General features: G+C 42.4%; 1 protein-coding gene and 1 pseudogene across 1 annotated transcript; both read left to right on the top strand.

Annotated features, from left to right (window-relative positions):
- The first annotated feature begins 36,024 nt into the window (after positions 1–36,024).
- Positions 36,025–40,163, top strand: LOC123446943. Its single transcript, XM_045123488.1, has 7 exons — positions 36,025–36,691; positions 37,130–37,438; positions 37,524–37,689; positions 37,815–38,043; positions 38,615–38,829; positions 38,902–39,054; positions 39,926–40,163. The coding sequence occupies exons 1-6, from the start codon at positions 36,096–36,098 to the stop codon at positions 39,040–39,042; spliced, it is 1,656 nt and encodes a 551-aa protein (XP_044979423.1). The 5' UTR covers positions 36,025–36,095; the 3' UTR covers positions 39,043–39,054; positions 39,926–40,163.
- A 3,661-nt stretch (positions 40,164–43,824) lies between these two features.
- On the top strand, positions 43,825–46,589 carry LOC123446942 (annotated as a pseudogene).
- Positions 46,590–72,089: the final 25,500 nt, after the last annotated feature.

Raw genomic sequence — 72,089 nt, 5'->3', positions numbered from 1 at the left:
GTTTTCATGCTTATCATTTTTGTGGGTTGTCCATCTTTTCATAGCTACTGTCATGCTTAGCTCTTAGTTTTCATGCTTATCTTTTCAAGATCTTTTATTTAGGTTGCTTTTGGAACTATCTTGAGTTATCATGCTTATCTTGTTTAGAGAGTTGGCTCATTGCACTGAGTTGTGTGTCTTGCATGAGTAGGTAACTGAGGTTGCTATTTAAGTATAGTAGTAACTTGCAATAGTTTTGAGGTATTGATTTGAGTAATGTTTGGAATATTGGTGCCAAGAGCTTGAGCCTATTAGTGATAGGTGTCGTATTTTGGGAAATCCGTGTGTTTTTCAAAAACTAAAAATTAGTTGAGAACTCTAGCTACTAAATTGATCGCTTACCTCTAGAGGGGTTGGAATATGTATAGTACCCTCACGTTACCATGAGTTGAGGATGGGCAAGGATAACCAAACCCCCAGACACTCCTCTTCGGGGTACTTGTCTCTTTGTTAATTTCCTAACTAGATAGAGAGTTACCAATAATAAGTGTATGAGTTCTTCGGACTAATGTGAGTATTCGATTGTTGGCACTTTCACCATACATATTTTGCTAGCTTCTTCGGTACCGTGCATTGCCCTTTCTCACATTGAGAGTTGGTGCAAACTCCTGTGGTGCATCCAAACCCATGACATGATACGCTATGTCATACATAAGCCTCATTATATCTTTCCTCAAAACAACCACCATACCTACCTATCAAGGCATTTCCATAGCCTTTCCGAGATACATTGCCATGCAACATCCATCATCTCATTACTTGATCTTCATTTCATACATGATTTTGCTTGATCGTAGAGCCGCATAATAGTTCGGCCTTACCCCAAATGTTGCTACATGAAGCGCTAGTATCATTGCATATCCTGCTACACTGGCAGAGGCATACACTTGCATACATCATGATAGTTTTCACTTGTCTTTATGTTGAGTACTTCTTATAAAGTGTGATGATCTTCTCTTTATTCATGTAAAACATAGAGTGTTGCCCTTAAGTGAGGAAAAGATCCCAAAGAGGACAAACAAAAGATCCCAAAGAGGACAAATGAGAGATAAAAAGAAAGAGCCAAAGAGGCCACACAAAAAAGGAGAAACAAAAAAAGAAATAAATAAATAAAAAGAGAGAAAGGGGCAACACTACTATTCCTTTTGAAGATCCACACTCGTACTCCATTGCTATATTGGTACTACATAGAGATTATCATCCATGCATAACTATGTGGGGACCCTTACACTATACAACTTGGTTTGCATATTCCAATGACGAGCCTCCTCAAATGAGCTCTAGGTCTTTATGAGCAAACAATTTGGATGCACCCCCACTAGTTCCATTAGAGAGCTTACCTTAGCTCACATGTGCATCTGTTACATGGAAATCCCTACTCCTCACATCATATCTATCATTTGTCTTTCTCTCGCCTATTGGTGTCCTCATTGATGTGAGCCTTTCACACATTTTTGTCTTCCTTCCCCATCATTATTCTATTTTCCATCCTAAATGCTAACATATCTTGCTTACGCTCATCCATTGCATGAGTGCTCAAAATCGAAAGGGAGAGGATCATTTTGACTTGTGCCTGACTAGTGGTCTCGGGATGAGTCAAAATAAGATTCCGAAGGAGACTAAGTGTGAAGTTCGGTAGATTGAGTTCTCAATTTTATATATATATATATATATATATTATGATATCAACCCATCTCCCACTTCTTGCACGCAAACACCATTTGAAGACATTCGAGTCACGGACAACGAGATCTCTTGTACCTTTATGTTCTTACTTTGCTAAATTCAATACTAGATATAGACTCTTGCTTGTTATTGTCTTGACTTGAATTGCATATCTCACTTGCTTTACTTTGATGTTCTTATATGTGTGTTAGCATGTCACCATAGAAATTATTGTGTTATCATTTATCTACTCGAGGACGAGCATAAATTAAGCTTGCGGATGTTGATACGACCCAAATGTATCTATAATTTCTGCTTGTTCCATGAGTTTTTGGGTGACATTGTTATATGTTTTGCTACACTTTGATATCATTTTACACATATTTGGACTAACCTACTAACTCAGTGCACCAAGTGCTAGTTTATGTCTGCTGATGTCTATTTTGCACGGCATTTTACCCAATTTTCCGAAGCCCGAAAAATTCCAGGAAAAATATATAAAAAATCAGCGAAACAAAAACTTCTGGATCACCGAAGATGGGCCAGAGGGGGGCCAGGGGCTGCCCAAGCGACCTGTTGGCATGGCCAGGCCCTAGGCCGCGCCAAGAGGCCGCATGGCTGGGCCCCACCTCCTTCGGTGCCCTCCTTTGGCCTATATTTAGAGTCCCAAGAGGAAACCCTTACACGACTTCAAGAATCGCGAATTTCTCCATCATTCCGCCGCTGCAGCGCTTCCGAGATCGGGAGCGTCAAGAGACCTCTTCCCGGCACCCTGCCGGAGGGAGGATTGACCTCCGGGAGCTCTCCACTGCCATGGACGCTTCCCGGACGTGTCGTGTGTCGTCCTCCTTGGACCATGAGTCTATAACCAGTAGCTAAGTGATGTCTTCTCTCCAATCTTGTGCTTCAATGGTTAGTCCTTCTGAGCTGCCCTACATGATCAAGGCATCTATGTAATTCTCTTGCTATTGCTATGCTTTGTTTGTCGGGATCCGATGGATTATGAGATTATGTTCAGATTGTTATGAGTTATATATTTGATTATCCTTTTATATTATGTTCCTTAGTAATTCATGAATGTTCTCCGTTGCTATTTATTGCTTCAGTCGAGTGGTAGATTGTAACTCCAAGAGGGAGCGTTATGCGTGATTGTGGGTTCATGCCCCTTGATATCTAGCTTGAGTGATAGAAACATGAGACTAGGGGATGTGTTGTTGCCACCAGGGAGAAAACAACGGTGCTTGTGACCGTGGTTGCAAGGATTGTTTACCTTACGCATAGTTCATTATTGTAGTTGTCCGTTGCTTTGAGTTTACACTTTGGGTGGGGCTCGCAACTTAATACTGGAGAGATGTTCTGGATAGATATCTCAAGGTGGATGATTAGTAAGTAGATGCTGATGAATAAACGGTTTACTTGTCTTGGCGTACTGCCCATTACTATTGAACCTCTAACTATCAAGTAGTATAATTAGCATTGCGGTACGTTCATAATTCTGTCCATTTCCCAACTGTGATTTGTTTACCCAATCATAGTTATTTATCATCTTTTGGGAGCGAGACATCACTAGTGAACATCATACGACTCCGGTCCATATCACCATCATTCTTTACACCTCCATCATTTACCGCTTTCATTTACTTTCCCGTTGCAATCACTATTACATTCCCGCTTGTGTTTTGATCCTTTGCAAACTACAAGGACGGAGAAATTGACAACATATCTGTACTCGTTGGGAGCAAAGTTATTTGTGTGTGTGCAGGTCCACATCTTCTGCTAGCACTAGGGTGGAAGACACCTACTTGTTGATCCTAGGAGTCCTCCTGGTTCGATAAACCTTATTGTTCCCGTGTGAGGGAAAACTTGTTGCTGACTACATCTCAACCTTCCACTTGGGGTAACCAACGGGGTGCAAGAAGTATATACATCATCTCATCATCACCTATGCAGCCGAAATAGTGAAGAAGGGGGGAGTTTGGCTAGGAGGAGAAGTCCTCCTAGCGCCTCCACCAAACCCACTTGGAGGAGGACTCCTCCTCCTCTTGGGGGCGACCAACCAACCCTTGGGGAAACCCTAGGGCGCCACTCTTCCCCCTCCCTCATATATATAGTGGAGGAGAGAGAGGGCAGCCACACCTCAATCTAAGGCGACACAACATCATATTTTCCTCCAATTCAACTTGGTCTATTGCATCCATCTTATTTGTACTGGTGTTGGATGTTTTTATTCCATAATTTGTACTTATGTCCTATATTAATATGTGTAACCGAGTTAAAATACAATATAAATATAAGATAAAATGAAAACGAAAAATGAAACACGGCCTTTTAGTCCCGTTTGGTGTTACCAACCGGGACTAAAGGTCCTCATGCGTGTGGGTGCCCGACAGCGGCCACGTGGAGCTCCTTTACTCCTGGTTCGTGTTCAACCGGGACTAAAGGGGGGGCATTAGCCTCTAATTATTAGTCCCGGTTGGCAAACCGGGACTAAAGGCCCTTCCCAACTTGGAGTATAGCCCTGTTTTCTACTAGTGAGGGATTGCAGAGGTGCCATAGCTTAAGGTTTAAAATAGAGATGAATGTATATTTTGGGTGGTGTGCTTTTCCTATCAATGTCACGACAAAGCATTTCAGTGTCTTCCATTCTAAACACATTAATAGTGGTTCCAAAATAGAATGAAATTTCGACTCCCCCTTTCGATCATACAAACACATTCCATGGCTAGCTGAATCCTCTGGTGCACTCCAAACAATCAACTTTCTAGGGGGTGTTGTTGTTAACTTTCTTATATTATGCAGGACTAGGCTTCCTTTTTACCAGCCTCTCTCGTGGAGGACGAGTGAAGTAACTCCCGTCATGAAAGTAATGCTTTTAGCATGGAAGATAGACCGCCCCGTCACTCCATGAGCAGTACGAGCACACAAAACCTATGTGCATTTGAAGGTTTAAAGATGGTACATGTAAATTTACGTAGAACGGGAGGGAAACACCATATATAGGTAGATATGGTGGACTCTTTGAAACAAATTTGGGGTTTCCTAGATTTGAGCAGTACACACGGTAATTCTGCTTACTACAGGTGAAGGATAGCAAATAGATTGAGAAGCGACCAACTAGACAGCGACAATTGTCATAACCATGCATTGCGAATATTTAACTTTGACCATGAGCAACTGTAGGATATAAGCACTCTTTACATAAACATCATGATAAGGCTGCATTAATTTTGAATCAACTACATGTGCGAACATGTGCCAAGTCAAGCCACTTGAATTCTTCATAAGAGGATACCATCCTATCATACTATATCATAAAATTTTAATGCATGTTGACATTCAAGATAAATCATTATACACTCCTAGATACTTAAGCATGTTTTAATGCATGTTGGCATGAGAACTATAATCTCTATTTTCCATCACAAATATGTTTACTCATGATACTGAATCAAGGTGACTGGGTTAAACACATTTACAAAAAGAAAAGCAAGAAGAGTTCATACCGACTTTTCCTTGCCACAATCACTGAAACAAATTATCATCATTATTTCCTTTCACTTCCATAGTCGAATTATGTGGAAATAATAATAATGCAAGTGTGTCGTGGACTAAGCTGAAATCCGCAAACAATATATGAGAGACACTTTGTTAGATTAATCAACAAGGTATATGAGAGACACTTTAACAATTCAAGTATAGTCTTCTTCATAGTATGACTCAAAGAAAAGAAAGAAAATCCAGAGAAACACACTGAAATATTTTTGGAGTCTTTAGTTTTTTTTAGGAAAGCAAACTAAATAAGAAAAACAAAATTGAGAAAAACTATTTAGTTATTTACACACGAGAACTCCCAACAATAGAAATAAGAAGAACGAGAATTTTTTTGGGTTTTACTTTTAATACTACTAAATAAGTAAACAAGAAAAGAAAAACCAAAAATATGCGAGAAATATGTTTGGATTTTTTAAGTTTTTCAAACACACAAAAGGAAAGCAAAATAAAGCGAAACATGTATATACAACGAGAACGGTGAACACCGACAATTGCAATGAATGTTTGAAAGTGAATGTGATATCAGTGAGAATACGTACTCCCCAAAGCTTAAGCTTTTGACCTAACTTGGTGATCACCATCCAAAGAATCCATCAGGTCCAGGAGAGAATTGGTTGGGTTGTGGAACTCCGACGTCCCAAGGTTGGACCTTGTTCTCCACCGCAGCCATCTCGTTATTATAAGAAATGATATCAGTGAACATGATGATATATCCATTCCTGGCATGAGAGTCAAAAAAACAAGGTGCAGGCAACGAGATAATCTCATGAGTATCCTCATTAAATACCAAGTTATAATGAATATGATGAGGAGGTCCAGGGTCATCAATAAAATGGTGACCTATCATGGATTGGTGTTCTAAATAAATCTTAGGTAGCAAGCTATCATGAGGATGAATTTTTAATATTAAAGCATGCAGCAAGGTGAGTAGCATAAATACCACCATGAATACTACATATAGTTCTATTAGTATGAAGTCAGCACGTAATAATGTCTCCTAGGCTATAAATTCAATCATCATAAAGTGCACTATGTAAAATGGCCTGGTCAGGATCACTGAGCATGCCACCCTCCTGCCTAGTAGCCAAACATATTTTTATAAATAAGCCAATGTAGTGCACAACAGGAAAACGTAAACTAGTGACCTTGCTTTGGACACCCTCCTATATTATCCCGTAGATAAAGTAAGGAGGAAATCCTTGAACTCCTCAGGTCGGGGTTCCTTCATTTCCCACTCATAAGGGATCATGCATATCTCACAAAATTCAGCAAGTGGTATTTTGAAATCTTCATCATATGAATCAAAGCCTATTGTGGGCATATCCTGTCTATGCATGAAATAGAAGTTTTGCATAAAAGAATCTGTGAGAAAGTGGTACTGATCACACTCATCCATGAGGAAGTTTGTCAGATCAATATTGGATAGAAATTGTGCAAACTCTTGTTAGAAACCGGCTTCGCTCATGAAGGGGCTATGTGGCCACTTGCATCACTACTAGTGAAAACCTTATACACAGAAAAATAGCAGTAGCGCTGGATAAAAAGCCGGCGCTGCTGCTACATATTAGTAGCGCGCTTCCAGTACAGGCGCTACTGCTAACTACTTATCAGTAGCGTGGCTTTAGGAAACACGCTACTACTATTGCCCCATTGTTGCTGACGGGGCTAGATTTAGTAGTAGCGTGCCCCGAATACCGACGCTACTACTAAAAGAATAGTAGCAGCGCGTTTTTACAACCGCGCTACTACTAAGTGGGGCACTTATCATTTCGTCGCCAATGCAGGCCCCTCTCTCTCACTCTCTCCCTCTCTCCCTCTCCACACTCCGCCGCCGCTACCGCCCCGCACTCCCTCCCTCCCCACTCTGCGCCGCCGCCGCTGCCCCGCACTCCCTCTCTCCCCACTCTGCGCTGCCGCCCCGCCCCTGCCTCACCGACGCCCCTGCCTCGCCGTCGCCCCTGCCTCGCCAACGCGGACGCCCTGCCTCGCCGACACCCTTCCTCCTACACCCTCGATGCCACCTCCTCCACCCGCCGCCATCGAGCTCACCGCCGTAAGTCCCTCTCCCCTCCCCTCTTTTCTATAGATAGGTTAGTACAATTAACAAATTAGCAAATGTTAGGTAGTTTATGTTCTAGGGTTCTAGGTTAAATAGGTTAGTACAATTAACAAATTAGCAAATGTTAGTTAGGTTATGTTCTAGGGTTCTAGGGTTCTAGGTTAATTAGGTTATGTTGTTAGTTAGGCCATAAGGTCGTGTTGTTAGTTAGGGCATAATGTCATGTTGTTAGTTAGGGCATAAGGTCATGTTGTTAGTTAGGGCAGTAGGTTAACATATAATTTACTTAGGTGTATACTTAGTGAGAGAGGGAGCCTTTTGTTGTTTACAGGGAATGAAGCCGAGTGGCCTATGTTTTGCCGGAAATGTTGATTCATTTATGTTCCAGCAAATTTCAGGTGCTCGATTTTTCCACTTTTAACAAAGGTCATGCCGATTTGTTTCGTCAATTTTGACATGACTTGTGCTACAAACTAGGACATATCGAGTGCCCGGGATTTGCCGCACCAGGAATGAATCAACGTTCCTACAAAACATAGGCCTTTTTATGTCATTATTCATTTTATTTGCTCAAGCCCCGAATTTTGTTGCAGAAATATTTGCAATATATATGTATATATATTGTGTTTTATTACTGTATATTTGGTGTCATACTTGAATGTTGATAAAAATAGGTAGTGGGCGCTAGCTAAATTCAAATGAGATGATTATTGTATAAATGATAATTAGAAAGTAAAACATTAAACAATAAGAAAATATTCTCAGAGGAATTTGTCTCGACGTCAATGATGCCCATCCCGCATCCTCGTCGTCGACTCGGTGGCGACCACCTGCTTGATAGGCGCTAGCATGTGCGGGACTGGGCTCCGCCGGGCTGGCACTGGGAGGTGCTACCTTCCGGGGGGCGCACCTTGGTGAGGAATCCGGGTCTCATCGTTGACCCAGAGCTTCTTTGATGGCGGTTGCGTGGGCCATTATCGGTACCGAGGAAGCCGGCCACCACAAAGGTGGTACGTCGCCGTGTCAGGGAGGAGGACGAGCACGTTTGTCGCTACATGGCTGTGTTGGATGCCAGGTTCTCCAATACCTGGCAAGTTCTCCAGGGACATCACCCAAGTTATGATCCGGTGATGGTTCCTTATCTTTGGGTTTCCACCGCCTGCACCGTGAGACGTCAACTGGATTTTTATTAGTGATATTGTATGATAATATTCAAGATGTATTAGTGTTAATATCGGCTATCTTTTGGTTTGTCGTTGCTCCTTGTATGACTTTCATGAGTTGTTAAATGAGTAAGATGATGATGAGTTATATGTCATTTATTTCATGTGTGTATGTTATTGCACGAAACACCTCCTAGTGCGTATGTTTTGCCGGTAATCCCCATGTTGTTGATATAGATGATAATGTGTTGTAAATGTCGATGATGAAAATGCAAGTGCTAGTTGCCATGTCATTGATGTCGATGATGATGCATTCTAAATATAGAGGATGTCTTGGTGTAATAGTGATCTGTTTTAGAATTAATAGTGATCTGTCATATAATTTTCCTGTTAGTTGCCTTCGATCGATTTTTAATGTTTCAACTATGAACATAGGAAATGTCTGACGACGAAAGGAAATTCGTTATGTGCGAATACTGCCAAGACGAGCGCGGCCTGTGCGACACGCCTCACCTAGTTGATGATAGGCACTTCAGCATCATACTGGATGAGGACTTCGAAGTGGAAACAGTAAGTTACAACGACAAGTCTTTTTTCGTAATTAAGCATGACTTCTTTTGCTTCAACTTATAATTTTTATTTTTTACTATTCTACTAGCGTATTCCCTGTCATGCAAGAACTTATGTCTTGGATAAGATTGGTTTCAGTACTGAAAAAACTATGGAGGTAAAGAGAGTTCACTTGAGGACCGAGCATGGTTATACTTTTGCCATAAAGTTGTACAATGCAGACACCTACTCCTTTTTTGAATGCAAAAATTGGGTAGCACTATGCAAGGCTTATGCATTTGAGCCTAATATGCTTATCACCTTTGATATTCGTCCGGAAGATGAAATTGAAGGTAATATCGACATCTCGATCGATGTGCAGACGCCTCCAGTTCTACCATTATATGAGTTTCTCAACCATATTTATTAAGTAATTTATATTGTTTATTTAAAAATAGTTGACAACTTATTTCCATTGACATCTTATTTTCATTCTTCAAAAAATGTGCTTGAGATGGTAGACAAAACATACTACTACAATAATGAAGCAGAATTAACTTATAAGGAGAAAACTCATCTTGTCGCATTTATTAATGATCTTGAGAATTACAATAGCTATCAACAAACTCCTCCACATTATGGTCAATACGTGCCACTAGTGCACGTGGTGAACTACGGTAACATGCATGGAGATTGCATGGTAAGATTTTCTACTATTACGACATTCGTGCATCTTTTGCATAAATTGTTGTAAAACTAAACTACATTGCTAACTACAAAGTTATTACTATATTTTTCAACAGAAAATCTAGAAGGATTGTGTGCCTCATCTGATGTTTCCAAGAGGTCGCGTTGATGTTATGAGCTTACGGCCAGCACGGCCAGGTCAGCCTATGTATATGCATCCCTCTTGTCCATACCGGATATCTAAAACCGATGAAATGACAATCAAAGATTGAAAAAAATGTATAGTCAATCGTAGAGAGCTACTTGGAAGCAACATTGTGCGTAGGCCAAGAATTGGAGGCATGATGATCTCCATTCTCCATAATGGAGAGTCAGGGCCTATCTTGTTTTATGATATTCTATCTAAGAGAGGGTATAGTAGGTCCTATGAGAGAGGAGTAGGTCCTAGGTACAATGTGTTATTATGTGCTACAATGTGCTATAGTTGATGATGAGGAGGAGGAGGAGTTGTGACTATGACTAGTGACCAACTTGTTATATGATGTCTCATTGACAAAAATGATGATTAAGTAGTGTTGGTGGTAATGACTATGATGATTATTAGCTATAGTGTTGTTGGTGATGATATGATGCAAAGTTTTTATATTAATATGATGATGATGTTGATCATGATTATCATGATGGTTTGTTATTATGATCATGATTGGTTATTATATTATTGGGGGAAGGAAAGTGGATTAGATTCATGTGGATGGATGAAAAGTGATCAAAAATTGAATTAGTAGGATCGTCGTCCTAGTGATTCAACTTTTGATCACTTTTGATACATTTGGATGAATAAAATCCATGTTTCTTCGTCACAATGATATAATAATTCATCATGAACATAATGATATAACAACCTCTTAATTGGTACTGTCTCAAAAAATACACTAAAAATAAAAAATAATGAAAAATATATTACTAGTAGCGTGGGTTTGGAAGAACGCTACTAATATTTTTCTTATCAGTAGCGTTGGTACTACACATGCTACATCTATATGTCTTAGCAGTAGCGCGTCTTACACGCGCTGCTGGTAAGTAATAGCTGTAGCGCCTTACTAGTATTGCGATTACCCGCGCTACTAGTAGGCACTATACCCGCGCTACTTCTAGGCTTTTCCCTAGTAGTGATGCATGGTTGTACCTCCACCCTATGTGGAAGGTGGAGGTCACGTGCTCCACCGGAAAATCCCTTAGGGCTCTGGCTCAATGAACCTTTCCTAAACAAGTTCATCTTCCATTGATTTTTTTTGAAAATTTTGGGTCACAAAAATATATCAATAAAGTTTAACAAAATTCATAGCAACAACTCCTACATGTGTCCAGAGGCTATATCAAGCATTTTGAACTACTTAGAAACAAGTAATTTTAACATACATGCTCATTTTCAATGACGCCAACAATATAACAATAAGCAAAAAAATAATCCACTAAAACAAAAATTAATTAGATCAATGGAGAGGTCACATGCGAAGGAGCAATTGGTACATCCAAAATGTATCTATAATTTGTGATGGTTTCATGCTACTTTTATGCTTTTGATAATTGTTTTTATATTAGGTTTATGATTTATTTGGACTAACCTATTAATAATTGCAAAAGTGCACAATGTTCTTGTTTTACGCTTTTATGTGTAGGAACTATCAAAAATAGAAGAAGAAACCTTGTTGGAGTCGAATTGGGACTTCCCTGAAATCTGTCTGAAAACTCTTTTTAAAGATTGGCACGTTACGGGTCGAATACGGCCTCAAACGGAAATCTCACAGAATACAAACGTGTGGGTAATTTTATTTTGATAATTCTAGACATAAAATTCGGCCTATTTGGAGTGCGAACGCTCCACGAAAGCCCGTTTTACTGGAGGACAAATATCCGATTACAGGATTACGAGAGTCGGTGAAGTGATTGAGCCCAACTCTTACCATATTTGATGGATTCGGCCAAGCAACGACTTTGGAACCTCATTAGGGCTGAGAGGGGTCCATATGAAGGTTCTAGAGGTGCCCAAGAGCCCTTGGATCAAAGGGGCATCCATCGGAGGGCCAAGGATGATCGTCCCAGCTCATATAAGGATCAAAGGTTATAAATTATTTGCGAATGATCTATTGCATCTATGTCATGTTTGTGTAGTTCCCTTTTGTCATATGATTGATTGTTGAATCTCCATGGATGGTTTGAGCTATATATTGAATTTATTACAGTCCTATGGTGCCCATCGTATGTTTATGCGTGCATGGATCACATCATAGGGTTTGTAGTATGTGGAGAAAGCTAGAGGATGGGCTGCTTGAGTGACAGAAACATGAGCCCCAATCTAGTGATCAAAGCATATGGGATAAAGAGCACCTTTTGATCTTAATGCTATGGTTGGGTATTTTTACCTTAATGTATCTTCTAGTATTTACGGATGTTTTCTAGAGTTCCAATCATAAGTACTTGCAATCATTGGATAGTGAGAGCTTGTTAGCTTTGCCTCTCCCACATAAAAGAGCAATATCAACCTTGAATTTGACTATTTGATCATGGACAATTCCACCACAATTACCACCACTTTTCCGCACTCATGGTACTGTTAGTTTATGGTTACTCAATATATTTTATCGCTGCAACACTAACATTTACTTTCTTGTATTTATTATCTTGCAAAGCTTTCTCTCATGCTCATATTGTCACTCTAGTTTTATCTCCTAGATATTGCAAAACATTTAGTGTGCGTGGAGTTGTGTCAATGGTTGATAGAACTTGAGAAAATATTTATCCCACCTTTAGCTCCTCGTTGGGTTCGACACTCTTACTTATCGAAAAGGCTACACACGATCCCCTATACTTGTGGGATATCAACAATCCCCAAAAGAGTTTTGAAAATATCTGAGAACAAGAGGTACCATGATTTTTATGCAGGAAAAAGAAGCAATGGGCAGGTGGAATAAGTGATCAGGGTCATGTGGACTCCACAATACATCATGGTGTGCCCCGTTGTCTTCTGGATAATAGGCGCACCCCCGTGGGGTGTGTCGAGTGCCAAAAAATCTTAAATATTCAGTAAAAATCGTGTCAAAATTTTACGACATACTGAACACTTTTATTTTTTGGTATTTTTTTATTGTACAGATAATTCATAAAGCAATATAATCATGGTATTTCACCTTATTATACTTTGAATAACGGAGAAGAAACTATTGTTATAGAAGGTTGCGCTTACGGGGATTCATCGACTTCTTGTCCCTCAAAAAGAATCCATTAATAAGGTTGATGAAATATTATTAAAAATTATTGTTGAGTAACATGAAACCAAATATTTTTTGTAATACACTAAGTTACCTCAACCGGGATATGCATTCCCCCGATAATAAGAGTAAGATATTATTTTCCAGGTACCAGAAGAGGGAATTCAAAACCTCCAATAGTGGTTGATATAATGTTTTCAATAAAATTGATACTATTCACTTTGTTTTGTTTCTTCGGAAAATATATCGTATGCTCTTTAATGTTTGCATGAAAAGCAACATTGCCTTTTTTGCAATCAATAACAACACCCGTGGTATTCAAAAAGGGTCTACCAATGATAATTGACATGTTGTCATCCTCACGCATATCGAGAATAACTAGGTCCGTTAAGATGGTAACATTAGCAACAATATCCGGAACATCCTCACAAATACCAACTGGTAGAGTAGTTCATTTTGTCAGCCATTTGCAAAGAGATCTATAGGTGTCAACTTGTTCGAATCAAGTCTGCTATATAAAGATAAAGGCATAACACTAACACCAACTCCTAGATCACACAAAGTAGTTCAAACATAATTAATTTTTATAGTGCAGGGTATAGTAGGTATTCTTGGATCTCCTAACTTCTGAGGTACTTTTGCTTCAAATGGAAAGTTTGCAAGCATAGTGAAAATTTCAGCCTCCGGTATTTTCCTCCTGTTAGTGACAATATCTTTCATCTATTTAGGATACGGAGGCATTTTCATAATTACAGTCAAAGATGTTCTGAGATGCAAAGGGCTAAGCATTTCAACAAAGCGGTTAAAAGCCTCATCTCTATATTTCACAACTTTACTACGAAATGGCATGTGTTTCTGGACCCATGGCTCTCTTTATTTACCATGTTTTCTAGCAACAAAGTCTCTTTTATCATGTCTTCTATTTTTACAAGATGGTCATCAAGATCAACTTGAGGTTCTATATTTACATCACTAACAGAATGTTTACTATTGTACGGTGGAGCATGATTTTTGTTAGCATCATTTTCATTGTCACTAGGTGTATGCTCACTACCAGACTGTGTCTCAGCATGAGAAATAGAAACATCTTTAGGATTTTTAGGAGGTTTTTCTCTACAATAGTGTCGGTGCATGATACGTCTCCATCGTATCTACTTTTCCAAACTCTTTTGCCCTTGTTTTGGACTCTAATTTGCATGATTTGAATGGAACTAACCCGGACTGACGCTGTTTTCAGCAGAATTGCCATGGTGTTTGCTACTGCAACAAAAGACCTTCCAACAGCGCCAGAAATAGGCGTGTTACGGCAACAGGAATCCTTCTGGTACGGCTATGCCTTAAGGGACTTCCTAGGAAAATATGCAAAGGATTTCCCCCGTGGCCTTGGAGCCTTGCGTTGGTGTTCCCTCCAAGCGGAAAGAGTGATGTAGCGCAGCGGTGGTAAGTATTTCCCTTAGTTTGAGAACCAAGGTATCGATCCAGTGCAAGAGTATCACAAGTGCCTGCACAAACACAAAAAGCTTTCTCCCAACGCTATGAAGGGGTTGTCAATCCCTTATAGATTGTTCGCCAAGTGAGAACTGAAAGCAACAAAGTAACAAAGCAAAGTAAAAGCGAAAGTGGAAACGATAGGTGTGAGTAGACCCAGGGGCCGTAGCGTTTACTAGTGGATTCTCTCATGAAAGCAAGTAGACGGTGGGTGAACAAATTACTGTCGAGCAATTGATAGAACCGCGAAAAGTCATGACGTCATCTATGGCAATGATTATATCTATAGGCATCACGTCCAAAACAAGTAGACCGATACTTTCTGCATCTACTACTATTACTCCACACGTCGACCGCTATCCAGCATGCATCTAGTGTATTAAGTCCAAAAGAACAGAGTAACGCCTTAAACAAGATGACATAATGTATATGGACAATCTCATATCTACGACAAAGCCCACCTTGTTACCCTTGATGGCAACTACACAATGTGTGCCTTGCTGCCCCTACTGTCACTGGGAAAGGTCACCACACGGTAAGAACCCAAAACCAAGCACTTCTCCCATTGCAAGAATCATAGATCTAGTTGGCCAAACAAAACCCAAGACTCGGAGAGACTTACAAGGATATCAAATCATGCATATAAGAAACCAGCAAAGACTCAAATATATATCATAGATAATCTGATCACAAATCCACAATTCATTGGATCTCGACAAACACACCGCCAAAGAGGATTACATCAGATAGATCTCCGTGAAGATCATGGAGAACTTTGTATTGAAGATCCAAGAGAGAGAAGAAGCCATCTAGCTACTCACTACGGACCCGTAGGTCTGAAGTGAACTACTCATGAGTCATTGGAGGGGCGATGATGTTGATGTAGAAGCCCTCCAACTCCAAAGTCCCCTCCGGCAGGGCACCGGGAAGGGTCTCCAGATGAGATCTCGCGGAAACGGAAGCTTGCAGCGGCGGAAAAGTATTTTCGTGGATCCCTTAAAAAATTTCTGTATTTTAGGGAATATATAGGCGAAGGATCTAGGTCAGGGGACGGCAGGGAGGCCACAAGCCTGCCATCCGCCGCCCCTCTGGTGGCGGATGGGGGCTTGTGGGCCCCCTGTAGCCCTGCTGGCTTGGCCCTCAAGCCCCCTGATCTTCTTCTGTTCGGGAAAAATTTATTTCGGGGATTTTATTCCGTTCGGACTCTGTTCCAAAATCAGATCTCAAAAGAGCCAAAAACACAGAAAAAACAGGAACTGGCACTTGGCACTGAATTAATAATTTAGTCCCAAAAAAGATATAAAAGGTACTTAAACATCCAAAGATGACAAGATAACAGCATGAAACTATCAAAAATTATAGATACGTTTGAGACGTATCAAGCATCCCCAAGCTTAACTCATGCTCGTCCTCGAGTAGGGAAGTGATAAAGAATGAATTTTTGATGCTTTCATGCTACCTAGCATAGATGTCCTTTGTAACTCCTCTTATGTGACGTGAATGTTCATATCCATTAGATTCAAAACAATAGTTTGCTATTGACGTGGAAACAATAATAATTCAAGCAAACTAGCAAGGTAATCATGAAATTTCAAAATAACAAGGCCAAAAGAAAGTTATCCCTACAAAAGCATATAGTCTGGCTATGATCTATCATCATTGCACAACGAATTTAAATCATGCACAACCCCTGTATTGGCCAAGTAATTGTTTTGACACCTTTACTTTCTCAAACCTTTTCAACTCTCACACAATACATGAGCGTGAGCCATGGTTTTAGCACTATAAATGGTGTGGAGTGTGGTGGAGGTTGCAAGACAAAAAAGGAGAATATGGTCACATTAACTAGGCATATCAATGAGCTGTGGAGATGCTCATCAATAGATATCAATGTGAATGAGTAGGGATTGCCATACAAATGATGCACTAGAGCTAAGAGTATGTGAAAGCTCTTAAAGAAAACTAGTGGGTGTGCATCCAACTTGCTTGCTCACGAAGACCTAAGGCAATTTTGAGGAAGCCTATCATTGGAATATACAAGCCAAGTTATATACTGAAAAATTCCCACTAGCTATATGGTGGTGACAAAATGAGAGACTCTCAATCATGAAGATCATGGTGCTTAATATGCACAAGTGTGGAAAGGTGGTAGCATTGTCCCTTCTCTCTTTTTCTCTCATTTTTTTATTTTTTTGGTGGGCTCTTTGGCCTCTCTTTTTTTTGGTGGGCATCTTTGGCCTCTTTTATTTCCTCACATGGGACAATGCTCCATCAATGATGATCATCACACTTTCAACTCAAAACTTAGAGCAATGATGACTCTATATGGAATGCCTTCGGTAGTGTACTGTGACAATGATCTAGCATGGCATAGACATTAATGGAAACATCATGCTAGCTATCTTATGATCATGCAATGGCAATGTAGACGTGGTGGCACATGTCATGGTGGTAGTTGCATGGAAATATATCTCGGAATGACTTTGAAAAAGCCATAGTAGGTAGGTATGGTGGCTGTTTTGAGGGAGGCTAATGGTGGGTTTTGTGCACCGGCGAAAGTTGCACGGCACTAAGAAGATAGTGATGGTGGAAGGTGAAAGTGCATCTAAACCATGGACTCAATATTAGTCATGAAGAACTCATATACTTGTTGCAAAAGTTTTATTAGTAATTGAAACAAAGCATTTAACGCATACTCCTAGGGGAAGGGTTGGTAGGTATAAAGCATCGCGCGATCCCGACCGCCACGCAAAGGATGACAATCAAAAGACTAGTCATGCTCAGATTTCATCACATAGCGGTTCACCGTACGTGCATGCTACGGGAATCACTAACTTCAACACAAGTATTTCTAGATCCACAACACCTTACTAGCATAACTTCAATATTACCACAACCACAACTCAAAACTAATTGAGATGAATAAAACTTCTCTAACTATTCAATGCACATGAAGGTGGAAGTTTTCGTATCCCTTTGGATAACTACCCCTTTTGAGACTACTTTCAAAGCATAGATAAACTACCAAGCCACGCAGCGCTGTGATCTAAAAGATATAAGTGAAGCACATAGAGCAAAAGTATCTAGCTCAAAAAATATAAGTGAAGCACAAGTGAGCTGAATTGTCTACCAAAGGATATAAGTGAAGCTTGACAAAATCACGGTGAGTGCATGTCTCTCTATCTAGGTGTGCATCAAGGATGATTGTGACACAACAAAAATAAAAGACTCCTACGATACAAGACGCTCCAAGCAAAAACACATAACATGTGGTGAATAAAAATATAGCCCCAAGTAACGTTACCGATGGATTGAAGACAAGAGAGGGGATGCCTTCCCGGGGCATCCCCAAGCTTAGGCTTTTACGACATCCTTGAATCTCTTGGGGTGCCTTGGGAATCCCCAAGCTTGACCTCTTTCCACTCTTTATCTTTTTGTCCATAAGAACTTCACCCAAAACTTGAAAACTTCACAACACGAAACTTAAACAGAAACTCGTGATAACATTAGTATAAGAAAGCAAACCACCACTTCCCTAGGTACTGTAGCAAACTTAAATTCTACTTATGCTGATGTTGGGTTACTGTATCTTCAATCTTACATGGCTAATACCCCCCGATACTATCCATAGTTTCATCAAAATAAGCAACCAACACAACAAAAACAGAATCTGTTAACAGCAGACCAATCTGTAGCAATCTGTATATTTCGTATACTTCTGGTACTTCAAAAATTCTGAAACATTACGAAAGTCTGAAGAATTTGCTTAGCAATCATCAGCAAAAAGAATCAACTCAAAAGCTCTTACAGAAAAAAATGAAAATTCTTTTCGTGAGCAGAAAGTTTCTGTCTTTTCCAGCATGACCAAACGATCATCCCCAAGACTAATCATAACGGGTTTGCTTGGCACAAATGCAAAAAGAAACACAAAAAACACAATCATAACAGAATTATGAAAGTGTGGAAAACACAAAACATAAAGAAAAAGGATAGATTCGTTGGGTTGCCTCCCAACAAGCGCTTTTGTTTAACGCCCTTAGCTAGGCAAAAGGTGATAGAATCACGTATAGTCATCTTTGGTGCTCAAACCATAAGTAATGTGATCATTTATCATCTTAAGATCTTCATCTTTATTGGATGACTCATCACTAGCTTTAGGAACAAAAACAGACTTGACGGTCTTTTTGAGAGTGAGATTTGGAGTATTTTGCACAGCGGCAAAGCGGAATCCAAGTTGGTTATGACATCTTCTAGTTTGCCAATTCTAGAAGAATCATTAACTATAAGTTACTTCTCCCTTAAATTTTTCAAAAAAATTCCCACTTTGGATCTGTACTGAGTAATTTTATTATGGATCTTTCTATCCAAACCCTCAATAAGTTCAACTGTGGCAATTTTGCTTTCAATAGCGCCAAGCCTTTGCATCACGTGTTCCAAGGTCAAGGTAGTTCCATTAACCATGAGTGGGGGTGAGCCTACCAAATTCATGATAGCTCCATAGGAGTCAACAGTATGGCTCCCCAGAAAATTCCCGCCTACAATGGTGTCAAGGATATACCTATTCCAAGGAGAAATCCCAACATAGAAACTGCGAAGAAGGACGGTAGTGGATTGCTTATGACTAGATCTACTTTGAGCATTGCAAATCCTGTACCAAGCATCCTTTAAATTTTCTTCCTCATTTTGTCTGAAATTGAGAACTTCATTCTCAGGGGTATCGTTTGGAGTGGTGGGTCTAGCCATTGATGGACTATCTCACACACAAACAAGCAGGAAGAGTGTGAAACGGACAAAAGAAAACGGCAAAGGAGAAAGGCAAAAGGCAAAAGAAAACGGAAAAGGAGAAAGGCAAATGAAAACGGAAAATGTGAAGTGGGGGAGAGGAAAATGAGAGGCAACTAGCAAAAAGGTAAATGCAAGAGATGAGTTTGTGAGACCTACTTGGATAGATCTCTCTTTCCCCGGCAACGGCACCAGAAATACTTCTGCTACTGCAACAAAAGACCTTCTAACGGCGCCAGAAATAGGCGTGTTACGGCACCAGGAATCCTTCTGCTATGGCTACGCCTTAAGGGACGTCCTAAGCAAATATGCAAAGGATTTCCCCCGTGGCCTTGGAGCCTTGCGTTGGTGTTCCCTCGAAGCGGAAAGGGTGATGTAGCGCAGCGTTGGTAAGTATTTCCCTCAGTTTGAGAACCAAGGTATCGATACAGTGAAGGAGTATCACAAGTGCCTGCACAGACACAAAAAGCTTGCTCCCAACGCTATGAAGGGGTTGCCAATCCCTTATAGATTGTTCGCCAAGTGAGAACTGAAAGCAACAAAGTAACAAAGCAAAGTAAAAGCGAAAGTGGAAACGATAGGTGTGAATAGAACCGGGGGTCATAGCGTTTACTACTGGCTTCTCTCATGAAAGCAAGTAGACGGCGGGTGAACAAATTACTGTCGAGCAATTGATAGAACCGTGCAAAGTCGTGACGTCATCTATGGCAATGATTATATCTATAGGCATCATGTCCAAAACAAGTAGACCGATACTTTCTGCATCTACTACTATTACTCCACACGTCGACCGCTATCCAGCATGCATCTAGTGTATGAAGTCCAAAAGAATAGAGTAACGCCTTAAGCAAGATGACATGATGTAGATGGACAATCACATATCTACGACAAAGCCCACCTTGTTACCCCTGATGGCAACTACACGATGTGTGCCTTGCTGCCCCTACTATCACTGGGAAAGGTCACCACACGGTAAGAACCCAAAACCAAGCACTTCTCCCATTGCAAGAATCATAGATCTAGTTGGCCAAACAAAACCCAAGACTCGGAGAGACTTACAAGGATATCAAATTTTGCATATAAGAAATCAGCAAAGACTCAAATATATATCATAGATAATCTGATCACAAATCCACAATTCACCGGATCTCGACAAACACACCGCCAAAGAGGATTACATCGGATAGATCTCCATGAAGATCATGGAGAACTTTGTATTGAAGATCCAAGAGAGAGAAGAAACCATCTAGCTACTAACTACGGACCTGTAGGTCTGAAGTGAACTACTCACGAGTCATTGGAGGGGCGATGATGTTGATGTAGAAGCCCTCCAACTCCAAAGTCCCCTCCGGCAGGGCACCGGGAAGGGTCTCCAGATGAGATCTCGCGGAAACGGAAGCTTGCGGCGGCGGAAAAGTATTTCCGTGGATCCCTTAATTTTTTCTGTATTTTAGGGAATATATAGGGGAAGGATCTAGGCCACGGGGGCGCCAGGGAGGCCACAAGCCTGCCATCCGCCGCCCCCTAGTGGCGGATGGGGGCCTTGTGGGCCCCGTGTAGCCCTCCTAGCTCGGCCCTCAAGCCCCTTGATCTTCTTCCATTCGGGGAAAAATTATTTCGGGGATTTTATTCTGTTTGGACTCCGTTCCAAAATCAGATCTGAAAACAGCCAAAAACACAGAAAAAACAGGAACTGGCACTTGGCACTGAATTAATAAGTTAGTCCCAAAAAAGATATAAAAGGTACATAAAACATCCAAAGATGACAAGATAACAGCATGAAACCATAAAAAATTATAGATACGTTTGAGACGTATGAGTGTTGTTTTTGTGCAGAAATGAAAGTTCTCGGAACGTCCTGAAAATTTACGGAGAATATTTCTGGAAAATATGAAAAATACTTGCGCAAAGATCCACCGGAGGGGACGGGCCAGTGGGCCACAAGCCCTGTAGCCGCGGCCTCCCCCCTGGCCATGGCCACCAGGCTTGTGGGGCCCACGTGGCTCTGCCGCCCCCAATTCCAGCGCTAATTATTCCCTTTCATTCCGGAAAAAATTAGAAGAGGAGAGTTCATCGCGTTTCACGATCCAGAGGCGCAGCCACATCCCGTTCTTGCCCTCGAGGGCAGATCTGGAGTCCGTTTTGGGCTCCGGATCAAGGAGATCGTTGCCATCGTCATCATCAACCTTCTTCCCTCTCCAATTCCATGAAGCTCTTCATCGGTCGTGAGTAATCTAATCGTAGGCTCGCTGGGCGGTGATGAGTAGGATGAGATCTATCATGTAATCGAGTTAGTTTTGACGGGGATTGATCCCTAGTATATACTATGTTGTGAGATTGATGTTGCTACTACTTTGCCATGCTTAATGCTTGTCACTAGGGCCCGAGTGCCATGAATTCAGATCTGAAATTATTATGTTGTCACCAATATATGTGTGTTTTAGATCCGATCTTGCAAGTTGTAGTTACCTACTATGTGTTATGATCCGGCAACCCTGGAATGACAATAACCGGAACCACTCCCGATGATGACCATAGTTTGAGGAGTTCATGTGTTCACCAAGTGCTAATGCATTGGTCTGGTTCTTTATTAAAAGGAGAACCTTAATATCCCGTAGTATCCATTTGGACCCCGCTGCCACGGGAGGGATGGACAATAGATGTCATGCAAGTTCTTTTCCCTAAGCACGTATGACTACACACGGAATGCATGCCTACATCACATTGACGAACGGGAGCTAGTCACATATCTCTCCGTGTTATAACTGTTGCATGATGAATGTCATCCGACAAATCACCGATCCATTGCCTACGAGTTTGTCCCACTGCCACTGTTACTTGATGCTACTGTTACTTGCTTTGCTCTGCTGCTGTTACTACTGTTAATGCTACTGTTACTTGTTGTTGTTGTTACTTGCTGTTGCTGTTACTCCCTACTGCTGCTACTTGCTACTGTTGTCACTATTGATGTTCCTTGCCACTGCTGTTACTCGTTACACTGTTATTACCTGCTACAATACTTTTCTGGCGCCGTTGCCGGGGAGGCATCAAGTCAGGAATAGTTGCACGTCAACAGCTCTTTTCTGGCGCCGTTGATACTTTAGTTAGGAATAATCTGCCGTCAACAGATTCTTTCCTAGCACCGTTGCTATCATACTACCTTTGCTGCTTATATCCTGCTTGCAGATACTAATCTTTGAGGTGTGGTTGAGCCGACAACTCAACTACTAATACTGGAGAATATCCTTTCACTCCCATCGTGTCAAACCAACAAATTAGGGTTGAATACTCTACCCTCGAAAACTGCCGGGATCCCACACGCTGGTGGGCCATTGCAAGACAATTGCTAATTGTTGAGCAACTGGAAGCAGTGCACGCGGTCACCTATGGGACCTTTGGGCTCCTTTGTGGTTCGGCGGGGAGGTCGTATCGCACAAAGAGAGAGAGTACGAAACAACACGATGACGAGACTCGTTTTTTACCCAGGTTCGGGCCAGTGTGAAGCGTAAAACCCTACTCCTGCTTTCGTGGATTGATTGGGGAATACGAAGTTTGCATGGAGCTATGCCCCGATAAGGGTATCCGGGGAAGCTACAGATTCTTTCCTAGCACCGTTGCTATCATACTACCTTTGTTGCTTATATCCTGCTTGCACATACTAATCTTTCAGGTGTGGTTGAGCCAACAACTCAACTGCTAATACTGGAGAATATCCTTTCACTCCCATCGTGTCGAACCAACAAATTTGGGTTGAATACTCTACCCTCGAAAACTGCCGCGATCCCACACGCTGGTGGGTCGTTGCAAGACAATTGCTAATTGTTGAGCAACTGGAAGCAGCTCTTTTTTGGCGCCGTTGCCGGGGAAAGATAGCTATATTCTCTGAGTCACTTGGGATTTATATCTGTTGATCACTATGAAGAATCTGAAAGATCCAAGAACCAAAGTCTTGCCCTCAACTACGAGGGGAGGTAAGGAACTGCCATCTAGCTCTGCACTTGATTCACCTTCAGTTATGAGTAAGTTTGCGACACCACCTCCTGCTAGAAATTTTGATATGTCGCCTGTGCTTGATGATGTTTATGATGCTACTATGCTTGATGATACTATGCCTGATACTGCTAGAGATGCTATGCCTGATACTGCTAGAGATGCTATGCCTGATACTGCTACAGATGCTATGCCTGATACTGCTACAGATGCTATGCTTGATACTGCTTTGCCTAATGATGCTAGAGATGCTATTTTGCCTGATGATGCTATTTTGCCTGATGATGCTATGCTTGATACTGCTAGAGATGCTACTTTTCCTGAAATGCCACTAGGAGTATTCCTTGATGCTCATATTGCTAGAGTTACTGCCAATGGTCGTGATGCTTTTGAAACTGCCGAGATAGAACCTGCTTTTGCTCCTGCTAGATCTAGCTCTCCTAGATATGAATTGCTTGATATACCTAAGGGTTATATTATGGAGGGAGAGATAGCTGAGGATTTTCTTGCATGTAAGGATGCCTATGACGCTGAGAAATTACTTCTCAAGTGGAAGGAAAAATCTCTGAAAGCTAGGATGAAATACGACCCGAAGTTTGCCACTTCACCTATCTTTATCACCGATGAGGATTATGAATTCTCTGTCGACCCTGAGATAATCTCTCTAGTCGAATCTGATCCTTTCCACAGTTATGAGTCTGAGACGGTCGTAGCCCATCTTACCAAACTACACGATATAGCCACCCTTTTCAGTAGTGAGGAGAAGATCTGCTACAACTATATCCTTAAGCTGTTTCCTTTCTCTCTAAAGGATGATGCTAAAGCCTGGTTCACTTCTCTTGCTCCTGGATGTGTGAGTAGTCCCGAGGATATGGTCTGTTACTTCTGTGAGAAATATTTCCCTGTCCATAAGAAGCAAGTTGCCTTGCAGGAAATATACAACTTTGCTCAACTCAAAGAAGAGAGTCTCCCACAAGCTTGGGGGAGGCTCATCCAGCTACAAAATGCCTTGCCTGATCACCCTCTTAAGAAGAACGAGATACTTGATATATTCTATAACGGACTTACCGATGCTTCTAGAGACCACCTAGATAGTTGTGCCAGTTGTGTTTTTAAGGAACGAACTGTAGAACAAGCTGAGATCCTACTGAATAACATCTTGATCAACGATAATGCTTGGACTACTCCCGAACCACCTCCTAAGCCAACTCCTAAGAAAAGAGGTATTATATTCCTCAGTCCCAAAGATATGCAAGAAGCCAAGAATTATATGCAAGAGAAAGGCATTAGATCTGAAGAAGTCAAAAATCTACCGCCTATCGAAGAGATCCAGGGTCTCGATAACCCGATACAAGTAGTAGAGATGAATTCTCTGTGTAGATTCAATGAGAGTGATATTCCTTTTGACAAACCTGCTAGCCTATGCTTTGATGAATTTGACAACTTTGTTGCCAAACAACAGAGTTTCAATGATTATGTTAGCAGACAATTGGAACAAAGTACTCGTAGGCTTAGTCATTTAAGTGCTTGTGTAGACAGAAATGTCAATGATCTGAAGCTTCTGAGTAAACATGCCTCTATGATTACTACTCAGGTAGAACAAGTACTTAAAGCTTAGAATGACTTGCTCAATGAATTAAATGACAACTCTGTCAGAGTCATTACTAGAGGAGGTGAAATGACTCAGGAACCTTTGTATCCTAAAGGCCATCCTAAGAGAATTGATCAGGATTCTCAAGGAACTAATGCTGATACACCGAGTCATCCTAAGAATAAGAAGAAGGATGATAGAAACCTACATGTCAGTTCACCAAATACTGTCACACCTGAAGAATCAAATGATATTTCTGCGTCTGATGCAAAAACACAATCTGGTGATGAACACGAACCTGGTGACAATATGGACAGTGATGTTCATGATAATGCTCAACCTAGCAATGATAAGGATGTGGAGATTGAACCTACGGTTAATCCTGATAACCCGCAACCTAAGAGATATGATAAGAATGACTCCACTGCTAGGAAGCATGGTAAAGAAAGGGAGCCATGGGTTCAGAGACCTATGCCCTTTCCTCCTAAGCCATCCAAGAAAAAGGATGATGAGGATTTTGAGCGCTTTATTGAAATATTGAGACCCGTCTTTCTGCAGATGCGGTTAATTGATATGCTCAAAATGTCTCCATATGCCAAGTACATGAAAGATATCGTGACCAATAAACGAAAGATACCAGATCTTGAGATCTCCACCATGCTTGCAAATTACACTTTCAAAGGTGGAACTCCTAAGAAACTTGGTGATCCCGGAGTGCCCACTATGCCTTGCTCCATTAAAGGAAACTACGTAAGAACTGCCTTATGTGACCTTGGAGCCGGTGTTAGTGTTATGCCTCTCTCTTTTTGTCGTAGAATTGAACTGGATAAGTTGACACCCATTGAAATCTCTCTGCAAATGGCCGACAAATCAACTGTTTTCCCTGTCGGCATTGATGAGGATGTGCCTGTTGTGGTTGCTAACACCACTATCTTAACAGACTTTGTTATCTTGGATATTTCCGAGGACGATGCCATGGCTGTCATCCTGGGAAGACCCCTTTTAAACACTGCAGGGGTTGTTATAGATTGCAACAAAGGCAATGTCACTTTCCATGTCAACGGTAATGAGCATACAGTGCACTTTCCGAAGAAACGATATCAAGTACATTGCATCAATGCTATTGAAAATACTTCATCGATTCTTATTGGGAGCTTTGAATGCCCTATTCCTCGTGTTAAGATGAAGTATGATTTGCTTGTTGGGGAGATTCATATCCCCATTGAGGTGACTTAGTGGCTATTCGACAATTCTCCGTTTCTTTTTGTAATTTGAAAAGGTTTTGTCATGAGGATTTGATCAACCCCATTGACGGATTTCTTTTGATGACTATGAAATGGATGAATCAAAGAGTCACATACCTCTGGTTTAAGCTTTCACTTTCTGTTGCTTAGAAGAAAAATGATAGATTTAGTTTAGTTTTTCCTGTTTTCTGTTTTAGCATCCGGGAGAAAAGTACCCTAAAAATAAAAGTTCTCCAATGGTCCTGAAAATCAAATATGTTTTTTTCTGGATTTTTTGAAAAATACTGGGACTGGGAGCTGGCCTGGGGGGCACACCAGTGGGCCACAAACCCTGTAGCCGCGGCCTCTCCCCCTGGCCGCGGCTACCAATCTTGTGGGGCCCACAGGGACCCCCTCCACTCATTCCAGCTCCCATCATCTTCTTCTACCTCCAGAAAAAATCACTTCGCAGGTCAAACCCGTGTTTTTGCTCATTTGGCTGTGATTTTCGATCTCCTTGCTCAAAGCACCATTCTCTGAACCGTTTTGGGGAAATTACTCCTTGGTAAGTGACTCCTCCATTGGTCCAATTAGTTTCTACTCTAGTGCTTTATCCCTCGCGTATTCTTGCTACCTTGGTGACCCTGTTATTGACCTTGAAATGTTGATTTTAGCTTGTCCCAAGTAGTTTTAACGCGTGATACAGTCTATGGGCACTAGTAGGAGTAGTTGCTACAAGGGGTGGTTGGTCTTTATTCACTTTTCTCTTGAACTTCAAAAATTTCAGCAAACAGAAATTATGTTCAAGGGGAAGTTTCATGGTGGTTCCTCAAGTAAGAAGGGTCCCCGTCTTTCTATTCAGGAGCCCGATCCTTATCAACTAAGGGACGCACCGATACAACCATGCGAATGGCCTCCCGATGAGTTCATGATCGAAGCAGGCTTCAAGGATGAGTTTGATACACTTGTCCACAATGTTGGGTTAAAAGAATTCCTCTCAGATAAATGTGAACAGTATGCTATGCTCACTGCCTCTTTCGTGCGTAGATTTAAATTTTCAGTTGGTCGTGACTCATCCATACTGTTTGATCTGTATGATAAATCCTACACCATGGATTTGGAGGATTTCAATAGGATTTGCAAGATACCCGATGGGGGTAGTCTTAATGATCCTGCTAAGTCTTCGGTTAGAGATTTTGTCTCTAGTATAACTGTTGGAGAAACTCGAGACATCATGCAAGCTACCATAGGAAGCATTCATTTCCCTGCATTGCACTACTTTGCCCTCTTCATAGGTAGATGCATTAACGACAAGGTTGAACATTGTCACCTATGCGCATCCGACCTTAGTATCCTTAAGAGTGCAGTGACGGGTGACAAAAGCTTCAACATGGGAGCTATTATAGCAAGGAGGCTGAATAAGAATGCTATTGATGGGGATTTCTTTGGCGGGATCTATGCCACTCGCATAGCAAATTTTCTTGGAGTACCCATCCGCGCAGGAGATCCCCCGCTCCATACAGCTTTCCTTGACCGCGTCGCTGTGACACGCTACCAGTTCCTTGAGAGGGATGATGAATCCCTCCAATACCAATTGATATTTAATCGGCAGCGTGTTTTCCATATTACCCTTCCTGCTCCTGCTTTCTTTGACTTCCAGGTAAAACAGAGATATTACATAACCAGAGAAGAGGCAGAGGAGTATGAGAGGGAGGCGAAGGTTGCTCGTCTCTGTGAGGTAGCTATTCAGGCAGTGGCTGCAGCTCTCCCATATAACCCCGATTATAATTTTGGGTTTCGCCATGACCGTCCTTGGGAGTAGACCAAGTTAGGCCAAAAGCCTAAGCTTGGGGGAGTACGTGTTCTCACCGACTTTACATTCTTGCTTATGCTTTCACTTTGTTAGTCGGTGTTTACACTTTACCACTATATTTTCCATGCTAGTTTATTTTCGTTTTATTGTTTTGTGTCCTTTTGAGAAAACCCAAAAAGATTTTCCTTTCTTCTTTTGCTTGTTGGGAGCTTTCCCATGTAAATAGTTTTCTTTTTCATTGAGTCGAGGTAGAAGACCATGGTTACAATGTTTAGTGGCTCTCGCATGCATACATGTTCATTTGTTAAAGAGCCATATTACTTTGTCTTCTCCTTTGTGTTTGCCTGCAAATTCAGCTTAGTCCAATGCACAAGCACTCTTATTATTGTTCACATCGTTCAATCGTGCAAGTGAAAGGCAATAATGATGATATATGATGAAGTGACTGAGACTGGAAAAGTTGGTATGAACTCTATCTATTTTTGTTTTTGTAAATATGACTAGCTTGTCGTCCCAGATTCAGCTTTGTTGAGAGAGAACCATGTTTGCAATGACAACTTAGAGATCATAGTTTCTGATGCCATGCTTAATTAGCTAGGAGCTTATAATGGTTTTTCTTGAATGCCAACATAGATTTTGAGATGACTATGATGTAGTATGATAGGATGGTATTCTCCTTTGAATGATTCAAGTGGCTTGACTTGGCGCATGTTCATGCATGTAGTTGAAATAAAATCAACATAGCCTCTATGATGTTCGTGTTCATGGTGATTTATATCCTGCTCATGCTTGCACTCAATGTTAGTCAAACTCATTGCATCTTGATGACTGTTGTCGCTCTCTAGTTGGTCGCTTCCCAGTCTTTTGCTAGCCTTCACTTGTACTAAGCGGAATACTGCTTGTGCATTCACTTCCATAAACCCAAAAGTTTTTCCATGAGAGTCCACCATACCTACCTTTTTGCGGTATCTACCTGTCGTTCCAAGTAAATTTGCATATGCCATTCTCTAAACCTTCAAGAAATAATCTGTTTTGCTTGCCCAAACCGCTCATGTGGTAACAAGGGGCTATTGGTATCTTCCATGTTAGGCGTGTTATCCTCGACAGTGTTTATTCACTGTCATTCACGAGAAAGGGGCCGGTAATTGGAATGCCTAGTTCCACGCTTAAATCGAAAACATAACTGTAAAACAAGACTCCCCCCGGATTGATGTTAGTATGGACGGTACCCGAGGATTCAGCTAGCCGTGGAGTGTGATTGATTGGTGGTGGGGGAGTTAAAACTTTACTTTTCTGTTTGGGAACCGCCTATAGCATGAGTAGCATGGAAGATATTGAGAACTCTTGGTCATTGCGTTGACAATGAAAGCATGCCACCCAAAATTATTATCTCTGTTTTCAAATCTTGAGCTCTCGCACCTCTACAAATCAATGCTTCCCTCTGCGAAGGGCTTGTCTATTTATTTTCCTGTTGAGTCATCCTCTTCTTATATAAGAACCAATTAGAGAGCCCCTCTGTCATTTTTATGCTTTGCTTTTGATTGATATTGAGTATGACTATGACTAGATCTTCGTTGCTATGAATTACAATGTTTAGTCATCCCTTGATCTTTGAAAGTGCTGTGCATTTATGTTTTGCGGTCTCAGAAAGAGCTAGCGAGATATCACCTATTCATATTGCTTCATGCTTGTTTTGATTGAATTGTTGGTATCTGAAACTCATTATTATTTGCTCGCTAGCTGATTATGCCATTGATATTAGTTCACCGTGAGACCTATGTGTCACTTGCTTATGTGGTTAACTTGTGATCTTGACGAAATTCTAGTTATGAGTTAGACATAGTTGCAACAACAAGATCAAACAGAGTTTGTCAAAGTTTTCCTTTCTCTTTCAGTTTGTCAACTGAATTGCTTGAGGACAAGCAAGGTTTTAAGCTTGGGGGAGGTGATACGTCTCCATCGTATCTACTTTTCCAAACTCTTTTGCCCTTGTTTTGGACTCTAATTTGCATGATTTGAATGGAACTAACCCGGACTGGCGCTGTTTTCAGCAGAATTGCCATGGTGTTCTTTTTGTGCAGAAATGAAAGTTCTCGGAACATCCTGAAAATTTATGCAGAATATTTCTGGAAATTATGAAAAATACCTCCGCCAAGATCCACCGGAGGGGACGGGCCAGTGGGCCACAAGCCCTGTAGCCGCGGCCTCCCCCCTGGCCGCGGCCACCAGGCTTGTGGGGCCCACATGGCTCTGCCGCCCCCAATTCCAGTGCTATTTATTCCCTTTCGTCCCGAAAAAAAAATCAGAAGAGGAGAGTTCATCGCGTTTTACAATCTAGAGGCGCCGCCACATCCCGTTCTTTCCCTGGAGGGCAGATCTGGAGTCCGTTTTGGGCTCCGGATCAAGGAGATCGTCGCCATCGTCATCATCAACCTTCTTCCCTCTCCAATTCCATGAAGCTCTTCATCGTTCGTGAGTAATCTATTCGTAGGCTCGCTGGGCGGTGATGAGTAGGATGAGATCTATCATGTAATCGAGTTAGTTTTGACGGGGATTGATCCCTAGTATCCACTATGTTCTCAGATTGATGTTGCTACTACTTTGCCATGCTTAATGCTTGTCACTAGGGCCCGAGTGCCATGAATTCAGATCTGAAATTATTATGTTGTCACCAATATATGTGTGTTTTAGATCCGATCTTGCAAGTTGTAGTTACCTACTATGTGTTATGATCCGGCAACCCCGGAGTGACAATAACCGGAACCACTCCCAGTGATGACCATAGTTTGAGGAGTTCATGTGTTCACCAAGTGCTAATGCGTTGGTCCAGTTCTTTATTAAAAGGAGAACCTTAATATCCCGTAGTATCCATTTGGACCCCAGTGCCACGGGAGGATGGACAATAGATGTCATACAAGTTCTTTTCCCTAAACACGTATGACTACACACGGAATGCATGCCTACATCATTGACGAATGGGAGCTAGTCACATATCTCTCTGTGTTATAACTGTTGCATGATGAATGTCATCCGGCAAATCACCGATCCATTGCCTACGAGTTTGTCCCACTGCCACTGTTACTTGCTTTGCTCTGCTGCTATTACTACTGTTGCTGCTACTATTACTTGATGTTGCTCTTACTTGTTGTTGTTGTTACTCGCTACTGCTGCTACTTGCTACTGCTGTCACTATTGCCGTTCCTTGCCACTTTTGTTACTCGTTACACTGCTATTACCTGCTACAATACTTTTCTGACGCCGTTGCCGGGGAGGCATCAAGTCAGGAATAGTTGCACGTCAATAGCTCTTTTCTGGCGCCATTGATACTTCACTTAGGAATAATCTGCCGTCAACAGATTCTTTCCTAGCACCGTTGCTATCATACTACCTTTGCTGCTTATATCCTGCTTGTAGATACTAATCTTTCAGGTGTGGTTGAGCCGACAACTCAACTACTAATACTGGAGAATATCCTTTCACTCCCATCGTGTCGAACCAACAAATTTGGGTTGAATACTCTACCCTTGAAAACTGCCGCGATCCCACACGCTGGTGGGCCATTGCAAGACAATTGCTAATTGTTGAGCAACTGGAAGCAGTGCACGCGGTCACCTATGGGACCTTTGGGCTCCTTTGTGGTTCGGCGGGGAGGTCGTATCGCACAAAGAGCAGAGAGTACGGAACAACACGATGACGAGACTCGTTTTTTACCCAGGTTCGGGCCGGTGTGAAGCGTAAAACCCTACTCCTGCTTTGGTGGATTGATTGGGGAATACGAAGTTTGCATGGAGCTATGCCCCATTATGGGTTGCCGGGGGAAGCTAGCACGCGCGTACACTTACGCTTGGCTCTAACCCCTAGGAGGGCCTAACCTACTAAGTGTCAAATCTCCAAGTGCTTGAATACCCAAAGATCCGGATCCTTTCCTAGGTTGCCTCAGGCTTCCTTTTATAGCTCTGCGGCTGCGTATTCGAGCTCCTCTCTAAAGCATAATATGTTGGGCCTACCCATGTTGGGCCTACTTGCCCTGCGAGCCTCCATCCTGGCCCACGTTTGGTTGGATTTCTTGTCGTATGCACGTCGTGGTGGCCTAGTAGGTGGGGTTTTCTTTTTAATTTTTTGTATGTTATTTTTTTGTTCTTTTCTATCAAAAATACCATGGAAATTCTTTTTGCTATGAAATTTTTCTAGTTGATTATTTTTTCTATTGAATAATACTATAGTTTTCTTTTAGTTGATCATAACAAAATATTATAGTTTTTGCTACTAGAGTTTCATAAAAGCTTTTTGTTGTTTATTTTCATGAGTGTTTGAGCTAAATGACCATAAAATTGAAATTCACTACAAATGAAGAATTTTATAAAATACTTTTTGTTAATCTAATAATGTTTCATTTTCTTTTATGTTAAGTAATTAGTTTAACCTAATACTTTTTGTTAACCTGATTTTTTCATGCATTTAATCATTTTTGAGCTAAATGACCTTTAAATTGAAAAACACTACAAATGAACTGTGAAAGGTTGAATTTGGCATGGTATTATAATTTCACCCACACACCATGTGCTAAAAAATTTAGAGGATTATGGCAAATAGTGGATGCACTTCATGTACAAACTCGACAATCTCTTTCGAAGTATCATGGTTTCGGACGAAAACTCATCTATTACAAAGGGATTTCATTTTTTGAACATATTTTAACTTCACACTATTTGTGAGGTCAATATGCACCATTCAAAGCCACATCATCAATTTTCAACCCTTTTCTGACTTCATTTGCTATTTTTCATGCATTTAATCGTTTTTGAGCTAAATTACCCTAAAATTGAAAAGCACTACAAATGAACTCTAAAACGGTTGAAACTTGTCATGGTATAATAATTTTACCCGCACAACATTTGCTAAAAAGTTGAGAGGGTTATGGCAAAAATTGGATGCACTTCGTGTACAAACTGGACAATCTCTTTCAAGTATCACGGTTTTGGACGCAAACTCATCTATTACTAAGGATTTCATTTTTTTGAACATATTTTTACTCCAGAATATTTGTGATCTCAATATGCACCATTCAAAGCCACATAATCAATTTTCAACCCTTTTGTGACTTCATTTGCTGTGTTTCATGCATTTACTCATTTTTTGAGCTAAATGACCCTGAAATTGAGAAGCACTACAAATGAACTCTCAAAAGGTAGAAAGTTGGCATGGTATCATAATTTCACCCACACAACATGTGCTAAAAAGTTGAGAGAGCTATGGCAAAAACTGGATGCACGTAGTGTACAAGCTGGACAATCTCTTTCGAAGTATTAGGGTTTTGGACGAAGACTCATCTATTATAAAGGGATTTCCTTTTTTGAACATATTTTAAGTCCAGACTATTTGTGAGGTTAATATGCACCATTAAAAGCCACGTCATCAATTTTCAACCCTTTTCTGACTTCATTTGCTATTTTTCATGCATTTTATCAATTTTTGAGCTAAATGACACTCACATTGAAAAGCACTACAAATGAACTGTGAAAAGGTTGAAACTTGGCATGGTATCATAATTTCACCCACGCAACATGTGCTAAAAATTTGAGAGGGTTATGGCAAAAACTGGATGCACTTCGTGTACAAGCTGGACAATCTCTTTCAAAGTATTAGGGTTTCAGACGAAAACTCATCTATGACAAAGGGATTTCATTTTTTGAACATATTTTAACTCCCGACTATTTGTGAGGTCAATATGCACCATTCAAAGGCACATCATAAATTTTCAACCCTTTTCTGACTTCATTTGGTATTTTCATGCATTTAATCATTTTTTGAATCAAATGACCCTGAAATTGAAAAACGCTACAAATGAACTTTGAAAAGGTTAATCATTTAATCAGGGTTTAGGACAAAAACTCATTTATTTAATTAAGTATATAAAAACCATTGCGGAACATCATGAATAGAGAAAAGTGACCAAATTAATACAAGTTCATCATCAAATGTTATTACTGAAAAAAATAAATACATAAAGTCCTCATAGAACAACATACAATTCTCTAAAGCATCTAATTAAAACATACATTGAAACTAATATACAACTATGTAAAACATTTAAATGCAATAACAAATGCGACCAAAATCGCAACTAAGGTAATAATTGATCCAACAACATAATGATACCAAGCCTCATTATCAATGGCATATTTTCCAAACCTTTTAATCTTCAAGCGCATTGCATTCATCTGGATCTTACGTAGATCGATGACATCGACAACATGTAACTCCAATTTCATCTTCTCTTCTTCAATTCTTTAAGAAAAATTAGATAATTGTTTTTTTTCAACTAGATTTAACCTCTCGACAAGAGGGTCAGTTGGAATTTCCGGTTCACATACCTCCTAGATAAAGACATATATGTCAAGTTGGTCCGCATAACTGTCATAAACACTAAATGAAGCAAATAGTTATAAAAGATAATATACCATATCTGAATCATAGACCGGACGAGAGCCGACGCGGGCGGATACCAAAACCATGGCACTATGTAATAACAAACAATAATAAAAGTAAGAAAATTATACAAGTAACTATATAAATCATACAAGTCATAATTGTTTTTCTAAAAAAAGACAATTAAGAACAAGAGGCTCACTACAGTGATGCAGGCGACAAGATCGACACATGCAATGGACGGGGGAGAGGACGACGTGCACGGGGATGGGACGACGCACTACACATGTGCAAACTAAAAAATTAATTTGAGGTGGCTCGGGCATTTCATCACACTTCATGTGCATAGGAGGTGAGAACAGAGTAGCACACACCTGCACACGCTAGCCGGCCAAAAATGAGAGGAGTGAGCGGACAGGGACAAGCATATATATAGGCAATCTTTTAGTCCCGTTTGTGCCTAAAACCGGGACTGAAGACTAGCCTTTAGTCCTGGTTGCAGACACGAACCGGGACTAAAGGGGTTGCGCCAGGAGCCAGGCCCTTTAGTCCCGGTTGGTGGCTGGAACCGGGATTAAAGGTCCTAGAAGAACCGGGACTGGTGCCCGCTGAGACCCGACCATCATCCTAGCCGGTCGAAACGGGACTCATGCACGAATTAGTCCCGATTCGTAAGTCGAACGAGACTAATGCTCTTATCAGGCCAGGACTAAAGCCCTGTTTTCTACTAGTGTGATCTTAACATTTTTTAAATAAAAATTGATGAAACTTGTACATGTATTATGGACAAAATCAGTGAACTAAAATTAACGACCCTTTAACCAATTACCATTTAACCATTGGTTTATTTCTATATATTTGTTAGCCCATGATAACTCATAGAATCACAGATACTATGCTAGTAGGTATAGAATTACATGTTAATTTTTTTTAAATCTGTTATTTCTCCTAAAAAATTGTTATTTGTTTTCTAAAATAAATTGCACTAATCAAAGTGATCGGTTGATTTGGATAGATTAGAAAAGTTAGATTTGTTATTTTTTTGGTCTCAAAATCTGTTATTTGTTTTTAAAATAAATTGCATCAATGAGAGGTATCATTTGATTTGAATAAGTTAGGAAAGTTAATTTATACACTAAAAAGGTGTTAGTTTATAATAAAAAAGGAAAGAAAAATAAACGGTTTGAATAAAAAACCAACGTGGGAGGAAATAGAGAAGATGGGATGAAAAAAACAAAATAATAATAATTCGTGTACCAGGCCACCCACCCTCTTTTATTTAGGAACAGAGAAGAGATACGTGTAGAAAAACGTTTCCATATCCAAGTCCGAGTCATGGATGGACCGCTGTTATTCTGCAAGTTATATATACGGAGGTTATACCCTGGCACTGTCGCCGAGCAAACGTATCAGCCTCAGGTTAAATTTTTTTGCGTTGGTGATCGGCCGGTGAAAGCCAACATGTCGTCGCCTTCCCAGTACGTCTCTCTCCTCGAACATTGCTTCCCCTATGCCCTAGCGTAGCGTCTTATTATAAGCACGTACTGTATTTAGTTTTTCGTTTTTGATTGATGGTGAGTCTTTGATTGATGGCGCTTCCTCAAACATTATTTTTTTTTGGCTTGCGGCGTGAAAAGCGGAGGCCGCCGGAACTCTTTAAATTTTTTTCCCGAGACAAGTTTGTGAGATATTTCCCCCTCTCGAGTGCGAGTCGAGTTCGGAACAGGAAAGCTTGTTTCTTTTCCCCTCGCCCATCTCCCTTTCCCTTTGCCTCCCCAAACCCCCAGCAAACCTCCATGCCGCCTAGACGACGCCATGGGCCTTTCACGATTCTTCTTCCCGATGGTCAATACCTCGATGCCTACACTGACGACGATGGGAGACTTGTCACCGGCGGATCGGAGGGCCGGCCTGTCGGAGAAATCTTCGCCGACATCCGGCGCCGTCGGGAGGCCGCTCAGGACGCCGCCCGTCGCCGCCACCATCCGCAGCGGCGTCCACAACACCGTCCACCATCAGATGCGGCCTCCACTACCCAACCACCTCCAACCTGCAACCCCTCCCCCTCCCCTCCCCTCTACTCCACTCCACCATCAGATGCAGCCCACCCCTCTGCAACCCCTTCTCCTCCCGTCCACGGTCAGCTGCAGCCTCCACAACCCGAACCCATCCCCTACACTCCTGGCACGCCTCGTCCCACGCTCACCGACGTCGACGTGGACGCGACATGTCTACGCATAGCAGATGCATTTGAGGAATTCGCCTACTCCGACGGGGATGGACAACTCTTCACGGACGTCGATGAGATATCTCAACGCGTAGCAGATGTACGCATGGAAGTCACCTGCTCCAACATCCAGACGAGGCCCTACGATCGGCCGCAACCTCCACAGTATGCACTTTGTCGCCCTGTCCCTCTCTCGACTGTCTCTCAAGCAACATGCTGGTTGCTCCAGCCTCCCAGACGTATGCATGCTAGGAATACTGGGAGGTAACAGTAGCTGCCTTTCTTTCTTCACACATCTAATTATCAAGAAAACAAATTTTATGTCTGATGGGATGGAGGGTTCTCGTGTATACATAGATATACTGAAGAAAAAACACTAATTCTTTCTTCTTTCCCTCGGTGTTCTGTTATTGATTGATTCAACTTCATGTACGTATTATGCATCTCCAGTGATAAATCAAGTTATTCTTCAACTCATCGAGTTTATTCGACTACAGACTTGAGCATGCGGCGTTTGTAAATATGTCCATCCCTCACCCTCGTTTTGATTTCCCAAAGATTCAACCTTGCTGTCTACTAACTTTTTAACATGTTCCGCTTCAGGTGTGAGTACCCTTATTATGATGTGCCCGAGCCGTTGGAAAAACCACTGCTAGAGCCAAAGAACGCAAACGCTTCCTCTTCCTCCACGCAGCCAGTTGCGATAACTCATGACATCTCGCCAGTGTCAAGGCAACTGTCTCCGCCTATTTTCGCGCGCAATCCTTCTGGTTGGCATTTACAATTTTTCATCAGAATAGATGTTGGGGGTTATTTCCACACGTATCCTAGTCTGGGCGGGCCATTCCAGAGCTTGCAGGAAGCTGAGAATGCTATCGCTAGCCATCTTGATGAGCTGCGCTCTCCTATGATGTGAGTTTTCTCAACTTTTTCATGGATTTTCACCATAACAGAAATTACAATGTACTAACATTTAGAATACTCGGAACTGAACTAGGTGCACAGATGGGCTTTCGGATGCTGAGATTGGTATATTACACGACCTTTACTGGCCTGATGGCACAAGGCAGAAATCTTCTAAAGGCAATGCGAATCATAGGAATATCAGCTTATTGGTTCAAGCGTTACTGGACAAATACAATGAAGATCATCATCTTTTGGGGGTTTATTACTCTCTCTCCCTCTTGCCCATGCTCACTCCTGGAGTCCTGGTCCTGTTACCAGGATTGTCTTATTTGTTCTTATATTCATGTTCTAATTGCTGACACAATCCATGCCTCCTTTTCAGGATCTTGCATATGAACTTGATGATGTTCTTATCTTCAGAAAATTTTTTGAGGGAGAGAAAGTGATTATGTTCTATCATATCAATCTGGCTACAAAAACCAAAGGAGAAGATGGTTTGCACAGTGGCATCAACAATCTATTTTTTGCTGAAGTCGGACAAATTGAAGGAGAAAATAAAGAATATGTATATGTACTCAATTCTTTATGCATGGTTAAACCTACTGACAATGGTATATTTTCCACCTTGTATATTTAGTTCTGTACACATACAGTTTGGCTTCACATTTATCTGATTGACTTGTTTGCTTGCCCCTTGTTTCATGTTTACCTTCATCTCATCCACTGTTTAATGTCTAATATAGTTCATGCCAGCCATTAGTAGCAACTTTCTAGTTCCTATGGTTGATTATTAATTTGGTAAGGAAATGACTACTCGATGGTTTTTGTTCCACCTTGACCTTAGGTAACTTCTGTTCATACAGTTTGGGGTTACATTTTTTTTTTGATTGACCTGTTTGGTAGCTCCTTGTGTCATGTTCCCAAGCTTTACTTACGTTTTAATATGTAAGCTAGTTGATGGGCAACAATATGTACTGAGAGTCTAAACGTATTTTTTTGCCTACTTGGTTATTTGCTAGTTACTTTCACTTTAGATTAAGTTCTGTTATACAGTTTGGGGTCACATTTATCTAGTTGCCCTTCATCTTATTCGTTTTCTTTGAGCTTTACAGTTTTAATATCTAAGGCAGTTCATGCCCAGCCATATGTATTGACTTTTACCACACCCTTTTTTTGCCTAAGGCCAATGCTATGGTTGCTTGAGTTATGGCAATGTTGATTTGAAGCACCCTGTTGATACTGATAAATACAAAGGTGGCCACACTGCCCCGCGCTCACCATGTTGCGGTTTTGATCTACGGTGTGATGTTATTACTGGCCTAGATGTACCTGCATACATCGAGGATGAGGAGGCTAGGCTGGCAGAGGAGGAGGCTATGCTAAGATATATATACAAGGTAATCTCGTATCTTTGTGGTTGGTATCTTGTGTGGTTGGTATTTTGTGTGGTTGAAATTATTCTCCTTCAGTGCCCTGCTCCGGCAAAATCGGATAGTGCAAGAGTGCCTGCTGGTTTGGCGAAGAGAGAGGATGCTGGTTTGACCAAGGGAGAGTATGGCCAGGGAAGCACGAAATACATTGTACCTGCTAGGCGTCGTCCGCTGGTTTGAGTACCCCCTCAGGTACGCAGATAAACTTTATTTGATTTAGGTAATGCTTGATCTCTCTACTCATCAGTGTCCTCAGTGTTTCATTAGGTTCAAGCATTATAGTATTCTTACAATCTGCAGGGTTGTATGTTTTTCCATGGCAATGAATCTTTAGTTGATTAACTAGAGCCTGGACCCAAATTTACCAACTTGTCTTTTCCCATCACTTTGTGGATTTGCATTGTATTGACATATTATCAAGTATTAGGGCAATCGATTCCAAATTTTGCTAGACATTTAAGCGCTAGTGTCATTTATGATCAATCAACTACCAATGCTCTCAAACCGAATATCTCTTTTTTTTTAATTTGAAGTATAGTGAAGTAGGATGCATTGTTACAAATGAAAATGTATGCCCCTGACATGTTTTATTTTATAACTTCTGTCATCCTAGAATTGTTCCCTTCTGGGAGACGATGCTCAATTTGTTTTTATCATGTACTCCCTCCGTTCCTAAATATAAGTCTTTTTAAAAATTTCACTAGGGGACTACATACGGAGTAAAATGAGTGAATCTACACTCTTAATGTATGTCTATATACAACCGTATGTAGTCCCTAGTGAAATCTCTAAAAAAGACTTATATTTAGGAACGGAAGAAGTACATGCCAAATTGCCAAAAATGAAATTCCATTCCTGAGTTGTTTTCCTTCAGAACTCCTTGATATTCTTGCACTATTTCCAAAACTTGAACTAGCCAGCAAAGTTGATGTTGCTTGCCATAACTATCCTTTAGATTAGTTCATTCATATTCTTCGGCCATTAATCTCATTGCATGTTTTTGTTGCTTTCTCCAGCTTTTAGTCCCACATCTTATGAGAAACGCCTTTCTTTTATCTTTCAGTTTTCAGTATCTTGGAGAAGGACTAAACTTGTCGTGCACCATCATTTGGGACGTCGTTGCTGCAACGGCAGAATGTATGGATCTGCCATTTGCTTGGGACTTGGTTGTAGCTGGTCGGAAGTTTGCTGCTTTGGGACCATAATGGTGTAATGTTTCATATTTGAGTTCAATGGAAGGTCGGCAATGGAGCTGCCTTTTGTTTTTCAAATCCTGCTAGTATTTATGACTTGGTCTTTCATCGGCACGTAATTTCCAGCTGGTTAGCGCATAGGCGCCTCATCTAATTTTCATCGACATGTAATCTGCCATGATGTTAACACGGACGCGCCTCATTTGATTTTCATCGATACATAATCTGCCATGATGTAAACACACAGGCGCCTGAGTGGATTTGAAGCGAATGGCTTTGCAATTATTGTGGAAGGATGTTTCAATGGATTTGAAGCGAATTTTAGTTGTGTGGAGCAAATGTCGTCACAACCAGACTACCAAAATCTAGCCAATGTCGTCGCTTACAACTCATCTGCATGCTGGGTTTGAGCAAATGGGGGTGATCTGCGCCCGCGCCGGCACAGATTTTTGGACGGCCGCGTGCGGGCCGCAGGATCCACCAACCCCGCGTCGTCCGCACCGTTGTATCTGCATGCAACATTTTTCTTCCTATGCAGCAAAATTTTGATGTCATACAACAATTTTTTCAATGGTTGCCACAAAAAACAAAATTTATAGCAAAAAAAATATCTACGTGATCGTAGCAAAAAAACGAAGCTGATGGTACGTGGTAGCAAAAGTCAAACGCCGGTTGTAACAAAAATTTACGTGACGTGTATGCAACCTTTTAGTGAACGGTTGCAGCAAAACATGATGCCGGTTGTAGCAAAAATTAACACGGTTGTAGCAAAAAGTAAAAAACATCGATTGTAACAAAAAATCCGACGAACTAGAGTTGCAACCAAACCTATATGCAGTTTTTCTACTGAGACAAAATATAGTAAAAAAAACACTTGCAGCAAAAATGACGCAGGTTGCAACATATTTAGACGAAAAATGTTGCATCCATTGACCGAAGAAGCGCGCGGATGGGAAAAATGTTGCAAGGCCCGCGGGCGCCAGTGGGCGACCGACGCGTCTGTTCGGCCGGCGCGCGGGTGGGAAACGATTCCCTTGAGCAAATGAGTAAAGATGGATAAATCTCTATCCTACTACTTAAAAAATATGAAACGTCCCCTTTTTTGCCGCGGACCGCGTTTGGCTTCTTCCCTTCGCCAAACATCTCTGTCCATCACACTAAACTCATGCAAAAGGAAATCTATTTATCACTGCCTAGGGTTAAGCTTGTTGTCGCCTTGCCCCTATCCACCTTCTACCCAGAGCGGCTGCTAGGAGGGGTAAAATTCACTGTTATGACCTTTTTGCGAAACTTGAGCAGGATTTTTTGTAAAACTTGAGGATTACGAAACTTGAGGAGGATTGGACTCCACGTTAAGGATTTGACCCTTTTCCTACCGCTAACCTCCACAACAGGTATCCTAACACAACCTACGACCAACCTCCATGACAGGTAGCCTAATACAACCTACCGCCAAAAGGCCCGGCGGTAGGATAACGTCATAACACTGATAGTCGTCAGCATGACTGACGTAGAAAAGGGACCTACCGTCGCAGACCCACTACAAGAAATATGCTAACTTGCGACCTTCAATATTGGTCTTCGAATGGTCGTTGATTCCCATTCGCGGCCGGTTAGTCAATGACAGGTTGACCCATTGGGTAGTACTATTAAAAATCGGGCCTTATGAAGACCTCTACTCTCGAAGGAATGTTTCAGAAATTGGCGTGTACTCCAAGCTTAGAAGGACTAGGTCGGCTCATCTATCCCCGACTAATAGTTGGTAACTTGTAAACTCTAGGGTCCATGGTGCCTATATAAACCAGTGACGCCTATCTGTGACGCCTATCTGCCTATATAAGCTAGTCCTTTAGAGGCTCACTAGGGATAATGTGTTGTCTATGTATCCACATATATATTTGAGTTTCCAATCAATATAATTCTAGCATGGATAATAAACGATCATCATGAAAAGAAAACATAATAAGAACCAATTTATTATTGCCTCGCATATTTCCAACATGCAAATCCTTACTTCTCTTTGCGAAGGGTCATTCTATTTACTTTGATGTTATTTTCTTTTTATTTGAGTCATCATCATTTTAATTAAAGCACCAGTCGTGAGAGCACTATTGTCATTTTTATGCATTGGGTCTAGTTAATGTTGGATGTGAGCATGACCCGTGGAGCCGGAGCCCGTCGGTACTATGTTGGAGCTCCGTCGGGGCTGCAATGGAGCTCGACCGAAGTTGCGATGGAGCTTCGTCGGAGCCGTCGATGTTGCGTTGGAGCTCCGTCAGACCTGCAATGAAACTCGATCGGAGTTGCGATGGAGCTACGCCGGAGACGTCGGCGCCGTGTTGGAGCTCCGCGAGGGCTGCACTAAAGCTTGGCCCGAGTTGTAATGGAGCTTCGCCGAAGCGTCGGTGCTGCGTCGAAGCTCTATCAGAGATGCAATGAAGCTCGCTGGACGCCCTCGATGCTGCGTTGGAGCTTCGATGGGGCTTTAATGGCGATGTGTTAAAGCTGTCACGCTCGCTGCTTGCATGGAGCTGATGTGATCCAATGGCCATCAACACCAAATGGGCACCTGCAGCAGGGCCGGCCCAAGTATGGTTTTCTTCGCAAAAAATTAACGTGTTGCTCGCGGTTCAAACCTTGAACCTCCAATATAGAGACATGGTCACGAAACCATCCCACCACAAAGCACCTTCTAATTAGTTAAAAACTTTTTTCTGTTTTATTCTTGCATTCTCCTTTTTTGTTTTTTTTTCTTTAACCTCGCTCAACCATTTTTTCTTTTGTTTTTTTCTTTGACCTGGTTCAACGATTTGAAAAGAGTTCATCAAATTTGTTCTTTTTTAAATCATGAACTATTTTCAAATTTCTGAACTTCTTTCAAATTTGATGATATTTTTGCAAAATCAGTGAAGTTTTTTCAAATTTGATGTTTTTCTTTTCCAAAAATCGGTGAACTTTTTTCCAGAATCGATAAACATTTTCCAAAATCATAGATTTTTCCAAATTTGATGAACTTTCCTAAAATTTAAATAAACTATTTCAAAAGTCGTGAACCGTTTTGTTTTTACGATTTTTTGTGACCTTTTAAAGTTTATCTGTTTTCCTGTTTTTTTCAATTTTTTATGAACTCTCAATTTTTTAAAAGTCGTGAACCGTTCTGAACTCCCAATTTTTTATGACCTTTTTAAATTTATTTGTTTTCCTGTTTTTTCAAACTCAACAGGTTGAAACTGGTGTCGTGCGACGGAGCGACCACGCGGAAGCGCTCGGAACGGGCGAGCGTGCTGCTCGCTCGCGTAACCGGGCCGGACCAAAACTGAGCTACTCTCACCCCGTCCTCCTTTAATTTTTCTTTCTTTTTTTAATAAATAAAAAGAACTAAGGGCAAAATAGTTTCTTAGAGAGTACGAGGGCAAAACAGTTTAACAATTAACAATTGGAGATAAAACTTGGGAATACTTTGAATCGGCAGGTTATCCGGAGTCAGAGGTAGGTCTATTTGGAAAGCACGGGACTCTCTCTCTCCTTATCTCTGCGAGTCTCCGTTTCAAATACGTTTCGATCCCAGCAGGCACCGGAGAAGCAGAGACCGGCGTCTCGCCGATACCCTAGTAGTATATGACTCCAACCCGCCCGCGGCATCCTAGGGCGTCTACATAAAGCGCGCCGCCGGCCCGCGAATCACCACCCAGCACCGCCCGCCCCCCAATTCCTTCCCCGCCACGATCATCATCTCGGTTCGGAAGTACGTACGGCCGCGATCGACGCCATGGATCGGAGCGGACGCAGCGGCGCCAGCAACAACGACAACTGGTCCACCGGCCACCCCGACCTCGCCGCCGCGCTGGCCGCGATGCGCCTCGGCAACCCCTCTCCGCGGACACGGGAGCAGCAGCAGGAGCAAGCGCCGCAGCGGCAGCAGTCGGCGTGGTTGCTGCAGAGAAGGATGATGTCGATGGAGGCAGGGCTCCAGGTTGCGCGGCAGTCCTGGTTGCAGCAGTCACCGCAGCAGGCCTACCAGGGGGAAGAGATGGGCTCGTCGAGCGGCGGCGGCGGCGGTGGCTACTTCTCGCCGATCGGCGCCGCCGCAGCGGCTAGTAACCCTAGCGCATTGTACGACAACGCATTGTACGATAACGCATGGTACGGCAACTCGGCAGGCCGCACCTACTTCAGCGCGCAGGGCCAGAGCGGTAGCCAGCACCACTTCGTGGCGGCGTCCGGCCCCTCGTGGGCGCAGCAGCCGTACGTTCTGAGCGCCAGCGCCAACCAGTACCAGCCAGTCAACTCGCCGGTGGCGGCGAGCTCCTCCAACACCAGCCTGCAGCACCTGTACCAGCAGCAGTATGCCATCTCGAACCAATCCGGCGCCGACGGGTACGCCTGGGCCGTGCCCGATGATGACAGGAACCAAGTAGATCTGAGGCTGAGAGCCATCAGAGCCGCTCAGGCTCAGGCGGGTCACAGGGCGGCGCCGGCGGCCCAGCCGCGGGGTGCCCGGACGCCGGAGGAAACCCGGTCGCGGCTGCTCAGGGCCCCGATTGATCTGCACGTGGTGACGTTCCCCCAGTCCCCCAAGCACGTGGTGGAGCTGCTCCAGGAGGGCGACGACAAGATCCGGCTGAACGTGCTCGCCGGGGTGACGCGCCGCATACACGACTTCATGGGCAGCAGTGACGGGCACAAGGTGTTTGTGGAGCTGCTGGTTGCCTGCGCGGGGCGGGACGGCGAGGTCAAGGCCATCGTAGAGGCCGCCTTGCACTGCAGGCCCAAGCTGCTGCCGCTGATGAAGCACGACCACGGGTACGTCGCACGAAACGCATTGCTCCTCCAGTCGCCCGATCGAGGCTCCTTCCTAGCTACTTGGGCAGGATGTAGTATGTGCTAATTGGTTGGTCCGCATGCAGGGCGAGTTGCCTGGAGCAGCTCATGGCGGCCGCGGCGCCGGACTCCAACCTGTGCGCGATGCTGCTGGATCGCTTCCTGTATGAAGGCGTGCTGCTCGACGGCAAGGGGGACCGGGTGCTTAACTGCTGCTTTGACACCATGAGATACGAGGACACCAAGGTAAGGTCGCAGTAGTGATCGTCGATGATCGATATACATGCATGCTACTCAAGTACACATACTACGTACTCAAGGTCGCAGTAGTCGCCACTGTTGCTCGTCGATGACGTACGTATGTATTCTATGTATATGTATAGGTGATTCTGCACGCTGCCCTCGACGGCGACATGATGGACGCGATGGCATACTCGCGGTCGCCGGCCGGGTCCAAGTGCCTGGTGGAGTGCTTCAACAATGCCAGAGGCAACGAGTTCCGCAGGCTCCAGGACGCCGTAATCGACAAGGCCTACGACCTGGCCATGGGCGAGTACAGGTGCGTAGCCTACCTTCCCCGGATCAAGGACCGATCATCGATGGTTCCAAACTTCCAATCAATACTGATGGTGGATGAATTAATGCATGGTTGCAGCAACTACTTCGTGCAGCACGCCCTGGAGCACACCGACGTGCAGACGCGGCAGATACTGGTGCAGCGGCTGATGCCGCACGTGGTGACCCTGTCCCTGCACCGCACCGGCAGCTACGTCGTGGAGGCGTGCTTCCAGAAGGCGCAGCAGGTCGACCAAGTGCTCCACGAGTTCCTGATCATGGGCGACGACCAGCTCGTCGAGCTCGTGCAGGGCAACTACTCCAACTACGTTGTCCACAGGCTGCTCGACGCCGCCAAAGAGGTGAGTACTACCAGCACCTAGCTAGCTCCCCCTATCTATCTAGATCACCGTGCGGCCATGCCAGGCTCTGACCGTGATCGATGGCGTGCCGGCGTGCAGGGGTATCCCAAGGAGACGCTGGGGCTGGCGCGGCGGATCTACAGGCTGCAAGGGGCCCGCGTCTGGCAGATGTTCACCGACAAGGTGATGAGGGTCGTCTGCAAGATTCTGGCTCGCAAATCTCGTTTCGGCCCCTCGTATCGCTGAACGCTGATCGCCTCCGGGCTGGTGTAGCTGCTGCTGCCTTAGTTATGTTGTTGTCGACAAGCGCGCAATATGAGCGTTTCCTGTGCAGTAGGATTTTGTGTAGGCGATGGATCGATCGAGAGCTTTGTGTCTGTGTCGTTGTAGCGGAAGCGATGTGTGTGTTCGGTAGTTTGTTTCTCTATATATAGTGTGTGTTCGGCTTGTTAGGGGTGCTGTAAGCGCTAAATATGTATGGCAGCAGTACTATGTTTTGTGCCCAGGTTTTAGGTACTTCAGTAGATAAACAGCATAGCTATTTTACAGTCTAGCTAGTTGTTTTGGCTTCGTTTGAATTTTTGCCCGATCGTGCCCTATGATTAGTGCTGGAAACTTCGGCCAGAGGCATTTTCTCTTGAATTTGGGCTGGTCCTTTTGTCTTGAACTCGTGGTTAGTATTAATTATAATTTGGTGATTTTGTTGTACTTTCTCTATTGTGTGTTTGGTTTGTTAGGGGTGCTGTAAGCACTATGTATGGCAGCAGTACTTTGTTTTATGTCCAGATTTGAATAGTTTGAGGTGCTTGACTAGATTAATATTGGAGTTTTATAAACATAATTCTATTTTACAGTAAAAAAATCATAATCATTCAAAATTTTGCTCAATCGTTCTACGGTTCATGCCGGAAATATCAGCAGGATGCTTTTTATTCTTGAGTCCCTGCCGGTATTTTATTGCAGGGGGCATTTAGTTTTTATCTTAATTATTTTCTATGTTTGGGACTTTCTTTTGAATTTAAATTCTGAATTTACTCATTTTTCATGGCTCATTCTTCTATCCCTGAATTACTGTTGTTAGAATTTACATTTGTTGTGAATTTAAGTACTAGTACTACAATTAATTCCATGTTTACCTGGGGGTTTTTTTACGATTCATTCTTCTTCCCCCAGAATTAGTATCGTTAGTCTTCCTACAGTTCCAAGGAACTTGATTTATAGTTTATATATTTTAATTGATGGTGGAGGTGCCTGATGATATATTTTACAGTTCCAAGGTAACCCTAGCTGCAATTCTTGTTGCACGTATACATGTGGTGTTGTAATTGTTTGCGTCTTCAACTATATTTTCAACTAAGTAAGAATTAGCCCTTATTAGTCTTGCAATTGACTAAATTTCAATGAAGGTCAATTCACTTTCAGTTGAATGTTAAATCCATAGTCAAACAATGGTATGCCTCACACCACAGTTGTTTTTTGAGTATTAGATAACCCCACTCAAAGTCCTGTCTGGAACAAGTTAAAAGTATAGCAGGTGCAACCAAAAACTGCACCACTGAGTCACCAACAGAAGTTTGAAAAACACACACAGAAGTTTGACATTGTTTAGATTTTTTATGGTGTATATGTTCTATATAAGTATATATGATTTGATGGTGGTGGTATCGCCCGATGATGTATTTTAGGGTTTTTCTAAAGTAACCTGAATTACAATTCTTGTTGTGTTACCTTGTATTGTTGTAGTTGTTTGCGTCTTCAACTGATTGTGAATGAGAGTGGCTTTTGTGCACCACGCATATTGCATCCACGATGCACCCACAATCAAAAACTTAGCAAAACATTTCAAAAAAATCTGAAACTTTGTGGCTGTGATAATGACTAAATGTTTTAGGTGCTTGTAAAATTTGGTTGCGAAATGACATCCGAGGAGATCACTACAAAAAGAACAAAGTTCATGCTGTAAACATGTGAACAGTAACATGGGTGCAGCGCATCATTTGTATTTCGCCTTGTATGGAGATCATTTGATGTTTTTTGGTGATAAAACTTTGCAAGCTCCTAAAACATTTTCTCATAATCACATACACCAAGTTTCAGATTTTTTTTATTTTTTCTTCTTCTTTTTTGAATTTACTGTTCACTTCATTGGTGCATCGAAGCTAGGTGCAGCCACTACTTTCCCATTGTGAATTAGCCCCTTCTAGGCATACTCACAATGTATATGAACGTTCCTGTGTAGTAGGATTTTGTGTAGATGATCGATCGACCGAGAGCTTTGTGTTTGTGTTTGTGTCATTGTAGCGGAAGCGATATGTGTGTTCGGTAGTTTGTTTATCTATATATTGTGTGTTCGGTTTGTGAGAGGTGTTGTAAGCGCTAAATCTGTATGTTAGCAGTACTGTGCTCTGTGTCCAGGTTTAACACTTTTTGAGGTACTTGACTAGATGAATATTGCAGTTTTATAAACAGAATTGTTGTTTTGCAGTTTAATTTTTTTGCCTTCGTTTGAATTTTTGCCCGATCGTGCGCTATGACTAGTGCTGGAAACTTCGTCCAGAGGCTTTGTCTTGAATTTGGGCTGGTCTATTTGTTTTGAATTCATGGTTGATATTAATTGTAATTTTTTGATTTCATTGTGCTTTCTCCATTGTGTGCTTGGTTTGTTAGGGGTGCTGTAAGCGCTATATGTATGGCAGCAGTACTTTGTTTCGTGTCCATATTTCTATAGATGAGGTACTTGACTAGATAAATATTGGAGTTTTATAAACAGAAATGATGTTTTACAGTCGATTATTTTTTCATATTCATTCAAATTTTTGCTCGATCGTTCCACCATTCATGCCGGAAACTTCGGCAAGAGCCTTTTTCTCCTTGAGTCTTGCAGGTATTATATTGCTGGGGACATTCAGTTTTTATCTTGTAACTGTTGTCTATATATGGGACTTTCATTTGAATATGTATTCTGAATTTACTCATTTTTCATGGTTCATTCTTGCTATCCCTGAATTACTGTTGTTCGAATTTAAATTTGTTATGAATTGAAGTACTACTGGAAATAATTCCATGTTTGCCTGGTATTTTTTTTATGATTCATCCTTCTGCTCCCAGAATTAGTATTGTTAGTCTTTCTACAGTTCCAAAAAACTTGATTATAGTTTATATAATTTGATTGATGGTGGAGGTATCACCTGATGATGTGTTTTACAGTTCTAAAGTAACCTGAGTTGCAATTCTTGTTGCACCTATACCTGTGTTTGCGTCTTCAACTATATTTTCAATCAACTGAGAATTAGCCCTTTCTGTCTTGGTCGCAATGTATATTGTGTGTAATACTTTTTCTGCGGCAAGCATGAGTTGATTGTTTGCATACAACTATCATCCTGCAATTGACTATATAATTTCAATGAAGATAAATTCATTTTCAGTTAAATGTTAAATCGATACTCAAACAATGATTTGCCTAACACCATAATGTTGTTTTTTGAGTATTAGATAACCTCGCTCAAAATTCTCTTCAGAACAATTCAAACATATAGCGGAGCGTGCAGGTGCAACCCAAAACTGCACCAGCCAGTCACCAACTGAAGTTTGACATTGATCGATTTATGATGGTGTATAGGTGTTCTATATAATTTGATGGTGGAGGTATCGCATGATGATGTATCTTACACAGTTCTAAAGTAACATGAGTTACAATTCCTGTTGCATTACCTTGTAGTGTTGTGGAGTAATTGTTTGCATCTTCAACTATTTTCAACTAAGTGGGAATTAATCGTTTTTAGTCCTAGAATTAAAATCGTCTGCATCTTCAACTATTTTCAACTAAGTGGGAATTAACTAAGTGGAGTCATTGACATTATTCATCGTATTGTAACACTTGAGTTTAAGTAAGTAGTTAAATCGCATTGCGGTATGCATGTATATCCAATGACGTGATGAATACTGTTAGGAGAGAATATACATGCATAGAAAAGATACTCTCGTAGCACTAAGAAAAAACTATAAATCCTACTCCCTCTGTAAACTAATATAAGAATGTTTAGATCACTAAAATAGTGATCTAAATGCTCTTATATTAGTTTATAGAAGGAGTAGAATTCAAATGAATTTCATGAAGCACTATAATTTAGCATTGTGTGCATGGAGCAACCACACAAGTAAATATCTCGGTAACTTCAAATATGCTTACGCAATTGTCGCGATGTTCTATAACTCCATTCTCGGTGCACTTGAGCAAATGTAACAAATTAGTGTGTTATGGAAATCAATACCCATGCCCCGCATTCAGCACCATACAGAGTAACAAAGTTCGATGGAAGGAGTTAATAATAGGGTTAGTTACTTCACTGGTTGTGTCTTACTACTCAGTTTTGCAACAACAAATTTCAACTGCTCAAAGATGTCATTGCTTTGTTAGGGGCATGCTCAAAAATGCCACTAGGCACCATACTAAACTTCATTTCCATGTTATAATGACCAAAATACCTATAGACCAACATGTCAGCTCTCCCTCTATCTCACTATAATAAAGTGTGGGTCCCACTTGATCCCAACAACATTCTTAATTTTCCCTAAAATTATTCGCTTGCTTACTCCTGACAAGTGGGCTCCAGACTTATCATTGTGAGATACAGAGAGCTCACATGTGGATATAAGGATATTTTCATCATATAACATGGTTAACAAGTTTGACCTGATAATAACGATGTGTAATGGCATTTTTTAGCAAACATCTAATGAAACGATGGCATTTTTGAGATATCTAATGGTATTTTTCAGCAAGCATCTCATGGAATGATGGCAATTTTGAGAAGTTGTAACTTCTAATGATAAATCTGAATAATGGGACATAACTAGTGGCATAAATGATAAAAACTCTAATAATTACCGTGCCATCATCATGGATAGAACTATACATGGCCAAGACTGATTACAACAAACTAACAGGGTTACATAGGACATTGGGATCCCCGACCAAAAAAAACAAACCGGTAGGGGCTCCCGCGACCGCTGAGGCGATCGGCGGCGACGGATCTGAGGGAGAGTGATATGGCGCTTCTGGTGTCGGCGGCTCCTTCAGGGGAGAAGATCTCAACCCTCACAGGGGATCCCGATGGGCTTTTCTACGGCGTGGAGGAGGGGAGCAGTATGGGGACGAGTCTGGGGAGGTCTCTACGGGAGAAGACGGAGTGGAGCACAGCGAATCCAGCGCTGACATCTACGCTGATGGGAGAGAAGTGTTGGAAATATGCCCTAGAGGCAATAATAAAATGGTTATTATCATATTTCCTTGTTCATGATAATCTTCTATTGTTCATGCTATAATTGTATTAACATAAAACAGTAATACATGTGTGAATAAATAGATCACAATGTGTCCCTAGCAAGCCTCTAGTTGGCTAGCTCGTTAATCAATAGATGATCATGGTTTCCTGATCATGGACATTAGATGTCATTGATGACGGGATCACATCATTGGGAGAATGATGTGATGGACAAGACCCAATCCTAAGCATAGCACTAGATCGTATTGTTCGTATGCTAAAGCTTTTCTAATGTCAAGTGTCTTTTCCATCGACCGTGAGATTGTGCAACTCCCGGATACCGTAGGATTGCTTTGGGTGTATCAAACGTCACAACGTAACTGGGTGACTATAAAGGTGCACTACGGGTATCTCTGAAAGTGTCTGTTGGGTTGGCACGAATCGAGATCGGGATTCGTCACTCCGTATGACGGAGAGGTATCTCTGGGCCCACTCGGTAGAACATCATCATAATGAGCTCAGTGTGACTAAGGAGTTAGTCACGGGATGATGTGCCACGGAACGAGTAAAGAGGCTTACCGGTAACGAGATTGAACAAGGTATAAGTATACCGACGATCGAATCTCGGGCAAGTTCTATACCGACAGACAAAGGGAATTGTATACGGGATTGATTGAATCCTTGACATTGTGGTTAATCCGATGAGATCATCGTGGAACATGTGGGAGCCACCATGGGTATCCAGATCCCGCTGATGGTTATTGGTCGGAGAGTGTCTCGGTCATGTCTGCATGCCTCCCGAACCCGTAGGGTCTACACACTTAAGGTTCGATGACGCTAGGGTTATAGGGAATTGTTATGCGAGGTTACCAAAGGATGTTCGGAGTCCCGGATGAGATCCCGGACGTCATGATGAGCTCTGGAATGGTCCAGAGGTAAAGATTGATATATAGGATGGATGGGTTTGGACGCCGGAAATGTTTCGGGCACCACCGACAAAGTGCCGGGACCACCGGAAGGGTTCCGGAGGCCCACTGGGAGGGGCCACAAGCCCCGGAAGGCTACATGGGCCAAGTGTGGGAGGGAACCAGCCCCTAGGTGGGCTAGTGCGCTCCCCCCACACACACACACTCAGCCCAGGCGCACCAGAGAGGGAGGGAGGGGAAACCCTAGGCGTTGGTGGGCCTAAGCCCACCTCGGGGTGCGCCACCCCCTCTCCTCCCTGGCCGCCGCCCCCTCTCCCATCTAGGGCTGCCGCCCCCCTCAAGGGGGAAACCCTAAAGGGGGCTCCACCCCTCCCCTTCCCCCTATATATAGTGAGGGGTTTTGGCCTTTGGAGATAAGGTTTTCCATCTCTCTCTCGGCGCAGCCCTGCTCTTCTTCTTCCTCCTCTCCCACGGTGCTTGGCGAAGCCATGCCGGGAGACCTCGTCTCTCCATCGACACCACGCCGTCGTGCTGCCGAAGATCTTCCCCAACCTCTCCCTCCTCCTTGCTGGATCAAGGTGCGGTAGACGTCACCGGGCTGCACGGTGTTGAACGCGGAGGTGTCGTGGTTCGGAACTAGATCGAAATCACACCGCGATCTGAATCGCCGCGAGTACGACTCCATGAACCGCGTTCTAGCAACGCTTCCGCTTAGAGATCTTCAAAGGTATGAAGATGCACTCTCCCCTCTCTCATTGCTGGTCTCTCCACAGGAAGATCTGAATATGGCGTAGGAAAATTTTGAATTTATGCTACGTTACCCAACAGTGGCATCCGAGCCAAGTTTTCTATGCGTAGATTCTATGCACGAGTAGAACACAAAAGGTTGTGGGCGCTGATTTGTCAATTGCTTGCCGCTACTAGTCTTATTCTTTTCCGGCGGTATTGTGGGATGAAGCGTCCTGGACCGACCTTACACGTACGCTTACATGAGACAGGTTCCACCGGCACACATGCACACCGTGCATAAAGGTGGCTAGCGGGTGTCTATCTCTCCCACTCTAGTCGGATTGTATTTGATGAAAAGGGTCCTTACGAAGGGTAAATAGCTTTGACATATCATCGTTGTGGCTGTCACGTAGGTAAGAAGGCGTTCTTGCTAGAAACCCAAATCAGCCACGTAAAACTTGCAACAACAATTAGAGGACGTCTAACTTGTTTTTGCAGGGTTTGACATGTGATGTGATATGGCCTAAGTTGTGATGTTACATGTGTGATGTATGAGATGATCACGTTATTGTAATAGGATTCACGACTTGCATGTCGATGAGTATGACAACCGGCAGGAGCCATAGGAGTTGTCTTAATTTATTGTATGAGATGCAACGCCATCTGTTTACTACTTTTACTTTGCTGCTAACGGTTAGCTATAGTAGTAGTAGTAGTAGCTGGCGTGACGACTTCATGGAGACACGATGATGGATATCATGGTGTCACACCGGTGACAATGATGATCATGTGATGCCCGAAGATGGAGATCGAAAGAGCAAAGATGATAGTGGCCATATCATGTCACTATATGATTGCATGTGATGTTTATCATGTTTTTCATCTTATTGCTTAGAACAACGGTAGCATAATAAGATGGTCCCTCTTAAAAGTTTCGAGAACGTATTCCCCTAAGTGTGCATCATTGCGAAGGATCGTTGTCTCGAAGCACCATGTGATGATCGGGTGTGATAGATTCTAACGTTCGCATACAACGGGTGTAAGCCAGATTTACACACGCAAAACACTTAGGTTGACTCGACGAGCTTAGCATGTACAGACATGACCTCAAATACAAGAGACCGAAAGGTCGAACATGAGTCGTATGGTTGAATACGATCAGCATGAAGTTGCTCACCATGACGGCTAGTCCGTCTCACGTGATGATCAGACACGGGTTAGTCGACATGGATCATGTATCACTTAGATGACTGGAGGGATGTCAATTTAAGTGGGAGTTCATACTTAATTTGATTAAATGAACTTAATTGTCATGAACTTAGTCTAAAAGTTGTCTTTATAAAAATTGTAGATGGACAACGTCAACCTCAATTTCAACGCATTCCCAGAGAAAAACAAGCTGAAAGATTATGGTAGCAACTATGCGGACTGGGTCCGCAACTTGAAGCTCATCCTCGAAGCAGCTAAAAAGGCTTATGTCCTTGATGTGCCGCTAGGTGACCCTCCTGCACCCGCAGCAGCCCAGGACATTCTGAATGTCTGGCAAACGCAGAGTGATGACTACTCTGTGGTTAGGTGTGGCATGTTATACAGTTTGGAAACGGGGCTCCAAAGGCGTTTTGAGCAACACGGTGCATATGAGATATTCCAAGAGCTGAAACTAGTTTTTCAAGCTCATGCCCGTGTCGAGAGATATGAGGTCTCCGACAAGTTCTTTAGTTGTAAGATGGAGGAGAACAGTTTTGTCAGTGAGCATATACTCAAAATGTCTGGGTTACACGGTCGTCTGACTTCACTTGGAGTCGAACTTCCGGATGACGCTATAATTGACAGAATCCTCTAGTCTCTCCCACCAAGCTACAAGGGTTTTGTGTTGAACTACAACATGCAAGGGATGGAAAAGACCATTCCCGAGTTGTACTCGATGCTGAAATTTGCAGAAGTAGAAATCAAGAAAGAGCATCAAGTGTTGATGGTCAATAAGACCACCAGTTTTAAGAAGGGCAAGGGTAAGAAGAACTTCAAGAAAGACGGCAAAGCCGTTGCCGCACCCGGTAAGCCAGATACCGGGAAGAAGAAAAAGAATGGACCCAAGCCTGAGACTGAGTGCTTCTATTGCAAGGGAAAAGGTCACTCGAAGCGGAACTGTCCCAAGTACTTAGAAGACAAGAAGGCCGACAACGTTAAAGGTATATATGATATACATGTTATTGATGTGTACCTTACAAGCGCTCGTAGTAGCTCCTGGGTATTTGATACTGGTGATGTTGCTCATTTGCAACTCAAAGCAGGAACTGCGGAATAAGCGGAGACTGGCCAAGGACGAGGTGACGATGCGCGTCGGGAATGGCTCCAAGGTCGATGTGATCGTCGTCGGCACGCTGCCTCTACATCTACCATCGAGATTAGTTTTAAACCTTAATAATTGTTATTTGGTACCAGCTTTGAGCATGAATATTGTATCAGGGTCTTGTTTAATGCGAGACAGCTACTCATTTAAGTCAGAGAATAATGGTTGTTCTATTTATATGAGTGATATGTTTTATGGTCATGCTCCGCTTGTGAATGGTTTATTCTTGATGAATCTCGGTCGTGATGTTACACATATTCATAGTGTGAGTACCAAAAGATGTAAAGTTGATAATGATAGTCCCACATACTTGTGGCACTGCCGCCTTGGTCATATCGATGTTAAGCACATGAAGAAGCTCCATACTGATGGACTATTAGAGTCTCTTGACTTTGAATCATTTGACACATGCGAACCATGCCTCATGGGCAAGATGACTAAGACTCCATTCTCGGGAATAATGGAGAGAGCGACCGACTTATTGGAAATAATGCATACTGATGTGTGTGGTCCAATGAACGTTGAAGCTCGCGGTGGCTACCGTTATGTTCTCACTCTCACCGATGATTTGAGTAGGTATGGGTATATCTACTTGACGAAGCACAAATCTAAGACGTTTGAAAAGTTCAAGGAATTTCAGAGTGAGGTTGAGAATCAACGTGATAGAAAAATTAAGTGTCTACGATCTGATCGTGGAGGAAAATATTTGAGTCACGAGTTTGGCACACACCTAAGAAAGTGTGGAATTGTTTCACAACTGACGCCGCCTGGCACACCGCAACGCAACGGAGTGTCTGAACGTCGTAATTGCACTTTATTAGATATGGTACGATCTATGATGTCTCTTACTGACTTACCGCTATCATTTTGGGGATACGCATTAGAAACTACAACATTCACTTTAAATAGGGCACCGTCTAAATCCGTTGAGACGACACCGTATGAACTATGGTTTGGCAAGAAACCTAAGCTATCGTTTCTAAAAGTTTGGGGTTGCGATGCTTATGTGAAGAAACTTCAACCAGAAAAGCTCGAACCCAAAGCGGAGAAATGCGTTTCATAGGATACCCTAAGGAAACTATTGGGTATACCTTCTATCTTAGATCCGAAGGTAAAACCTTTGTTGCCAAGAACGGATCCTTTCTAGAGAAAGAGTTTCTCTCGAAAGAAGTAAGTGGGAGGAAAGTAGAACTTGATGAGGTAATTACACCCCCTCTCGAACCGGAGAGTAGCGCAGCGCGGGAAATTGCTCCTATGGCGCCTACGCCAACTACAGAGGAAGTTAATGATGATGATCATGAAGCTTCAGATCAAGTTGCTACTGAACCGCAAAGGTCCACAAGGGCACGCTCCACACCGGAGTGGTTCGGCAAACCTGTAATGGAAATCATGTTGTTAGACAACGGTGAACCTTCGAACTATGAAGAAGCAATGGCGGGCCTGGATTCCAACAAATGGCTTGAGGCTATGAAATCCGACATAAGATCCATGCATCAGAACAAAGTATGGGCTTTGGTGGACTTTCCCGATGATCGGCGAGCCATTGAAAATAAATGGATCTTCAAGAAGAAGACTGACGCAAACGGTAATGTGACCGTTTACAAAGCTCGACTTGTCGCAAAGGGTTTTTGACAAATTCAAGGAGTTGACTACGACGAGACTTTCTCTCCTGTAGCGAAGCTGAAGTCAGTCCGAATCATGTTAGCAATTGCCGCTTTTCATGATTATGAAATTCGGCAAATGGATGTCAAAACAGCATTCCTTAATGGGTATCTTAAGGAAGAGTTGTATATGATGCAACTAGAAGGTTTTGTCGATCCTAAGAGTGCTAACAAGGTATGCAAGCTACAACGCTCATCTATGGGCTGGTGCAAGCATCTCGGAGTTGGAACATTCGCTTTAATGAGGTGATTAAAGCGTTTGGGTTCATACAGGTTTATGGAGAAGCATGTCTGTACAAGAAAGTGAGTGGGAGCTCTGTAGCTTTCCTCATACTATATGTGGATGACACATTATTGATGGGGAATAATATAGAGTTGTTGGAGAGCATAAAGGCCTATTTGAACAAGATTTTTCAATGAAGGACCTTGGAGAAGCTGCATACATATTAGGCATCAAGATCTATAGAGATAGATCGAGACGCCTCATAGGTCTTTCGCAAAGTACATACCTTGACAAGATATTGAAGAAGTTCAATATGGAAAACTCAAAGAAGGGGTTCTTGCCAGTTTTGCAAGGTATGAGATTGAGTAAGACTCAGTCACCGACCATGGCAGCAGATAGAGAGAAGATGAGTACTGTCCCCTATGCTTCAGCCGTAGGCTCTCTAATGTATGCCATGATGTGTACCAGACCTGATATAAACCTTGCCATAAGTTTTGTAGGGAGGTACCAAAGTGATCCCGATATGGAACACTGGACAGCGGTCAAGAATATCCTTAAGTACCTGAAGAGGACTAAGGAGATGTTTCTCGTTTATGGAGGTGACGAAGAGCTCGTCGTAAACTAGCTTCGACACAGATCTGGATGACTCTAAGTCACAGACCGTATACGTGTATGTTTTGAATGGCGGGGCAGTGAGCTGGTGCAGCAGCAAGCAAGAAGTCGTGGCAGCATCTACATGTGAAGCGGAGTACATAACTGCTTCAGAAGCGGCTCATGAAGGGATTTGGATGAAGGAGCTCATCACCGACCTTGGAGTGGTCCCAAGCGCGTCGGGTCCGATGACACTCTTCTGTGACAACACTGGGGCCATTGCCTTAGCCAAGGAGCCTTGGTTTCACCGAAAGACCAAGCGCATGAAACGCCACTACAACTCCATCCAGGACCATGTCCAGAGTGGAGTAATAGATATTTGTAAAGTACACACGGATCTGAATAATGCAGGCCCGTTGACTAAACCTCTTCCTCGAGCAAAACATGATCAACACCACCATGCTATGGGTGTTCGATACATCACAATGTAACTAGATTATTGACTCTAGTGCAAGTGGGAGACTGTTGGAAATATGCCCTAGAGGCAATAATAAAATGGTTATTATCATATTTCCTTGTTCATGATAATCGTCTATTGTTCATGCTATAATTGTATTAACAGGAAACAGTAATACATGTGTGAATAAATAGATCACAATGTGTCCCTAGCAAGCCTCTAGTTGGCTAGCTCGTTAATCAATAGATGATCATGGTTTCCTGATCATGGACATTAGATGTCATGGATGACGGGATCACATCATTGGGAGAATGATGTGATGGACAAGACCCAATCCTAAGCATATCACTAGATCGTATTGTTCGTATGCTAAAGCTTTTCTAATGTCAAGTGTCTTTTCCTTCGACCGTGAGATTGTGCAACTCCCAGATACCGTATGATTGCTTTGGGTGTATCAAACGTCACAACATAACTGGGTGACTATAAAGGTGCACTACGGGTACCTCCGAAAGTGTCTGTTGGGTTGGCACGGATTGAGATCGGGATTTGTCACTCCGTATGATGGAGAGGTATCTTTGGGCCCACTCGATAGAACATCATCATAATGAGCTCAGTGTGACTAAGGAGTTAGTCACGGGATGATGTGCTACGGAACGAGTAAAGAGACTTACCCGTAACGAGATTGAACAAGGTATAGGTATACCGACGATCGAATCTCGGGCAAGTTCTATACCGACAGACAAAGGGAATTGTATACGGGATGGATTGAATCCTTGACATCGTGGTTAATCCGATGAGATCATCGTGGAACATGTGGGAGCCACCATGGGTATTCAGATCCCGCTGATGGTTATTGGCCGGAGAGTGTCTCGGTCATGTCTGCATGCCTCCCGAACCCGTAGGGTCTACACACTTAAGGTTCGATGACGCTAGGGTTATAGGGAATTATTATACGAGCTTATCGAAGGATGTTCGGAGTCCTGGATGAGATCTCGGACGTCACGAGGAGCTCCAGAATGGTCTGGAGGTAAAGATTGATATATAGTGTGGATGGGTTTGGACGCTGGAAATGTTTCAGGCACCACCGGCAAAGTGCCGGGACCATCGGAAGGGTTCTGGAGACCCGCCGGGAGGGTCCACAAGCCCCGGAAGGCTACATCTCGACAAATCCTTCTGCTACATTGACAGAAACCTTATGTCGTCTCTTGAGCTTTGCGTTGGTTTTCCCTTGAAGAGGAAAGGGTGATGCAGCACAGGAGCAGTAAGTATTTCCCTAAGTTTGAGAACCAAGGTATCAATCCAGTAGGAGAATCTCGTCAAGTCCAGAGTACCTGCACAAACACAAACGAGCTTGCACCCAACGCTATAAAGGGGTTGTCAATCCCTTCAAGATTGATTGCAAAGTGAGATCTGAAGGCGGAAAGTGCAACGAAGAAAAAGTGTAAGGCTGAAAATATGGTGTGGAGTAGACCCGGGGGCCATAGTGTTCACTAGAGGCTTCTCTCAAAATAGAAAATATTACGGTGGGTGAACAAATTACTGTCGAGCAATTGATAGAACCGCGCAAAGTCATGACGATATCTAAGGCAATGATCATACATATAGGCATCACGTCCGAGACAAGTAGACCGATACTTTCTGCATCTACTACTATTACTCCACACATCGACCGCTATCCAGCATGCATCTAGTGTATTGAGTTCATGACGAACAGAGTAACGCCTTAAGCAAGATGACATGATGTAGAGGGATAATCTCAAACCAATGATGAAAACCCCATCTTTTTACCCTTGATGGCAACAACACGATGCGTGCGTCGCTACCCCTTCTGTCACTGGGTGAGGTCACCGCACGGTATGAACCCAAAACCAAGCACTTCTCCCATTGCAAGAATCATAGATCTAGTTGGCCAAACAGAACCCACAACTCGAAGAGAATTACAAGGATATGAAATCATGCATAAGAGAGATGAGAAGAAACTCAAATAAGATTCATAGATAATCTGATCATAAATCCACAATTCATCGGATCTCGACAAACACACCGCAAAAGAAGATTACATCGGATATATCTCCATGAAGATCATGGAGAACTTTGTATTGAAGATCCAAGAGAGAGAAGAAGCCATCTAGCTACTAGCTATGGACCCGTAGGTCTATGGTGAACTACTCACGCATCATCGGAGAGGTCATGGTGTTGATGAAGAAGCCCTCCGTATCCGAATCCCCCCTCCGGCAAGGCACCAGAACATGCCCTAGATGGGATCATGTGGAGACAGAAGCTTGCGGCGGCGGAAAAGTACTTTCGATGATCTCCTGATTTTTTTTGGGATTTTAGGGAATTTATAGGCGAAAGTCCTATGGCAGAGGTGGCCCAGGGAGCCCACAAGCCAGGGAGGTGCGGGCCCCCTGGCCATGGCTAGGGGGCTTGTGGGGTCCCTGCAGGCCCCCTGCCCTGATTCTCAGGCTTCCCGATCGTTTTCTATTTCGGAAAAAATCTTTTTGGAAGTTTCGTTCCGTTTGGACTCCGTTCAAAATCCTCCTCTGAAAGGGGTCAAAAACATGGAAAAACAGGAACTGGCACTTGGCACTGAGTTAATAAGTTAGTCCCAAAAAAGATATAAAAGGCATACAAAACATCCAAAGTTTGACAAGATAATAGCATGAAACCATCAAAAATTAGAGATACGTTGGAGACGTATCGAGCATCCCCAAGCTTAACTCATGCTCGTCCTCGAGTAGGGAAGTGATAAAGACTGAATTTTTGATGTGGAATGCTACCTAGCATAGTTGTCCTTTGCAACTTCTTTCATGTGACATGAATGTTTAGATCCGTAAGACTCAAAACAATAGTTTGCTATTGACATGAAAACAATAATACTTCAAGCAAACTAGCAAGGTAATCATGAACTTTCAAAATAAGAAGGCCAAGGAAAGTTATCCCTACAAAATCATATAGTCTGGCTATGCTCCATCATCCTCACACAACTAATGTAAATCATGCACAACCCCGGTATTGGCCAAGTAATTGTTTTCGCACTCTTACTTTCTCAAACTTTTTATAACTATCACGCAATACATGAGCGTGAGCCATGGGTATAGCACTATAGGTGGAATAGAGTGTGGTGGTGGTTGTGAGACAAACAGGAGGAGATGGTCACATTAACTCGGCGTATCAAAGGGCTATGGAGATGCCCATTAATAGATATCAATGTGAATGAGTATGGATTGTCATACAAAGGATGCACTAGAGCTATAAGTATGTGAAAGCTCAAAAGGAGAACTAATGGGTATGCATCCAACTTGCTTGCTCACGAAGACCTAGGGCAATTTTGAGGAAGCCCATCATTGGAATATACAAGCCAAGTTATATAATGAAGATTCCCACTAGCACATGGTAGTGACAAAGCGAGAAGCTCTCAATCATGAAGAACATGGTGCTATTATGAAGCACAAGTATGGAAAAAGATAGTAGCATTGTCCCTTCTCTCTTTTTCTCTCTTTTTTTATTTGGGCACTTGGGCCTCTTTTGTTTTCTCTTTTTTTTGTATGGGCTCTTTGGCCTCTTTTTTTCCTCACATGGGACAATGATCTAATAATGATGACCATCACACTTTTATTTACTCACAGCTCAAAGCTTAGAATGATGATGACTCTATAGGAAATGCCTCCGGCAGTGTACCGAGATGTGCAACAATCTAGCTTGGCGTATGACATTGAAACATCTCGCTAGCTATCTTACGATCATGCAATGGCAATATGAGAGTGACGGCACAAGTCATGAGAAGGAACGGTGGGAGTTGCATGGCAATATATCTCGGAATGGCTATGAAAATGCCATAGTAGGTAGGTATGGTGGCTGTTTTGAGGAAGGCATATGGTGGGTTTGTGCACCGGCGAGAATTGCGCGGCACTAGAGAGGCTAGCAATTGTGGAAGGTGAAAGTGCATCTATACCATGGACTCACATTAGTCATGAAGAACTCACATACTTGTTGCGGAAGTTTTTATTAGTAATCAAAACAAAGTGCTAAACGCATACTCCTAGGGGAAGGGTTGGTAGGTGTTAACCATCGCGCGATCCCGACCTCAACACAAAGGATGACAATCAATAGATCAATTATGCTCCGACTTCCTAACATAGCGGTTCACCATAAGTGCATGCTACGGGAATCACTAACTTCAACACAAGTATTTCTAGATTCACAACACCCTACCAACATAACTCTTAATATTATCAAATCCACGTCTCAAAACTAATCGAGAGGAATCAAAACGTTTCTTTCTACTCAATGCACATGAAGATGGAGGTTTTTGTATCCTCTTTGGGTACCTATCACCTTTGGAACTACTTTCATAGCATAAGCCACCTACCAAGTCACGCACCGCCGTGCTCTAAAAGATCTAAGTGAAGCACATAGAGCAAAATTATCTAGCTCAAAAGATATAAGTGAAGCACTATGAGCATTCTAGCAAAATCATGATGAGTGCATGTCTCTCTCTAAAGGTGTGCAGCAAGGATGATTGTGACACAACAAAAAGAAAAGACTCCTACGATACAAGATGCTCCAAGCAAAACACATATCATGTGGTGAATAAAAATATAGCTCCAAGTAATGTTACCGATGGATTGAAGACGAAAGAGGGGATGCCTTCCCGGGGCATCCCCAAGCTTAGGCTTTTTCGTGTCCTTGAACTTGTCTTGGGATGCCTTGGGCATCCCCAAGCTTGAGCTCTTTCCACTCCTTATCTCTTTGTCCATGAGAACATCACCCAAAACTTGAAAACTTCACAACACAAAACTTAAACAGAAACTCGTGATAACATTAGCACAAGAAAACAAACTACCACCTCTTTTGGTACTGTAGCAATCTTGATTTCTATTTATATTGGTGTTCAGATACTGTATTCTCACTTTTCCATGGCTAGTACCCCCAATACTATCCATAGTTTCATCAAAACAAGCAACCAACTCAACAAAAAAACAGAATCTGTCAAAAACAGACCAGCCTGAAGCAATCTGTATACTTCGTATATTTATGTTACCTCAAAAATTCTGAAAAATTATGAAGGCCTGGGAAAAAGTCATATAAACCAGCATCAAAAAGAATCAACTCCAAATCTCTTTCTGAATAAAAATGAAAAATCATATCGTGAACGAAAAGTTTTTGTCCTTTTCCAGCAGGATCAAACAACCATTACCAAGACTAGTCATAAAGGTTTTGCTTGGCTCAAACACAAAAAGAAACACAAAAAACACAATCACAACAGAATTATGATGGTGTGTACGCAACAAAACAGAAAGAAAAAGATAAATTCATTGGGTTGCCTCCCAACAAGCGCTATTGTTTAACGCCCTTAGCTAGGCATAAACGCGATAGAATCACGTATCGTCGTCTTTGGTGCTCAAACCATAAGTGGCGTGATTACTTATCATCTTAAGGTTTTCATCCTTCTTTATAGATGATTCACCACTATTTTTGGGAACAAAAACAGACTTGGTGACCTTATTGTGGGCAAAGTTTGGAGTATTCTGCACAGCGGCAAAAGTGGAACCCAAGTTGGTTATAACGTCCTCTAGTTTGCCAATCCTAGCGGAATCATGGCCTAGTTTTTCGTTAACTGTGGGTTCCTTCTCCTTTAAATTTTTCAAAACCATTCCCACCTTGGATCTATAATGAGTGATTTGATTGTGAAACTTTATTTTCAATGATGTCGAGCCTACGCATCACATGTTCCAGAGTTAAGGTAGTTCCGTTAACCATGAGTGGGGGTGAGCCTACCAAATTTATTATAGCTCCGTAAGAATCAACGGTATGGCTACCCAAGAAATTTCCACCTACGATGGTGTCAAGAATATACCTATTCCAAGGAGAAACACCCACATAAAAACTGCGAAGCAGGACAGTAGTGGATTGCTTATGAGTAGATCTACTCTCAGCATTGCAAATCCTATATCAAGTGTCCTTTAAGTTTTCTTCCTCAATTTGTTTGAAATTGAGAACTTCGCTCTCGGGAGTATCGTTCGAAGTGGTGGATCTAGCCATGAGGACAGGTAGACTATCCCACACAAACGAACAGAAAGCAAGCGAGAGAAAAGGGCAAATGAAAAGGCAAACGAAAAAGGCAAAGATTTTTTTGTAAATTTTTGTTTTCAGAAGTGGGGGATAGGAAAACAAGGGGCAAAAAAGTAAATGCAAGAGATGAGTCTGCGACACTTACTTGGATGAGTTCTTGACTTGATCCTTTCTAGCAGTCCCCGGCAATGGCACCAGAAAAGAACTGCTTCCAGTTGCTCAACAATTAGCAATTGTCTTGCAATGGCCCACCAGCGTGTGGGATCGCGACAATTTTCGAGGGTAGAGTAGTCAACCCAAATTTGTTGGTTCGACACGATGGGAGTGAAAGAATATTCTCTAGTTTTAGCAGTTGAGTCATCGGCTCAACCACACCTGAAAGATTAGTATCTGCAAGCAGGGTACAAGCAGCAAAGTAGTATGATAGCAACGGTGCTAGGAAACATCTATTGACAAGGCAGACTATTCCTAACTGAAGTATCAATGGTGCCAGAAAAGTATTGTAGCAGGTAGCAGCAGTGTAACGAGTAACAGCAGTGGCAAGGAATGGCAATAATGACAGCAGTAGCAAGTAGCAACAGTAGCAAGTAACAGCAACAACAAGTAACGGTAGTAGAGACAGTAGTAGCAGCAGCAGCAGGACAAAGCAAGTAACAGTAGCAGCAAGTAACAGTAGCAACAACAGTAGTAACAGCAGCAGAGCAAAGCAAGTAATAGCAGCGGCAAGTAACAAAAGCAGTGGGACAAACTCGTAGGCGATGGATCGGTGATTTCTTGGATGACATTCATCATGCAACAGTTATAACACGGAGAGATATGTGGCTAGCTCCAGTTCGTCAATGTGATGTAGGCATGCATTCCGTGTGTAGTCATACGTGCTTAGGGAAAAGAACTTGCATGACATCTATTGTCCATCCCTCCCATGGCAGCGGGGTCCAAATGGAAACTACGGGATATTAAGGTTCTCCTTTTAATAAAGAATCGGACCAACGCATTAGCACTTGGTGAACACATGAACTCCTCAAACTATGGTCATCACCGGCAGTGGTTCCGGTTATTGTCACTCCGGGGTTGCCGGATCATAACACATAGTAGGTAACTACAACTTGCAAGATCGGATCTAAAACACACATATATTGGTGACAACATAATAATTTCAGATCTGAAATCATGGCACTCGGGCCCTAGTGACAAGCATTAAGCATGACAAAGTAGTAGCAACATCAATCTCAGAACATAGTGGATACTAGGGATCAATCCCCGTCAAAACAAACTCGATTACATGATAGATCTCATCCTACTCATCACCACCCAGCGAGCCTACGAATAGATTACTCACGAACGATGAAGAGCTTCATAGAATTGGAGAGGGAAGAAGGTTGATGATGGCGGTGGCGACGATCTCCTTTATCCGGAGCCCAAAACGGACTCCAGATCTTCCCTCCAGGGCAAGAACGGTATTTGGCGGTGCCTCTGGATCGTGAAATGCGATGAAATCTTCTCTCTTGATTTTTTCCGGGACGAAAGGGAATAAATAGCACTGGAATTGGGGGCGGCAGAGCCACGCGGGCCCCACAAGCCTGGTAGCCGCGGCCAGGGGGAGGCCGCGGCTACAGGGCTTGTGGCCCACTGGCCCGTCCCCTCCGGTGGATCTTTGCGCAGGTATTTTTCATATTTTCCAGAAATATTCTCCGTAAATTTTCAGGACGTTCCGAGAACTTTCATTTCTGCACAAAAACAACACCATGGCAATTCTGCTGAAAACAGCGTCAGTCCGGGTTAGTTCCATTCAAATCATGCAAATTAGAGTCTAAAACAAGGGCAAAAGAGTTTGGAAAAGTAGATACGATGGAGACGTATCAACTCCCTCAAGCTTAAAACCTTGCTTGTCCTCAAGCAACTCAGTGGACAAACTGAAAGATAAAGAAAAACTTTGACAAACTCTATTTGATCTTGTTGTTGCAACTATGTCTAACTCATAACCAGAATTTCAGCAAGATCACAAGTTAACCACATAAGCAAGTGACACAAAGGTCTCACGGTAAACTAATATCAATGGCATAATCAGCTAGCGAGCAAATAATAATGAGTTTCAGATACCAACAATTCAATCAAAACAAGCATGAAGCAATATGAATAGGTGGTATCTTGCTAGCTCTTTCTGAGACCGCAAAACATAAATGCAGAGCACTTTCAAAGATCAAGGGCTGACTAAACATTTTAATTCATAGCAACGAAGATCCAGTCATAGTCATACTCAATATCAATCAAAAGCAAAGCATAAAAATGACAGAGGTGCTCTCTAATTGGTGCTTATATAAGAAGAGGATAACTCAACAGGAAAATAAATAGACAGACCCTTCGCAGAGGGAAGCATTGATTTGCAGAGGTGCCAGAGCTCAAGCTTTGAAAGCAGAGATAATAATTTTGGGTGGCATGCTTTCATTGTCAACGCAATGACCAAGAGTTCTCAATATCTTCAATGCTACTCATGCTATAGGCGGTTCCGAAACAGAAAAGTGAAGTTTTAACTCCCCCACCAGCAATCAATCACACTCCACGGCTAGTCGAATCCTCGGGTACCGTCCATACTAACATCAATCCGGGGGGAGTCTTGTTTTACAGTTATGTTTTTGATTTAAGCGTGGAACTGGGCATTCCAATTACCGGCCCCTTTCTTGTGAATGACAGTGAATAAACACATGTCGAGGATAACATGCCTAACATGGAAGATACCAATAGCCCCCTGTCACCACATGAGCGGTTCGGGCAAGCAAAACAGATTATTTCTTGAAGGTTTAGAGAATGGCACATGCAAATTTACTTGGAACGGCAGGTAGATACCGCAAATAGGTAGGTATGGTGGACTCTCATGGAAAAAAAATTGGGTTTATGGAAGTGAATGCACAAGCAGTATTCCGCTTAGTACAAGTGAAGGCTAGCAAAAGACTGGGAAGCGACCAACTAGAGAGCGACAACAGTCATCAAGATGCAATGAGTTTGACTAACATTGAGTGCTAGCATGAGCAAGATATAAATCACCATAGACACGAACATCATAGAGGCTATGTTGATTTTGCTTCAACTACATGCATGAACATGCGCCAAGTCAAGCCACTTGAATCATTCAAAGGAGAATACCATCCTATCATACTACATCATAGTCATCTCAAAATCTATGTTGGCATTCAAGACAAACCATTATAAGCTCTAGCTAATTAAGCATGGCATCAGAAACTATGATCTCTAAATTGTCATTGCAAACATGGTTCTCTCTGAACAAAGCTGAATCTGGGACGACAAGCTAGTCATATTTACAAAAACAAAATAGATAGAGTTCATACCAGCTTTTCCATTCTCAGTCACTTCATCATATATCATCATTATTGCCTTTCACTTGCACGATCGAACAATGTGAACAATAATAAGAGTGCTCGTGCATTGGACTAAAGCTGGAATCTGCAGGCAAACACAAAGGAGAAGACAAAGTAATATGGCTCTTTGAAAGCTAAACAGGTATGCATGCAAGAGCCACTAAACATTGTAACCAATATCTTCTACCTTGACCCAAGGAAAAAAGAAAACTATTTACACGGGAAAGCTCCCAACAAGCAAAAGAAGAAAGGAAAATCTTTTTGGGTTTTCTCAAAAGGACACAAAACAAGAAAACAAAAATAAACTAGCATGGATAATACAGTGGCAAAGTGTAAACACCGACTAACAAAGTGAAAGCATAAGTAAGAATGTAAAGTTGGTGAGAACACGTACTCCCCCAAGCTTAATATTTTGGCCTAGCTTGGTCTACTCCCAAGGACGATCCTGGCGAAACCCAAAATCATAATCGGGGTTATACGGGAGCGCTGCAGCCACTGCCTGAATAGCTGCCTCACGGAGACGAGCAGCCTTCGCCTCCCTCTCATACTCCTCTGCCTCTCCTCTGGTTATGTAATATCTCTGTTTTACCTGAAAGTCAAAGAAAGCAGGAGCGGGAAGGGTAATATGGAAAACACGCTGCCGGTTAAATATCAATCGGTATAGGAGGGATTCATCATCCCTCTCAAGGAACCGGTAGCGTGTCATAGCGACGCGGTCAAGTAAAGTTGTATGGAGCGGGGATCTCCTGCGCGGATGGGTACTCCAAGAAAATTTGCTATGCGAGTGGCATAGATCCCGCCAAAGAAATCCCCATCAATAGCATTCTTATTCAGCCTCCTTGCTATAATAGCTCCCATGTTGAAGCTTTTGTCACCCGTCACTGCGCTCTTAAGCATACTAAGGTTGGATGCGCATAGGTGACAATGTTCAACCTTGCCGTTAATGCATCTACCTATGAAGAGGGCAAAGTAGTGCAAGGCAGGGAAATGAATGCTCCCTATGGTAGCTTGCGTGATGTCTCGAGTTTCTCCAACAGTTATACTAGAGACAAAATCTCTAACCGAAGACTTAGTAGGATCATTAAGACTACCCCCATCGGGTATCTTGCAAATCCTATTGAAATCCTCCAAATCCATGGTGTAGGATTTATCATACAAATCAAACAGTATGGATGAGTCACGGCCAACTGAAAATTTAAATCTACGCAGGAAAGAGGCAGTGAGCATAGCATACTGTTCACATTTATCTGAGAGGAATTCTTCTAACCCGGCATTGCGGACCAGTGTATCAAACTAATCCTTGAAGCCTGCTTCGATCATGAACTCATCGGAAGGCCATTCACATGGTTGTATAGGTGCGTCCCTTAGTTGATAAGGATCGGGCTCCCGAATAGAAAGACGGGGACCCTTCTTACTTGAGGAACCACCATGAAACTTCCTCCTGAACATAATTTCTTTTTGCTGAAATTTTTGAAGTTCAAGAGAAAAGTGAATAAAGACCAACCACACCTTGTAGAAACTACTCCTACTAGTGCCTAGAGACTGTATCACGCGCTAAAACTACTTGGGACCAGCTAAAATCAACATTTCAAGCTCAAGAACAGGGTCACCAAGGTAGCAAGAATACGTGAAGGATAAAGCACTAGAGTAGAAACTAATTGGACCAATGGAGGAGTCACTTACCAAGGAGTAATTTCCCCAAAACGGTTCGGAGAATGGTGCTTTGAGCAAAAAGATCGAAAATCACAGCCAAATGAACAAGAACACGGGTTTGAGCTGCGAAACGATTTTTTCTGGAGGTAGAAGAAGAGGATGGGGGCTGGAATGAGTGGAAGGGGTCCCTGTGGGCCCCACAAGCTTGGTGGCCGCGGCCAGGGGGGAGGCCGCGGCTACAGGGCTTGTGGCCCACTTGTATGGCCCCCAGGCCAGCTCTCAGTCCCAGTATTTTTCAAAAAATCCAGAAAAAATCGTATTTGATTTTCAGGACCGTCGAAACTTTTATTTTCGGGGTACTTTTCTCCGGGACGCAAAAACAGAAAACAGGAAAAACTAAACTAAATCTATCATTTTTCTTCTAAGCAACAGAAAGTGAAAGCTTAAAACAGAGGTATGTGACTCTTTGATTCATCCATTTCATGGTCATCGAAAGAAATCCGTCAATGGGGTTGATCAAATCCTCATGACAAAAAAAAATTCGAAACACAAAGGAAACGGAGAATTGTCAAATAGCCACTAAGTCACCTCAATGGGGATATGAATCTCCCCAACAAGCAAATCATACTTCATCTTAACACGAGGAATAGGGCATTCAAAGCTCCCAATAAGAATCGATGAAGTTTTTTCGATAGCATTGATGCAATGTACTTGATATTGTTTCTTCGGAAAGTGCATTGTATGCTCATTACCGTTGACATGGAAGGTGATATTGCCTTTGCTGCAATCTATAACAGCCCTTGCGGTGTTTAAGAACGGTCTTCCAAGAATGATCGCCATGGCATCATCCTCAGGAATATCCAGGATAACAAAGTCCGTCAAGATAGTAACATTAGCAACCACAACAGGCACATCCTCGCAAATGCCGACATGGAAAGCAGTTGATTTGTCGGCCATTTGCAGAGAGATTTCAGTGGGTGTCAACTTATCCAGTTCAAGTCTATGATAAAGAGAGAGAGGCATAACACTAACACCGGCTCCAAGGTTACATAAGGCAGTTCTTACGTAGTTTCCTTTAATGGAGCAAGGTATAGTGGGCACTCTGGGATCACCAAGTTTCTTAGGAGTTCCACCTTTGAAAGTGTAATTGGCGAGCATGGTGGAGATATCAAGATCTGGTATCTTCCATTTATTAGTCACGATATCTTTCATGTACTTGGCATATGGAGACATTTTGAGCATATCAATTAACCGCATCTGCAGAAAGACGGGTCTCAACATTTCAATAAAGCGCTCAAAATCCTCATCATCCTTTTTCTTGGATAGCTTAGGAGGAAAGGGCATGGGTCTCTAAACCCATGGCTCCCTTTCTTTACCATGATTCCTAGCAGTGAAGTCATTCTTATCGTATCTCTTAGGTTGTGGGTTATCAGGATTAACCGTAGGTTCAATCTCCACATCCTTATCATTGCTAAGTTGAGCATTATTATGAACATCGCTGTCCATATTGTCACGAGGTTCATGTTCATCACCAGATTGTGTTTCTGCATCAGACGCAGAAATATCATTTGGTTCTTCAGATGTGACAGTATTTGGTGAACTGACATGTAGGTTTCTATCATCCTTCTTCTTCTTAGGATGACTGGGTGTATCAGCATTAATTCCTTGAGAATCTTGATCAACTCTCTTAGGATGGCCTTCAGGATACAAAGGTTCCTGAGTCATTTTGCCTCCTCTAGTAATGACTCTGACAGAGTTGTCATTTAATTCATTGAGCAAGTCATTCTGAGCTCTAAGTACTTGTTCTACCTGAGTAGTAATCATAGAGGCATGTTTACTCAGAAGCTTCAGATCATTGACATTTCTGTCTACACAAGCACTTAAATGACTAAGCATACGAGTACTTTGTTCCAATTGTCTGCTAACATAATCATTGAATCTCTGTTGTTTGGCAACAAAGTTGTCAAATTCATCAAAGCATAGGCTAGCAGGTTTGTCAAAAGGAATATCACTCTCATTGAATCTACGCAGAGAATTCACCTCTACTACTTGTATCGGGTTATCGAGACCATGGATCTCTTCGATAGGTGGTAGATTTTTGACATCTTCAGATCTAATGCCTTTCTCTTGCATAGATTTCTTGGCTTCTTGCATATCTTCGGGACTGAGGAATAGAATACCTCTTTTCTTAGGAGTTGTCTTAGGAGGTGGTTCCGGAATAGTCCAAGCATTATCATTGATCAAGATGTTATTCAGTAGGATCTCAGCTTGTTCTACAGTTTGTTCCCTAAAAACACAACCGGAACAACTATCTAGGTGGTCTCTAGAAGCATCGGTAAGTCCGTTATAGAAGATATCAAGTATCTCGTTCTTCTTAAGAGGGTGATCAGGCAAAGCATTCTGTAGCTGGATGAGCCTCCCCCAAGCTTGTGGGAGACTCTCTTCTTTGAGTTGAGCAAAGTTGTATATTTCCTGCAAGGTAGCTTGGTTCTTATGGGCAGGGAAATATTTCTCACAGAAGTAACAGACCATATCCTGGGGACTACTCACACATCCAGGAGCAAGAGAAGTGAACCAGGCTTTAGCGTCATCCTTTAGAGAGAAAGGAAACAACTTAAGGATATAGTAGTAGCGGATCTTCTCCTCACTAGTGAAAAGGGTGGCTATATCGTGTAGTTTGGTAAGATGGGCTATGACCGTCTCAGACTCATAACCGTGGAAAGGATCAGATTCGACTAGAGAGATTATCTCAGGGTCGACAGAGAATTCATAATCCTCATCGGTGATAAAGATAGGTGAAGTGGCAAACTTCGGGTCGTATTTCATCCTAGCTTTCAGAGATTTTTCCTTCCACTTGAGAAGTAATTTCTTAGCATCATAGGCATCCTTACACTCAAGAAAATCCTCAGCTATCTCTCCCTCCATAACATAACCCTCAGGTATATCAGGCAATTCTTATCTAGGAGAGCTAGATCTAGCAGGAGCAAAAGCAG

The sequence above is a fragment of the Hordeum vulgare genome, chromosome 4H, assembly GCF_904849725.1.
Source record: "Hordeum vulgare subsp. vulgare chromosome 4H, MorexV3_pseudomolecules_assembly, whole genome shotgun sequence".
Lineage (NCBI taxonomy): Eukaryota > Viridiplantae > Streptophyta > Magnoliopsida > Poales > Poaceae > Hordeum > Hordeum vulgare.
Note: the sequence above shows the minus strand (reverse complement) of the source record. Positions and strands in the feature narration are given on the sequence as shown.

What these genes read in the sequence shown, in the direction of transcription:
- LOC123446943 (XM_045123488.1), top strand. Translation starts at nt 36,096, where the DNA reads ATGCCGCCTAGACGACGCCATGGGCCTTTCACGATTCTTCTTCCCGAT. An exon ending in GATCGGCCGCAACCTCCACA is followed by an intron (nt 36,692 to 37,129) that starts GTATGCACTTTG and finishes GTTCCGCTTCAG; the next exon opens with GTGTGAGTACCCTTATTATG. An exon ending in GGTTAAACCTACTGACAATG is followed by an intron (nt 38,044 to 38,614) that starts GTATATTTTCCA and finishes TTTTTGCCTAAG; the next exon opens with GCCAATGCTATGGTTGCTTG.